The 72,089-nt window shown below is 35.1% G+C and overlaps 3 protein-coding genes, 1 non-coding gene and 2 pseudogenes across 6 annotated transcripts in view; 4 read left to right on the top strand and 2 right to left on the bottom strand.

The window, feature by feature from the left end:
- LOC143563440 (sodium/calcium exchanger NCL2-like) overlaps positions 1-2,373 on the top strand; it is a 5,235-nt gene extending 2,862 nt beyond the window's left edge. Inside the window, exons 7-9 of the mRNA XM_077050977.1 lie at positions 28-286; positions 1,160-1,435; positions 2,037-2,373. Coding sequence (XP_076907092.1) covers positions 28-286; positions 1,160-1,435; positions 2,037-2,273 — 772 coding nt within the window. The 3' untranslated portion in view covers positions 2,274-2,373. The remainder of the gene's footprint in view (positions 1-27; positions 287-1,159; positions 1,436-2,036) is intronic.
- Positions 2,374-7,249: 4,876 nt separating this feature from the next.
- Positions 7,250-11,269, top strand: LOC143563438 (sodium/calcium exchanger NCL-like). The gene is made up of 6 exons (XM_077050976.1): positions 7,250-7,689; positions 9,305-9,490; positions 9,566-9,747; positions 9,823-10,233; positions 10,324-10,629; positions 10,853-11,269. Exons 1-6 carry the CDS (start codon positions 7,317-7,319, stop codon positions 11,099-11,101), a joined length of 1,707 nt encoding a protein of 568 aa, XP_076907091.1. The 5' UTR covers positions 7,250-7,316; the 3' UTR covers positions 11,102-11,269.
- A 12,126-nt stretch (positions 11,270-23,395) lies between these two features.
- On the top strand, positions 23,396-25,851 carry LOC143563437 (transcription factor TCP4 pseudogene; annotated as a pseudogene). Its single transcript, XR_013140670.1, has 2 exons — positions 23,396-24,872; positions 24,957-25,851. The product of XR_013140670.1 is annotated as a transcription factor TCP4 pseudogene (transcript).
- Positions 25,852-31,269: 5,418 nt separating this feature from the next.
- Positions 31,270-31,343, bottom strand: TRNAI-UAU (transfer RNA isoleucine (anticodon UAU)). Its single transcript has one exon. It is a non-coding gene; the product is annotated as a tRNA-Ile (tRNA).
- A 5,958-nt stretch (positions 31,344-37,301) lies between these two features.
- LOC143563430 (uncharacterized) lies at positions 37,302-38,987 on the top strand. Its single transcript, XM_077050969.1, has 3 exons — positions 37,302-37,845; positions 37,878-38,275; positions 38,369-38,987. Exons 1-2 carry the CDS (start codon positions 37,335-37,337, stop codon positions 37,964-37,966), a joined length of 600 nt encoding a protein of 199 aa, XP_076907084.1. The 5' UTR covers positions 37,302-37,334; the 3' UTR covers positions 37,967-38,275; positions 38,369-38,987.
- LOC143563445 (sodium/calcium exchanger NCL-like) lies at positions 38,979-70,350 on the bottom strand (annotated as a pseudogene). The gene is made up of 6 exons (XR_013140673.1): positions 69,975-70,350; positions 69,364-69,863; positions 40,708-40,853; positions 40,349-40,629; positions 39,960-40,268; positions 38,979-39,875 (listed from the first exon to the last, which is right to left on the bottom strand). The product of XR_013140673.1 is annotated as a sodium/calcium exchanger NCL-like (transcript).
- Positions 70,351-72,089: the final 1,739 nt, after the last annotated feature.

Raw genomic sequence — 72,089 nt, 5'->3', positions numbered from 1 at the left:
GTGATGATGAATTTATGGAAATTTCAGGTTGTTTAAAAGGATTGATCTTGATAAAGATAATTGTTTGTCACAATCCGAGTTGAAGAGATTGATCATGGAAGTCGGTTCTCAGAAGATACAATGGGATGTAGATGAAGCAACAGATCAATTAATGCAAGATCTTGACAAAAGTGGAGATCAGATAGTAGATGAACAAGAGTTCATAGATGGATTTAAAAATTGGCTCCACACATCTAATGGCGAAATCGGTCCTAGCTCACCTGGTGCTGAATCGGATTCTTCCCTGGTAACCTTAACTTTCTTAGCATAGATAGTGCTTAACAACCAAAACTTATTTTAACGAAAGCCCTACATAAAACCTTAGGTTCGTTAATGACACAGAGCAAAAGCAAGAGTACAATATAATAATCTAAAGAAAAAATTGATTAAATTTCAATGCATCTTTTATTTCACTTGCAACTAAGAAAATCTGTGGTTTTCGTCCTTGTGGTTTGTTCAAATCTACGGTATTAGTCCAATAGTTTTAACTTTGCGATTTTCGTCCCTGTGGTTTCGTTTCACTTGCACTTAAACTCAAACTCATTAACCCCATTAAGTATGGTCGTTAAACCCCGTTTTGTCCTTTTTTCCCCAAATAAACCCCAGCCTCTCACGTGAGGGATCTTGTGAAAGGGAGAAAAAGGACAACACGGCCTCTCACGTGAAGGGCATGCTGATGAGTTTAACGACCAGACTTAACGAGATTAATGAATCGGGTTTAATTGCAAGTGAACTGAAACCACAGGGACATAAATCGCAAATTTGAAACTATTGGACTAAAACTGCAGATTTGGACAAACCACAGGGACAAAAACCGCAGTTTACTCTAGAATAAATAAATGTATAATTACTCATATAGATATTCACGCGATTTTACATATAAAGGAAACAAATTAAAAATTTTGTAAAACTGGGGAAGAAACGGTGAGTCTGTAATCGGGCTCCAGATGATGGTATTCGGGTCTGACAACATGATCCGGCTCATTACTTATGGGGCCCATAACTCCGGGCGTACCCTTTTTGCGTGCGTCTAGATGGTCAAGTATGAGTCTGCTACTCTTGAATCAGCTCTATACTAAGTTATTAACTAGTTTGACACAAAAGTTGAAAACATATGCAGAAACCATGGGAAAGATGGACAGATGATGGAGTAGATAGATCTTGTTGGGCCTGGACACAGGCCATAATGTTGCTGGTGCTTGGGATAGCCATGTTAGCACTTCTGGCTGAACCATTGATACACAGTGTTCAGAATGTGTCTAGTGCTGCAGACATACCTTCATTTTTCATCTCTTTTATTCTAGTTCCCTTAGCTACTAATGCTAGAGCTGCGATCTCAGCCGTCCAAACCGCAAATCAAAGAAAAGAACGAACAACTTCCTTGACTTTCTCCGAGGTATGCCTCATATCTTTGTTATATCATTTTGAGTAAACTACGGTTTCGTCTCTTTTGCTTGTCCAAATCTGCGATTTTAGTCCGATAGTTTCAAATTTGCGATTTTCGTTCCTATGGTTTCATTTCACTATCAATTAAACCCGACTACACTAACCCCGTTAAGTCTCGTTGTTAAACCCAGCGTGCCTCTCACGTGAGGGGCAGTTTTGTCCTTTTACTCCCCAAATAATCCCCAACCCTAATTCGCAAGCCCCCTCACGTGAGGGGTTGGGGTGTATTTGGGGAAAAAAAGGACAAAGATGCCCCTCACGTGAGGAGCACCCTGATGGGTTTTAACGATCAGACTTAACGGGGTTAGTGGGGTCGGGTTCTATTGCAAGTGAAATGAAACCACATGGATGAAAATTGCAAATTTGAAATTATTGAACTAAAACCGCAGATTTAGATAAACCATAGAGACAAAAACCACAGTTTACTCTATATTTTTGTAACCATATTTAATACATAATAACATAAATATACATAACTTTCAAAAAAATAAGTAAAGAAATACATATGCGAGTCAACATTACATAACTAGTTCTTTGTTTATAATGTGCAGTTATACAACGGTGTGTTCATGAACAATGTTCTTGGATTTTCTGTTCTTTTGGCGGTTATATATTTTCGAGGTTTGACATGGGATTTCTCGGGTGAAGTGCTGGCCGTGTTGACTGTTTGTATCATCGTGGGTGTGACAACTAGCTTTAGATCGAAGTTACCCATTTGGACTTCGTTCATAGCATATATGCTCTATCCGTTATCTTTGATATTCGTTTACATTTTTAATAAGTTGTAACTTAGAAGGAGGAGAAAGGAAATTCTTTTATTCTTTTGTTCTTTTTAACATACATATTATTGATATTGTACCATGTGTCGTATAGTATATTGTTCATATGGTATCATGTGGTGTAGAAAGTCATTTTTATGGTGTATCAGTCACGTGTTATTATATTAATATGGTATCATGGTCTCGTATTTTATTATATCCATATACGGTATCATAAAAACGGATGGTTGTTATTAGGGGTGATCAAAACACCGAATTACCTGAATCAAAATCGAATAATTGAAAAAATCAAACCGAAAAAATTTTTGAACCGAAGCATTAACCGACAGTTAATTTTTTAGTTTTTTTCGAGAAACCGATTTTTGTGTTTAGGTTCGGTTATCCATTTAAAAAAACCGAACAGATTAATCGAACCTATATTTTCTACGTGTTTTTTTTAAAGATGTTATGACCGGAAACATAGCACCAAAAGAATCTACCATTGACAGTGATAAAAAATATAAAGATGATGAAGATTGGGTTAAACTTTGTAAATGAATAAGATAATGAATGAAGATTCGGGGCAAACTTTTAGTATTTTTTTTATTAAGAACATTATTAAGTTAAACTATGCTACTCAAACAACTTTGTATATGTTTTGTTCCACGTAACACGTGCTTATTTGTATTTTGAATTCAATATATATTAGGTACTTTATTTTTTTGAATTTTCTTTTTGTTTTTTGAAATGTCTACTAAAAAACCGAAACCGAAAATAACCAAAAACCGATCGGTTGGTATTCTAAAATAACCAATAGTTTCGGTTTCAGTTTAGGTTTCATCCAATAATCAAACCGAACCGTGCTCATCCCTAGTTGGGTTCATGAATCTTCCCTCGGGTACATCATTTTGATTTTGAAAAGTGTAAACCGACTTGAAATATCAATACCAAAGAACAACAGCTTCATATTTTAAATGTTCAAGTTTATAACCTTTAATAAATCTGAAATATTATGTTGTAAATGTTTTAGTATTTTAATATATTCGATTTCAATGCCAACACACATGTATGACGTCGGTTTTTGGGTAATTAGACACGTATCATATCATACCGTTCAGTGAAGCCATGAAATTTTTACAACTACTAGTCATATATTATCTACTATCTATATGTTTTGGGTTTTCGGTTTTCTGTTTCGATGATGGTCTTTTTTACCATCCTAATAAATATATTAACAAGAGACTGGACTCGTGTGTGCCAAGGTGGAGTCATGTTTACGGTTTTATAGTTGGAACGGAGGGTGAAACTGCCAAATTTAGAAAGTTAACTGGACCACACACTCACTATTATTTGGTCCTGGTTGTTGATTACTTTAGTTGCTGGTGGCTACAATTAAATAGACGGACCGCGGATACGCGGAGAGATAATAGTAGCCCACCAAAAAGGGAAACAGCATGCCCCTGGGCCACAAGAATAATGAGTTTTTTGTTCTTTTTTTTTAAAGTGTGTTCGAGAAAACTTATCCACCAAAAATAACATGTTTTACTATAAAAATAGTTATTATGAATGTATAGTTTTAGTTATTTATCTAAAGTTATCCGCAAATTAAAATATTTCATTTTTTAAGAATTTACAAATATACAACACTAGTTTGATCATCCCGTGTTACGAGAGTTTATTTGAAGTTTGTTTTTAATCGTTTTATTATTTTATGATGATTATTGTATTTTTTAACGTAGTTTTGTTTTAATTTAATACATATATATTTGTTTGTTATTATATTTTTTTAACGTTTGGGTTTTATCAGTTTAGATGTTTAGGTTTTTTAGATTTTTAACGAACAAACATAAACGAACACGAGCATGTTGAGTTTTTTAAATGTAAAAACATAAACATAAATATTTGTCTAATGAAAAAAGAAACGTTAATTTATTTGACGATGATGGGTAGTATTGGAAGTTAACCGACGATGGAGATGATAGACCAGCAACGAAGAACATGTAAAGAAAATAAATTAAATTAGGGTTTGATAATAAAATTGTTTATCAATTAATGAGATCTTATAATCCATTTGAGGGCTATTAGAGTTTGGTAAGACACATAACCTGTGAAAATTATTCTTTAATAATTAAAGGGTTATTTCACAAATAAATAAGATGTTATAACTCATTTAAGGGTTATCCGGGTTTGATGAGACCCATGACCCGTGAAAATTATTGTTTATTTATGAAATAGTTTTGCAATTAAATGAAATATTATAACTCATTTAAAGACTATCCGGGTTTAGTGAGACCCATACCCGTAAATTCGGGTCAAATGAATGAGAAGCCTTCATTTATAAATCAAACAATCTGGTGACTCTAGAGAATGAAGGAAACAATCTGAGAGCGACACCTAAAATTTTATGGTATGTAATTATATAAATAGTTAGATACCATTATTGAAGAAGAGCAAAATGTTCTTTGAAGCATAACTCACGTGAACTTCTATTTCATTTAAAAATATTTATAATTTTTCATCATCAACTTAAGTCAATCAAAAATACTTACAAGTTACAAGTTTGACCCCTTCTATTTAACCATATGTTATTTTTTATTTTAACTTAACAAACTTCCCCATGAATTTTTAAACAACTATAACGTTTTCATGCGTTAATAATTTTTTCTAGAAAGTTGCATCATAAATACAAACATTTTATTCTTTTTTTAGTATGATATTGTTAAAGTTTTTTCAATAAAAAAACATGTTACGTACGATTACAATCCGATTTTGACGGTCTTTAAGTTAACCCTGTGAGCCAAACCTTAGTGAGGAGTTTTTATTTTTAAAATCTGAAACTAAACCGTTGAAAATTGAAATCGAAAATTAAAGAAAAAACCAATCGTGAAACCTAACTGATAACCAGTAGTAAGGTTCCAACCGAACCATGAACACCAATAATTGTTACGTAATTGTCGGGGCCTATGTTTAAACACTCGTTGTATCGCGCGAACACCCGTTTAGTTATTAGCTAATACAATATACCTTTCTTTATTTTTTTTTATTTGACTAGTTCATTTATATATGTTTTTTTTCTATTAACTCGTTGCAACCTTTTTTTTTTTTTGTAATTTAGAGTATTAGGCGTGTATGGAGGATGATAAAGAATTGTGAAGAGAAATTGATCACAAGGAAGTGATACCTCAAATTTTAAAGTATATTGAATTACTCAATGAAAATTTATAAAAAAAAGATTGGAAGAAAAACAAAATAAAAAAATGAAAAAGAAATGTCTCTCTCGTTATTTGTCATAACCCCCACAAATATCTAGCCCCACCACATTTTCATTAAGTTTGGGGAAATTGATATTGATAATTTGATACCGAAAGCTTAATACCGAAATGATGGCGTTGGTATGCCCGACCAAACTGACAGAACCCGAGCCCAACCCAATAAAGACCCCTAAATCCTTAATCAGGCTATGTGTAGTGTGGGTTATAAAATGGGGCGTTTTGTGTCATGTAACGTCCAGTCAGTAAATTATGGGTTTTTGTTTTAAGGGTGTAATGGTGTTGTAGCCCATTATATATACATATTATAATAATAATAAAATTAAGAATAAAGCAGGCGATAAATAGTTCCCTCCCCTTAATCGCCCCACAATTCGGGGGAGGGGCGGTGTTGTCACCTGATTTTGCCCAAAATCGCCCCAAGACCACGACCACTACGGGCGGCCTTACCTAACTCAATATAACTTTTTTTTTGTTTTTCTTAATCTTTTTAATAAAACAAAAAAAAGCCAATTATTTAACTACGGGTTGGTCGTTCATGACAAACAAAATTATTTAATTGTGAAAAATAATTAAAGACAAATTAATTCAATTAGAAGAATGATAATATCTTTGTATTGGTTTAAGGATGCTTCTTATCTTGTCGACATGGAAAGCAACGACACGGTCACGTGTTTCGCTATTTGCAAGTTGCAACTATCCATCTTGTTTTGTGAACTAAAAAAGTTTTCTTAATTTCAAATCAAACCGAAAAAAGTTAACAAAACAATAAAATTAAAATATTGAATAAATTAACAAAACAATTAAAATTAAAATTAACTTTTAAGATGTGATTATATTTGATGGTTCTATACATAAGTCATAACACATACTTTTACAAAATCACGAGGTACAAACTAAAATATAAGAAAATAGTTTTCTCTCTCTCTCTTAAATAACAAACTTTTTTAACACATAAATACCACTAGCTTTTTAATTTAAGAATTTAAGCTCATACCACTTTTTGGCTTAGGCACTCAACCAAACTACTCACTTAACAATTAACCAATAGAATAATGTCACCTCAAGTCAATCAAAACCATCCCAACTACAAATCCATCATGTTCACTCGGTACATATACTCACTCCCATCCACTCGCTACACTACTAGGACAAACAGTGGTGGCATACCCGGGTTACTTTGCTACTCGCTCGCACTACTCAGAAGCTACAAGTATTGCGCCCCCTCTCACCCTTAGGTCATTGTGTTAATTATCATCTCTCTTGAACTACAGAATTAAAAAAATTATTTAGACCATGAGCTGTGTAGCCTTTGGGGGCGCGCCACTCCTTGGCACGCAAGCATACTAGGCATCAAACACCACTTCGATCAAATGAAAGACAATGATACACCCCTCTCCACGCCACATATGGTTCATTTTTGTATTTTTATAAGTTAGTATAACTAGCATCCTTCATTACACATGATCTATTAGGTAGTTAGTTAATGCTCACCGTTTACGTAACGGTAACTACTTCATAAAATATAAAAAAATTAAATTGATAAGGAAAAAAATTGAATATTTTAAATTTATTAATTTATATTACTCGCAATAATTTAGTAACAATATTTTATTACTTTTCTAGAAGTAAATGTTGAATAATATTCAACTTGCCATAACTCATTTATGATTGCCCGTCTTTACTTGACAAATTCATCTTCACAAACTGATTTATGTCGTTACGCGCTTCCCACACGTTCACGACACCAGACCAACCTTCACTATAAACCACTAAACACTTTAACCAAACATTTACCGACAACATGTCACACAACATCTTCATCCTCTTCATTATCCTCACTTCTTTAACTGTCACAACCACCAGTCGCCTCATCACCAACTCATCAACCAAACTTGTAAATGATGGTGTTCACGAAAGTGTACCCCGTCTTAATCATTTATTATTATCAACGGATGAAACCGAGTTATGCGAACAGACTTACGGGTTCATGCCTTGCAACACTACGGTTCTTGGCAATCTGTTTCTCATTTTAGTCTATGGGTACCTTATGTTCCTTGCGGCTACTTACTTGTCCGCGGGTAGTGAGTTTATGTTGGAGATATTAGGCCCTGGTATCGTTGGCGGGTTGTTTCTTCCCATTCTTGGAGCTCTGCCCGACGCTATGCTCATTCTCGGTACGTACGCAAAATCCTTGATACTTCATCCGTCCCATTAAAAGTGTCCGTATATTATTTTTTGTTTGTCACATTACAAATGTCCATTTTCATATTTTATTAGCCAATTTTCCATATTTACTCTTAATCACACACACCTAACGTTAATAAACAATATTGATGGACCCAATTTTTAAGGGTATTATTTTCATTTGGTAAACAAAAAAGATAATCATTCAATCTACCTTGAACTTTGTGTTTTTCAAGCTATGGCACCTTTAATAGGACGAAAGGAATATTAGACTATGTGTAGTTGATTAATTAAAAAATGAATAAATGACTCCTTTGTCAGTGTCACGTAGACATGGGGCTCTCAACATTTTTTTTATAAATTTAATGTATTTTTTTTAATATACGAGTTCATAAATTGAAAAAATGTGTGGCCCCAACTTGCCCTCACGCCCACTATATTGGAGCCCTTCAGTGTTGAGCCCGTGATGATGTTTAACGCCCTTAAAAGTTGATGTAGAGTGGGACGTTAGCCCACTACACACATTCTTAGAATTTATTTTATTTTGTTTTCTCTACCAGTTTCTCCGATCATTGTTTAATTTGTATTATTATCATTTATCGTTACGGGTAACTTAATTGACTGAACTTGTACACTTAATTATTTAATTGTTTCATGAATTTGGAAATGAGTTAGAAACTAAGATGCTTAGGGAATTCGATACCTTACTTCGGTTGTGATATTCGGTTACTTTAGATCATGATGTTCGGTTGTCCCAACGTTTCTAACCTACATAATAATGAATGGATTCCTTATTTTGAACAAGTGTCGTATGGTATCTTTTGACATGTACCTAGATCTTTATATTCATCCTTTATCTTTTAGGCTTTGTTCTTTAATTTTTATTTTTCTTTCTTTTGTTTACTAATTTAACTAATTCCATATTCTGAATATTTTACTTGATATTGTCGTGTCATGTAATGGGTCAGAGGGGCTCTTACCTGAATAAGACCGAATCAAAACGAGTTGTTTTAAAAAAAGTGTCAATTTGGTTTCGGTTAATACAAGTTCCAACCAGATGGGTTCGTCTTAAAATCAGTTGCTTTTTCAAGAAAAAAAAAATCAAAATGGTGGTGGATGCCAATGTTGGCGACGTCACCAATGGTGTCAGCAACGATGAAGGTGGATAAGATAGTGTTGGTGATGGCCATGGTGGCGGTGTTGACAAGATGGTGACACACAAGGACCGCGGCGGAGGTGTCAAACTGTCAATGGTGATGGATAAGATAATGGCAGATGGCAAGTAGGCTATCGTGACACACATGGGGCAGTGGGGTATAGTGGTATACTATTCACTTAATTAGACCAAGTTTAAGTTAGCAACTTTGACGATAATACTCTAAGTTGACTAATTTGAGTAATCAATATCACTCAAGTTAACTACTTTTCTTCATCTTATAGTAGAGACAAAAAGTACACAAGCATATTACTTTTATAATATCCATCACATTCAAACTCTGTTATTTATAAAATATGTCACAACTTAACGGTCTATATAAGTTACTCAATACTAAATTAGAAAAATATATAGCAATATAATATTTTTACCTTATCTATTTTTTACAGTATCCGGGTTATCTGGAAGCCCAGAAACAGCACAAGACCAAGTCTCTGTTGGCATGGGCTTATTAGCTGGTTCAACAGTCATGCTTTTAACTGTCATATGGGGATCTTGCATCATCATAGGCAAATGTGACTTACAAGATTCAGTTGCTATAGACAACCAAGATACCAAAGGATTCAACTTATTAGGTACATTACACATAATTTAAATAACCAATTATTTTTTTTAAAAAAAATTATATAAATGTTGTACGCGATATACAGGGTCCGGTGTGAGTACTGATATTTGGACAAGCTATTCAGCAATGATAATGGCTGCATCTGTGCTTCCTTTTATAGTTGTTCAACTCCCACAAATCTTTCATTCATCGTCTGGACGACACCTGGCGGTGTTAATCGGTCTTATAGTTTCCATTTTGCTTCTAATTGCATATTGTGTTTATCAGGTATATATATGTGACAATGTACATATTAATAAATCACTTGATGGTTAACTAACATTGGTTGGGACTGTTTTGCAGATTTATCAACCGAATATACAAAAAAGACGCATTTCTTTTGCAAAGCATAAGCACGTCCGATCTGGAATTCTTCGGTTTTTAAAAACAAATGCGTTTGGGATACTTTTAAACGATCAAGGTCAACTTAATCAAGAAGTTTTGCACAGACTATTTAACTCGGTTGATGTGAATGGAGATGAACGGCTTTCAGTAATGGAACTACGAGCTCTAGTTGTAGGAATGCAGTTAAATAATATAAATTTAAAGGAAGATGACGCGATTGATAAAGTCATGAAAGAATTTGACACGTCTGGAGACGAGGAAGTAGATTTTCAAGAGTTTGTGACGGGAATCGCGAATTGGCTTGAGGAGGCCAAAAGGACCAAAATAAGTTCAAATGCTGGTCCTGACTATATTCATGAATATCATGAGGTATGGTTTTGTGTCATCATTGGTTCATGTGACTGACGTTGTTTTCGGGTTCGTGGGGTTTGATCCATTTAACGCCTCTTGTGTATGCAGGAAACAAAGAGACAACACTATCTTTTGGGAGACGAGGGCGTTGATGATGAAGAGAGCGGTGTAGATAACCCACGCAGGACGACAATTAAAGCAGTGTTGTTATTGTTGTTGGGCACACTTATTGCTGCTGCATTTGCGGATCCTTTAGTGGATGCAGTTGATGGTTTCTCTGCTGCAACAAGTATCCCGTCTTTCTTCATCTCGTTCATCGCCTTGCCGTTAGCAACTAACTCTAGTGAAGCAGTGTCTGCAATCATCTTTGCCTCGCGCAAAAAGCAAAGATCTGCTTCTTTAACTTTTTCAGAGGTTTGAGTTTCTTGCTGGTTTTGGTCAATACTGATTTTGATTTTCAGTTAAAATCAAAATGGGTTGGCGGGCCAATATGTTTAATTGCATAGGTTAAACATGTCAATCTGAACATGACCTGTTTATTAAATAAACGTTTTAACTCATTAATTTTTTTAGATAAAGTGATGCGAGATTATAATAATATAATACTATATCTTATTAGCGGGTTACTTTTTTGCAGTTATACGGGGCTGCAACGATGAATAACATACTTTGTTTATCGGTCTTCTTGGCACTTGTTTATGTACGAGGATTGACATGGGATTTTTCATCAGAAGTGTTTGCTATTGTGATTGTTTGCGTTGTGATGGGCGTTTTTGGCAGTTTGCGTACCACATTCCCTCTTTGGACATCTTTCATCGCGTTTATCCTTTACCCGTTCTCCCTTGTTCTTGTATATGTTCTAGACTATGTTTTCGGTTGGTCATAGGTTTAACAACTGTAACTCATAATCAAAACTAGGTAGTTTGTTTACTTGAAATTTTCACTTGTGTTGCCACTAATAGGCATGTTTGGTTGAGCACCCGGCACCCGCCCCTTTCGAGTCTAAATTCGGTGTAATTTGAATTTGAAGTGTAATGTTAACAGCTTTCATCTCTTTTGTTTTGAGTTGCATTTTGTGCTCATCATACATGTGTATTGAGTGATTGAATTTGAACCAAGAAGAAAAATGGTATATATATTTAATTAAAGAGTAAACTGCGGTTTTCGTCCATGTGTAGGGGCAGTTTTGTCCTTTTTTTTCCCAAATACACTCCAACCCTTCACGTGAGGGGGCTTGCGAATTAGGGCTGGGGATTACTTGGGAAGAAAAAGGACGAATTGCCCCTCAGGCTAATGGGTTTAACGGCAAAACTAAACGGGGTTAGTGTAGTCGGGTTTAATTGCAAATAAAATGAAACCACATGGACGAAATCACAAATTTGAAACTATTAGACTAAAACCACAGATTTGAACAAATCAAATGTACGAAAACTGCAGTTTACTCTTAATTAAAAATCAAAAATGAAAGTTTCAATATCAGAGGTATGTGAGTTAAGGGGTGTAAACGAGTCGAGCATGATATCATTTTATTTAACTTACAAAAGCTCGAGCTCATTTATTCTATTAAATTATTTATAATCATTTTTATGTGTAATGTAACATAGTTTATATTATTTAGCCATTTATAATCATGTTTATGTGTTACTCTACCCTTATATATTATTCTATAAATATGAGAAAAAGTCATGAATAGAGTGAAGATAAGTATAAAATAAGTAATTGATCTATCTATTCTTGTTTCATTTAAAGTTTACAAAATTGAAGGAGTTATGCCCTCTTTTGGATTATGGGCATATGCAAGCCAAAAATGAGAATATCACCAAAAACAATATTAAATAATTCACCATGCAAGCAATGAATCAAACATATAAATACACCTTTGTTTTTCAAACATTAAACACAAACCAAACATGGCTAACAACAACTCATACCTCACTCTCATCACCATCCTCTCCCTCTTAACCGCAGCCTCGGGCCGCTTTATAACCATCACTTCGCCTTCGTTATCCAACAGTCTTAACAATGGAGAGGGAGTGATCAACTCTATTTACATATCGTCACCGAAAGAGTGTGAACAGACGTACGGGTTCATGCCATGCACCACTACAGCATATGGAAACTTGTTTCTTATTATTGTCTATGGTTACCTAATGTACCTTGCGGCCACTTACCTCTCGGCTGGAAGTGAGTTGTTGCAAATTTTGGGGCCTGGTCTTGTTGGAGGCCTCTGCCTTCCGGCTCTTGGCGCGCTTCCGGATGCTATGCTTATTCTAGGTAAACGGTTAAATCTTCATTTCGTCTCTAGTCTAATCCTCCGATGTCCAATCCTAGGAAAAAAGTTGTACCCGTTGGTAATTCGCGGGTAAAAACTGACAGTTTGGTTTTATGTTTAGAAAAAACTATTTTTCTGTTTGGTTTCGGTTTTGCTTTAAACCAAATAAAAATCTATGATTCTCACAATTAGCACGTTAATTTAATTTGTATGCTAACTTTTCCCTGGGCAAAATTTAGGTCCTTGTATGTAATAATCATTTTATTATTGATTAAAAAGAAATGAGGCTCAAAGTTTCAAGCCAAGTTCATTATTTTGGGCTTTTTTAGGCCTGAAGTTTGAAGCTCAAATTCATTATTTTGGGCTATTTTTTAGCCCAAAGTTTCAAGCCCAAGTTCATTATTTGAGTTATTATTCAACCAAAAGTTTCCAAGCCTGTAAAACCATAAAAACTACCGCTGTGAAAACCAGAAAAGCTGAAACTGAAAGGCTTTAGAAAACCCAAAAACCGAGTTTTTGGTTTTGGTTTACGCTAAAAAATGAGAGCACGGCTTGGTAAACCGAGTGTAGGTACAGAAATCGCCAACGGATCAACGACCGACTTTGCAGACGGATCACTGACAACTTATTTACCGCTAGATATGATAAATTGGCAACAAATATTCATGGAGTCACGGACGGTTATATCCGCCCCGCCGTGATAGCTATTTATTATTAACATAAATAAATTAAAAATGTTGTTATTTATATGAAAAATGAAAATGACACATTCCAACAAAAAGAAAAAAATAAAAATAAAAACTTCCATTGGTTCATTGCCTCATTTTAATCAAAATCTACAATGATAATTATTATTTATTTTTTTACTGTCAATTTAAATCAAATTTTGTAGTCAACAGAAACCAATTTTCTAGTGGTGTCTAGCTAGTTGGACTCAGTTCATTTGCTGGCTGCAGCCTAGTTTGAATGAATCAATGATTAACATGAACCCATACTAACAATGGTTCATGACTTCATTTTATCTGCTTTAACTGCATACATTTGGTTGTAGTTTCTGGACTATCAGGAAGCACAAAGACTGCCCAAGACCAAGTCTCAGTCGGAATGGGGTTGCTAGCCGGTTCAACCGTCATGCTTCTTACAAGCATATGGGGAACATGTATTGTAGTTGGCAAGTGTGATCTACAAAACTCGGTCGCTCAAGATAACAAAGATACAAAAGGGTTCAACTTAATAGGTCTTGTCTCACTAGATTGTAATTTCCTTATCGTAAAATAATCAATGTTTTCATAACTGGACTGATCATTGAACCAACGGTCTTATTGGTTTACTGTCGTATCAGTTTCAAAAACAGGTGACATTATAAATAGTTTAAAACTTTTAAATGAATATGTAACTAATTTAAAACAAAATTTGGAGCAATATTAATAAAATGAAATATGCGCATGAAGTAGTGAATAAATCAATAAATAAAATTTTCGATATATTTTTGTAATGTGATGCAGGATCTGGTGTGAGTACTGATATTTGGACAAGCTATTCAGCAATGATAATGGCGATATCCGTGCTACCTTTTATAGTCGTTCAATTCCCACAAATCCTCCATTCGACTTCAGGACGACACACTGCAGTTTAGTAGCATTAATCCTCTCGGTTTCTCTTCTAATCGCATACTGCCTTTATCAGGTAACATTTTAGCCGTCTACACCATACATGTTCTTGAGAGCATGCGAAACCTTAAACATATTACAACTGTTTTGTAGGTGTCGAAGCACGAAATGGAATCTGACCTGACCCATGACGGAGCTTCCACGGATTTCGAGATGAATGAACCACATCCTGGTCTGCTGATCCTCTCCTCCGGCTGCTCGCGATCTGCAGTGGCGTTTTGGGGGTGTGGAGGTGACCGCTAAGATGATCTTGAAGATCTCTTGTTCACAGACACAAAAACTGGTGGTGGCACCTACTGAGCATGACCCATGATAAGGAGGTGAAGACCTCCTTATATAGAGTCTCATGGCCACCATCATGATACCCTAATGGGCCTAGCCCAATTAGGGCTACCTCCACAAACCTCCTCAGCCCAATAACAAATGTATTAGCCCATATAATAAAACAAACCAAATATAATAAATTTAGGATTGTAAACCGGGTTTAATACCATACCCCTACAAGTAGTATATAAAAATTTGGGTGATAAGTTACTATCAGGAAAAAAACAATGTAACTAATTACACCTTACATTTATTAAATGCATCCTTATTGATGTACATTTTCACGTTTCGTTCTATAATCTTCTTGTTGTTTTAATAATAATAATTTACCTATAATTAGGCAAATGTATGTTAGAAAGGAACAATTATATGCAAGTTGTATAGGGTTTTTATTTTATTAACAGTGACTTAACACTAAAGTGGGTGGACATAGAAAATGGTCACCGGTAGAGTTGAAACCAAGGTTTTATGACGATGGAGATTGGATGGGGTGATTGGGTCTACACCATCTATATAATACATTTTATTTTACTTTTTTTTTAGGTCGGAAGAATTAAAAACTAGCAACGTGTTAGACCTATCTTCTACGTTATTCACCTGTTTGATTTCGATGGACTGGATGCATGAACCATCTACTCCTTCAAACTAAACACCCGAGTTATCATAAAAACTCTTCACTCTGATTTTCCTTAATTGAATCTGTGATTATGTTTTGTTAAATGGCTATGGAGGCATTAACGATTGCGTACATGTTTAACTCTCTTGACCGAAGGTCCTCTCTTCGAACGTCCTAAATCTCATATATTCAAAGTCATAAATTCAACATAACTGATTTTTGACATACTCTCCTTGAAACAATGTTTCTGTCTTGATTGTTAAAATCGGTTAATTGGAAACTGAAAGCATTCACCTACCTCAATATGTTGAAAGTCTCTACGTCCATATTCAATCACCTATAAATTCTTATTATTTGCTCCATTGAATTTAAAAAATATTCTCGTACATTCGGAAAAGTTCAACTTGCCGCTTCTTATCCTCATGAACATGTTTAAAAACATGTTCTTTAGTATGGTCCGTCCAAGTTTTACGACTTTCAAATGATTTAATATTGACATTAGTCATTAGATGTCACTTTTCTTTAAAAATGTCATACCCGCAAAACAATTCTTCTTTTATTAAATGGAAAGCTCTCAACAAGCGGGCAAACTAACAAGTCACTAGAGACTCAAAACAATCATACAAATATCTAAAAGTAGAAGTACACGAATTTTTCTAAAGCAATGTTTTAAAAGTAAAATGTTTATATCAAAAAAAACAACGATTTAATATTCTCTATTACCTTTGGTATCGTAGTTTCACTTTTTTGAGAAATAGTCTCTTTTTTTGGTTTTCAAATATACAGATACGTCGTCATGATAATGTCTTGTAACATCTTTTTCTTTTTGTTTTTTTATATATAATTTACTATAAAACGATTACAATAAAGTGGCAGGCAAACGGGCAACAAGTTGCGCTGCTACCCCCCTTTTGAATAGCAAAGTCAATCCTGCAAAAAACGAAGCTTTGGGACCTAGAAGCTGCAAAGGTTCCGTGTACGACGCGCTGAACCCTACTCAAAAATTTCACAGCCTTTGGGGCTAGAAAACCAAATGTATCAAACGCAAATGATAAAAAGACATGTTGATTATCTAAACAAGTTTTCTCGTGTTTAACGACTTTGCCCGATTCAGCCTTCAACGCAACCTGACCCACAACAAACCCACGGTCCCTGAGCCCAACAAGAGGAGACACTCCTGTAAGATCACATAGGCGTGTTTCCCCCCTGCCCACCCGAACACAAGAATATCAGCTGGTCATAAAGTAGACCTCCCTTCAAGAGGATCCGTGAGAAAGTTAACAGGGGCCTCCTTTTTAGCAGAAATCTCTGCCCGTTTAAGAACATCACACAGAACATCCCTAACCAAATCATTTATGTATTTAAAGCCAGACAATTCTTTGCAATGCACCGCATGGTCATCAAAAGAATCCAAACAGACCTTGCGACAAATTGGGCAAGGTTCATCAGTCGGGAACATAGGGATCATTAACCGGTACTTAAGGATAGCCCGATACTCCAAACCCGACATACGTTGGCCTGATCCTTCAATGGGGATGGCCGTTAGAAAATCTGAGCCCGAGGAGCCCGAAGGCATTCAAACACCGCCTTTTGGCGAGGGGATAGAACAAACTTCACTTCTAAACTCTTGACGATTCCACTAAATAAGGCACTCGTCACAACATGTTGAGCTTTAGGGGGGGCGGTGTCCTTATTAGAGAACCAGCTAAAATCAAAATCTGAAAGTGGAGTACGTAAACGATACATGCTAAGAAAACTAAATCAAGAGTGGTTTTTAATAGACCGAATACCCCAAACTGAGAAAACTAAAAAGGAAGGGGTTTAGCATAAAATATCTTATTATTATTTTTTTCTTGTTTATCACGAACCAAGAAATGGACATGTCTAAGAAAAATTTAATCATAAAATATATCTTTTTTCCAGTTTAGATCAGTTGGAACGTAGTGGTTTTCATTTTTCAAAATAATTTGTATTTTTAATTGACTAATTGAAAGAAACTTGTTTGATGCGTTGGCCTACAATTCGGTCGTCATCTATGCACTCGTATTCGTATAGCAACCGAATGAGAACCAAACAATATAATCGTAATATGTCGGAATGGTACCCAAACGTATTTGGCTTATTAGTTTTACTTTTATGCGATGCAACCAACGATAATTCAGGTATCGGTGTACTGACTATAGCAATTGAAATATAAAACGCTAAAAACATAGTCATCAGGGATGAAGCTTGGTGTAACCGCCCCCCCCCCCTGTTCAGTTAAATTTACCTATTTGTATACAGATTTTTTTACAGGTAATGTAAATTTCATTTTAAGACCGTACCCCTCTGTTAATGAAAAATCTATATGTATTGAGTCTCCCCCCCCCCTCCCCGCCGCATTTTCATGTAAGTTTCGTTACTGATAATCGTAGGGTGCCCAAAAAGGTATCCACCCGTGTTTGGTTCATTTTTTTATTATTATTTTCAAGTGTGTAACTAAAAAGAATTTTGATGTTTTCTTTCGTTCATCTCGTAACTAAAATTCTATTATTATCAAATATTAGAGACCCGTCATATAACTCGATTCATATTTATATTCTTAACAACTTATTAAATATATTTTGAAATATTGTTTACATGGAGACAACATATAGGTGTCAAATTGATGTTTCTTTTAAGGGACGCAAAAAATGAGAGACCACAAAAAAAGGGTAAAAGACTAAAGAGGGTCGCTTTTACAAAGGTTGCATCGTGGCATTTCTTTCCTTCCATTAACTTTCCTTGATAAATACATTTAAATCTATAAAATTGAAATATAAACCTATTTGTATTTACCCAGAAAATATTATATATTTATTTTAAAGTGTTACGGATTCTTTATAACGAACATATCTTGTGTTAAAGACGTCGTGAGTTCATCTTATCTATCTGCCATACATACAAAGTATCAGGTAAAAACCTATGTATTTTAGGGCGATATATATGTACATGTTAAAAATGTCATATTTAACACACCTTTGTAATGGTGTAAATGTATTGTCATGTGATGTAATTGTTAGATACACGTTATAATTGTTTAGACGCAACTTGCAATCCTTTAAATACATTGTTGTACTTTAACAAATTATTTACACCATTATAACTAGTTTATGTGTGCCACTATAATCCACAATGCACCAAAATTTAAAAAGTAAAAATGCATTTTTTTAATATAACAATAGTAATCAAAATACATAGGATAGAATATTCAATTTTATATTGTAGTAAATTCATATATTTATAAATTACACTTTTTCATTATTAAAATCGTCAAATACACGAGTTCTAAGCTGATATATAAATATAAACTGAAAATTTCCTCACCCTTTATTATCTTTTTTTGAACGATTGATTTTATTTATTTATTCAAGAAACAGAAAGACTAGCAATAAGCTAGACTTAAACAACAAAAACACCCAACCACAAATACTTACAATTACACCATGATAACCGAAACGAAAATGAACATCAACTATTCCAATCAATGTCCGCTAGTTTCCCTCTATGTTTCACCCAAAGAAAGCTCGAACTCCTGATGTCTTCATTGATTCTATTAATGGACACTTTTTGTTATCAAATAGTACTTCATCCCTAGTTTTTCAGATATACCAACATGCCATGATGATCATCGGTTGCTTTGCTTTACTTTTGATCTTATCATATCCACCATTGAGGTGGAGTTTCAAAAGATCACAAATTGCAAACGCATACACCTGGGGATACCATACCAACTACTAACATATTGTCATATTACGAGGCAACATAACAAGATATTAGAATGTGATCTGCCAATTATTATCACTGTCACACAAGGGATACCAACTTATATCCTTTATAACCTTCCTTTTTGTATAATGCATCCGATATAGCAATTCTTCTCATTTTCGCCTTCTAACCGAAAATGTTAATTAGATTAAGCTTGTTATGGAAACTTGTAAGAAAGTTTATTGAAATAAAAACGTTACCTAGCAATAAAAAAGATTTTTAATGCTATTAATTATTACTTTTATGTTACCCAAAACTAAAATGAGAAAGAATTGAACAACAAAATCACAAGGAGTTGATTCATACAAAATATATGCAATAAAGTCAAAGTTTTAATACTTTTCTTTACCAATAAACTTTAGCTCAACTATAATTAGAGAAAAATAAAGATTTAGGATGAAGGCTACATGATTTTAAAATGAATTCATCCCAACTGAGCTTTATCGTAGCAGGCTTTCCTGGTTTTCCTCATAACAAGAAATGGTGAGCTTGGACTACCCAGTGTTGTCTACAATCACGACGGTAGTATGGTGACTGTCTTTTGCCATCGGGTTACCCCATGGCAGTCGGCATTTATATGTTGGCCGTTAAAAAAAATACTCACATTGATTTACTCTTTGATAGCGTTTGGTATACAACATTAACACGTGGAATGAAATGGACTATTGTGAGAGAATGAAAAAAATGATGTATCATTGTTCAGTGTAATGGATCATTTATTCCATAAGAAATCTCATTCCATCTAAACACCCTAAAATCATTCATCCACTCCCCCTTTGTTTTTTTTTCCATTACGTTCCGTCATTCACCACAACCATCGTCACCACCCCAACTGTCCACCACCTATGGTCACTGCGGTCGTCGTTGTCGTCGTCAACACCACCATTGCCCAACACCAACCCCACCAGCCACACCACCATCAACCACTAGTCATCATCACACCACCGGTACCACCACCAGCGTTTGCCACCACCACCACAACTTTTAGAGTCCAATATTTCGTCTTTTCCTGACTTCCGAACAACACAAAATAATGATTTACTCTAATCTCACATGATAAACAATCTAGGTAATTGAAACGGTAACAATCCAATCCATCCCATTTCTTGTCCATTCCATTATTCAAACAAAAATCACATTTAAAAAGAATGATTGTACTAAAAAACAATCTATCATTCTTTCTTCACGTTTGTTACAACAAAAGACAATAAAAATATATAACAGAAGATTAATCTCTACCTCTCAATGCAATTATCTACGGTCGAGTAGACTCATCGTAATACACTATCATTGTTCGCCACCAAACGTTGAAACCATTACTATCACCATATCACACCACCTTATTATGAACTCATTTAGCAATACTGCTGATTTCTATTTCAAAACTCATGTAGCATCTTGCCCTCTCTTTCATCGTCTTCTCTGTTAAGAATGTTAATTGTTTGGTTTGACCTATTTTAACAAAATTTTTGAGATAGTCCACTAGCTACGATTTTGAGAAGCGACAAACCAAAAATTGGATTTAACAATTTAACGGTTTAAATTAGTTAACTTTTTTTCTTTTTTTAATTAGTAGTTTGTATTACTTTATTTTAGATTACAATACATATAAAATGGTTATTATTAGAAAGTTATATAAATAATAACAGTTAAATAATCGGTTTAGCTTATGCGACCGATTTTGTTAACTACCAAGCTGTCAAAACCAAACAAACAATTATATATAGTCTTGTTAGTTATCTACTCTTCTTTGATGTGGACAAACTCAATCCTCTTGAGAAGAAAATAATAGCAACATCAATATATATACCTAAATTCCGTGATATCTTGATTCTTGACCAAGTGCATATATAACACTAAACAACATACTTTAACAAATTATCTCTTAAAATATTATGATAATTTGATGACATTGTTTGTCAATTGACATAAATGGTTAATAAATGCATTTAAACTATAGGTACAGGACCAACAATACCATAAATACAATAACAATAACATATCAATAGTTGTAATCCACTCATCGAGTAATAGTCATCCATTGAACGACTAAAGTCAGGGCCGTTCAAGAGAATTTACAAGCCCTAATCAAGACGGAAAAAATATGCCCCTTAAGCCTTATTGTACTAAATAATGTAAACACATTTTTATACGCCGATTAAAGTTATGGCAATACACATAACAATTAGCAAAATCATGGTTTTAGAATGGGTTTTTAAGCTAATATCTAACCGATAATGTGTGAAGTTCTCATAACGTTCTTGATAACAAATTGGTGAACTGACTCTTCGCAGTTTATGCTATCTAATATTCTCTCGATAGTTATCATCGCCAACCGCTAACTCTTTCTTGGGACATTGTGGATCGTAAATAAGATTTCAATAACTGTAATTTCAAAAGTTGCTTTTCGCATGTGCTATCATGACTGCTGGTGTTCAAAGTCGACTTTGTTGTTATATCAAACTATTATATTTATAGTTGATAAATGAATTGTATATTATTATTATATTTTATCAAACTCTTATATATATAGATATAGCGTTACAATCCTTTATCAACTAAAACATAAAGGATATTTAATCATTATTGTAAGATTTTTAATGCCAAACTGCTTTAAACTATAACAAAACCATAGGTTGTTTACAAAAAAAATATGAGGAAAAGAGAAAAACGTTAATTCTCCTTTTTCAGTCTTTTAGACATGATGCCTCTTACACTATACTTTTCTATCATTTTTTCAAAATAATATTTTTAAGAAATATAACTCCTAAAGATTTTATGGCCGCCTTATCAACCAGAACCGTGTGTTATGCTTTAGTGGTAATAAACAAAAGGGGATATTGATAAAATTCTTTGGATTTATATGATTTTCTTTTTATAACTTTAGGGTTTGAATAATCGACCAATTATTCCAATTTGAACAATAACAATTAGCTGCCACAAACATGCTTGAGGCTATGTGTATACGTAAATATATATATATATATATATAAATGGATGATATTATGTAGACGTCAAATACATGAGACTGGTTTCATCCATTACACTAATATTGAGTGTTATGGGTGTCAAACATGGAGTGCTAAACGCCTAAACCAAAGGTTGATGGGCCAAATCCATGTTCAGCCCTTTGGGCCGCTAGTGCAGTAACGAGCAAATGGGCCTCAAGGTGATGGGAATCATAATCAATTAATCAATGAGAATCGTTCATTCATATATTTATAAAAATCAAAATGATTATAAACTTGATAAGTTAAAGCTCCTACACTAAACATGATTTATGAGTTAGTTAATACCACACTCCATACGTGACAATGACGTAGTGTCACTTTTGATTAACTAAACCCTTTCCATAACACCCGGTCTTACAAAAGTATGTTATGAATTATGATCATGTTAACGTGAGTAATTCAAAAATTATTAGTTAGTCGTTACCATTAATTATTTTTTATACACATTAAAAAAAACTATTATAAAAATCATGCTTTATCTATAAAAATAAACACAACATTAATATCCCAAAACTTTAATTAAAAAAATAATAATAAATACACCAAACAATTTCCTAAAATTATTTCATGTCATGTTTGCCCCTAGTTTCTTGTTTCCTCTTCTCGGCGTCTTCACGATCTTGTATTCGAGTTCATTTGCTTTTCTCCTCGTCAACTTGATGAGGTCTAACATCCTCTCCAATATAATTAATTTTATAATGTACTTTTTTAAATAATCTTATATGAAAAAGTTATTTATGTTTAGAAAATACATAGAGTTTAAGAAAAGAAAACTATTATGGTTTTCTCAAATATGTCTCATATTTTCCTTTATCCTTTTTAACACTTTTATAACCCTTGTTAGTTTTATTATAGGTGTGTGATAACATCTATATTTGACAATTTCTTGAAACAAATGGCCAAATTTAAAAACAAGGTGGTCAAAATAATTACTCTAATCATTTTCCCTGATAACTAATTTTGTAAAGTTGGATTAACCAACAAATAATATCTTAAAAAACCTCCAAACACTAACCATATTGTAGACCCCACAAAAGTAAATATTCCTCTTTATTTCCTTCTAATTTCCTTCATCCCCTCTCTACACTGTTTTCCACAGCCACCCCTCTCTACATAAAACCACCTCCTCCTTTCTTCCACACCTCTTTCTTTCCTCCTTTCTTCATATTATTATTATTATTATTATTATTTGGTACACACATACTCATACTCTTACCACTCTACAAACCTTGTTTCTTTTATAACACAACAAGAGAGATGGGTTAGCCTTAGTTAACTCTCTTCTCTCAGTTCCCAAAACAAATTTCATTTCTAGGGTTTGTTTTTGTTTTTATTTTTATTATTATATATTTTCACTTTTTTTTATTAAAAGTTTTTGAGATGGGATTTGATTATTATAGTTTGAAATATAAAAGTTGGAACTTGAATAAAAACAAAAACTTAAACTTTGTAATTGTAATGTTATTATTTTGTTAAAAGAGATATTAAGCTGGAAGAAGAAGAGAATCACAAGGGTCTGATTCTGGATCCCCAGAGAGATCATCATCTTCATCTCTACAAACAACTCTTGGATTCAACTGCTGCTGGTGGTACTTTTCATGGACTCCATCAACATCATGACCAGCTTCAACAACCCCACGCCGGAGTAGCTGCTGCTGCTGCTGGTGGTAGTAGTACGGCACCGCCTCACCCACCTCCGACGCAGAATAATAATAACAAACGATCTTATTCATCTTCTTTCGAATATGCACCGGAAAAAATGGGTGAAAGTTATCAGTTTCATAATCAACAGCAGCTACAACAGCAACCACCAACTGGGTCGTCAAGATTAAGGAACACCGGCGGAGAGATTGTCGAGGTTCAAGGTGGTCACATTGTACGGTCCACCGGCCGGAAAGACAGACACAGTAAAGTCTGTACGGCGAAGGGTCCAAGAGACCGGCGTGTACGGTTGTCTGCGCATACTGCGATACAGTTTTACGATGTCCAAGACCGGCTTGGGTATGACCGGCCAAGTAAAGCTGTGGACTGGCTTATTAAGAAAGCTAAATCCGCCATTGATGAACTTGCTGAGCTTCCGGCGTGGAAACCCACTGCAACTCCGGTTCCAAGAAACGCAAACCCTAATTCTTCAATTGTGAATTTTGAGCAGAACCCGGAACAATTGGGTCAATTTGAGCAACACCCAGATGACAATATTGTTGATAATCAACTGGGTCGGTCTCAGAATTCAAGCTTTTTGCCTCCTTCACTTGATTCCGACTCGATTGCTGATACTATTAAGTCGTTTTTTCCGATGGGTGCTTCTTCAAATCCGGCCAATAATAATAATCACAATAATAATATTAATAGTTCTTCCGGTATGCAGTTTCATCAAAGTTTTCCACCCTCGGATTTGATTCTAGAGGTAGTAATTGTAATAGTAATCGGAGTCAAGATCTTAAGCTTTCGCTTCAATCGTTTCAAGATCCAATTCTTCAAAACCACCACCAGCACCAAGCGGATAATAATAGTAATAATAATATGTATTTTGACGGGTCGGGTTGGCCCGATAACCAGTCTGGTGGGTTTCAAAGAATGGTGACATGGGGAGGAGACGCCGTGTTCAGTTCGCAGCCGACTACGCAGTTTCTGCAACCGTTGTTTGCTCAAAACCAAACACAAACAACCAACAATCAATTGTTTAACAACAATTCTCAGAGGGGACCCCTTCAGTCCAGTACCGCGCCTTCGTTTCGTGCTTGGATCGACCCGCCGCCACCGTTCACAGGCGTTGCCATCGATCAACACCCGACCCTAGCGTTCCACCACCCGTCTAACATCCCCGGGTTCGCTTCAGGGTTGGGTGGGTTCTCCGGGTTCCGGGTTCCCGCACGAATTCAAGGTCAAGAGGAGGAACACGATGGCATATCCGATAGGCCGTCGTCTGCCTCCTCGGATTCTCACCATTGAGTCAGTGTGATGCCACCTCAAAACCGGTCAAAGTTGTTCCTAATTATTCATGTTTTATATATTTTGTTGTTCATGTTAATATTAATCTAATTTGTGTACTTTAATTTCAGGAAAATTTGAAGCAATATTATAACTTTTACGAAGTGGAGATGGGATAATTCAATGGTGGAAAAGCTGAGTTCATTCAGGTTTTCAAGATTTAGTTTAATTTGAGCTCTTTGTTAAGCTCTAAACCAATGTTTTAAAATATGTGGATTTCATGTTTTTAGGCCATGTATGTGAGACTAAGTTAATTGCCTTTGTTTGAGAATTAAAATACTCTGCTTGCTAAAACAGGTGAAGTAATTTGTTTGTGTTAAGTTCCATTTTCTTTACTTAACTTGGTAAGAAAAGAATCTTTGATGATGATATAGAATTAGTTGAATCGGATCGAATATAGGCCAAACCGACACATTATTTGTTTCAATTTCGATTTTGGTTTCCAAATTGAAGCCATGAGAGGGGCAAATGGGATGTTTCATCATTTTTCCGTTTGTTTAGAAAATTTTTATTTGGTGGTGATGTGGGGTTTAAAAGTTCTCTTTTATCCCAAATCTTGCAATCTTGCTTTTCATTAGTGTGCCCTAATGGAACATGATGGGTGGTTTCGTTTTCTAACATCTCCATCGTTGGCGTTGGCTGGATGCTCGCATTTCTGGGAGCCACATCGGTGATACGTCGTTTTCAAACAATTTTCGGGTGGTAATTTACATTTCATATTGAAATGTATATGTGTTTTTGATCTTGAAATTTGAAAGGTACCATGTGCCATTAATTTTTTGTGTTATAGCTTTGTTTTATATTTTGGCAAGTTGAAATCTTGAAAAGGTTCTTCTAGTTGATGTTTGTTTTTAGAATTTGATTGTGCTTTTTGCCAAAATCCCATGTTGCTAGAAAAAAGGTTAGAATCTAATTCTTTTTTTGATAAAGCTAAATACCCTTTTGTGGCTTTTTTCAGTCAAGTGTCTCTTGATTATCATTTCTTGAATTTTTAGTCTAAACTTCAAGAATTTAAGAGTAAGGATATGTGCATTATGAGTGGTACTTAATGGTACAACCAACTAACCAACCAAATCAACAATGGAATTTGCAAGGCTTTAGTTATGGAGGGAACTCCCTTGCTCAATAAATAAAAATTTTGGTACTTGTTCTGGCTTATGGTCCCCTACCCTGCAAATCTCTGTCAATTTTAAAACTAAAATCAATTTTTAGGCTGAGGGGTGTGGGGCTTCAACGGGGGCGCTAGAGCCCCTCCGCTCGCGCCCCCAGGCGCTAACACTACACCACCGGGGCGCTAACCGGGGCGCTAGCGCGGAAAAACATGCAGGCGCAAGCTGGTTAGCGGGAGAAGAGAGAGAAAAGCACGGGATTTGATGGCTTTTTGACCGTTGGGAGCCGACCAAACCCAAAAAAAAAAATATTTTTCCTATATAATTATACCCCATTAAAGCCCCCCATACCAGGGCCAGGGGCTCCAACGGGGGCTCCAACACTCCCCTTATCCAGTTTCTCTCTCTGCCACACGTCATAATATTATTGGTTGGAGCCCCCACTGGAGCCCCCATTAGAGCCCCCCACACCCCTCAGCCTAAGGCTACACACAAATATTGTCTCATATGGAGATGGCGACTTTTGCTTGTAGGTTGATGAAGACAACTCATAGAACAAAAGGCTATTAATTGTCTAGTGTTTTCCATTTACAAAGAAACTAAACCAAAAAAAGTTTAAGCAAGATGATCAACTTACAAAATTTGGTTGTTTTTAAGTGTTGTTGATAATCTTAGAAGTTATCCACTTGAGAAAATTCTTTAATGTATAAAAAGTGGTTTTTTTGGATCTTGGGTTGATAAGGCTCTATGCTTGAGGTTGAATCTTGTTCCATAATTTGATGGAAAATGCACTAATTGCAATGATTGTCACAACTTAGTGATATAGACATCTAATAGATTAATATAGAAGTAATAATATTAATAATTATATTTATATTATTTAGTTTATCATATTTATATCACAATTTTATCAACAGTTTATGTATAGTTTATTTTATTAATTTACATGTCTATTAAAACATAACTTAGCATATATATTTATATGAAATGAAAACTAAATAGTATGACTATTTAGATATGAAAAATGGTGATTATTAATGAGTGAAGAATAAATGGATTGCTATTGATAAGTATGACTATTGATGTAAAATGTAGTAATCGCTAATTCTGCCATAACTTTTATTGTTGTGCATGAATAATAAATCAATATAAATATACAAATAGTAATTTAAAAAAACATTTTGAAGTTAAATTATTATATGGAAATATTTTCTACATCCTTTTTGAATCATAACCAAATTATTCAAATATAATATAAGCCACATCCAACTCATGAATGTGGTGGATATTCTTTTTTAATACTTGGCTAATCATTTTTTAACATTATAAATTGTTTGGTTGGGTCAGAGGGATGTTGTCCAAAAAGAACAACTGACCTTTTAGAATATTAAAAAATATCAATCTATCAATACGGGCCGTTCTCAATATTTTGTTGTTATAAGTCACTTAATTTTCATTAGATGTTACAATATTGTGACAATCTTTAGAAATGTATAGTTTTTAGTTTTATTATTATTATTATTTAAATTAAGCGAGTCATGAAACATGTATTAATATTTAATACCGGTTTTTATTTAGTGATTACTAGGTTAGTAACCCGTGTATATTACACGAGCTGAAAATGATATGATATCAATAATAAATATGTTTGCATATTCGATGCAAGTTATACGTGAAATCAAACATGAAATATATGCTAAAACATGTTTTCCACGTGGCCTTTAAATATGTCATCCACATTGAGGTAATTATAAATTGTTAATAATATAAATATATAATTTTAAGAAAGTCATAATTAGTTTGATTGAGGTAATTAATAAAGATTAAATAGTAATAAATGCATTAATTGTTATATCATTTAACATTAAAATTTATTAAATTAAAGGAATGGTAATTAAAAAAATTAGTTAATTAGGTGGAATATGTATAAAAAGAAATTGATTAGTTGGTATGTATGTGGATGACATATTTGAAGGTCATGTGAAAAACATGTTTTGCTTTAATAGATTAGTTAAATGTTTTTCAATTTAACTTGAAACAAGTGTTAACTAAAAAATATTCAGTAAATAATAACAAAGTTTTATAATTCTTCAATTTAAGTCACATTAAAAAAAGATAATTACTAAATAGTAACCAAAATTCATATATGTATTATTTGCCTCACTTAATATTATATAAATAAAACATTTATAAAAAGTTTCACAAGAATGTGACACCAAATAAAAGTTGAAAGTTGAGTGACTTTACATATTAGCCGGATTAATATTATAATATATAGTTAGAAGGCGGACATATCAAACGAGTTAAAAGTCACACCCCTACTTTTAATTACACATCACAAATCAACATCGTAAGCATATAGGTTTCGTATTCATAATAAATTATTTTGACATGATCCGGCTTGTTTTCAACCCAGACATGTTTTGACCCGTTAACTAACCCGATAAGAAAAACACATACTTGGTGTGAGAAAGCGTACGCCATGGCCCGTTCACGTTTATTGGTGGCATCCTCTCTCTGCTGTATCCTGGACACTATAACCTCCATTGACTCGGTTCCACCACACCATTCAACCTATCAAAAAATCATCATAATATATTTCAGGGCTCGACATAAATGCATGATAACCCGAGCACAAGGGACCATTTTACGACATTTAAAAGTCAAACGGGCTAGCATTAGGTCATAGGGAAGGTATGCACCAAATGCGATTACCGGACCACAGGAAGCATGGAAGTTTACCTTACAATAAGGGTAGTTGCAATGGATATATCCAACAATGTTTGAAATGAATGCTAATAAATTTTATTAAAAATCTCCTTAATTTCGCAAGATTCCTTGACTTGTGAAGATCTCAACAATTAATTCCAGAACTCAAGCTGGTAGTATGTATACATACCTCTAGTTCATGAATCTTGGACTCAGTTTTCAACTTATTTTGAAGATTCTTTTGCTTTAACCGGCTTTCTTTGACCATACAGAGCCGACGCGTTCTTACTTCCAGCTGTATTTTGCTCCAAAAATGAATTCTGTCAAGTGCACTTGAAGCTTGATTATTAAAAGCATTAGCCTCTATTAATGCCTTAGATTTTGCAGCCACTTGCAGAGAATTTGTCGACTTTTTCGCCAAAATTTGATTATATACAAAAATAAATCATGTTTTCTCCTTTTATATAAACGTTTTTCGCTCATTTAGCTTCTTGGCGTTCTAGTGTCTTATATGCCATCCAAATAAATATTAAGTGTTACAAGTTACATTGTTTTGATAATAGTGGTTATAGAACAAAAAATCGAAAAAAACGTGTTAACGGGTCAAAAAAAATTTTTTTTACCTGGATTTGAATAACACAACAAGATTTGGAAAAAAAAAATTTGGGTCATTTAGATTCTTGAAATTCTTGTGTTGTGTTACTAGTTTCAAATGTTTACCAAGAATGGTGGTTTGACTTTTAAGGGATAACTAACTGCTTTCAGTTTGAAAGTTTGTACATATGGTACTGGTTTTGATGACATATATGATAACAGAATTCATTATAACAGACAGTACAAACAGAAAATTTGTGATAATAATTTGAAAAGTAGTGAATTTGACTTTTCAAAGTCAAAAACATATATCATGTCCTTTCTAACTCAGGGAACACAATAAAGTAGACAACTCACAATGTATTAAAGAATCATAATGAAGGTTGCAGATAATAATTTGAAAAGTAGTGAATTTGACTTTTCAAAGTCAAAAACATATATCATGTCCTTTTTAACTCAGGGAACACAATAAAGAAGACAACTCACAATGTATTAAAGAATCATAATGAAGGTTGCATAAGTAACTATACAGAAACAGTTTCATAAAACAGGTCCCCTACCCCCCCCCCCCCCCAAAAAAAAAAAAAACCTAAATATCAAAGATCAGATGATGATGTGTCAGAATAAGCCACATATATGTGGTGTTATGTTACCTCCTGTTTTTTGGGTTTGTTACCCTTCTTTCTCTTGTTGCCAACTATCCTCTTAAGCCAAGCCCACAAGCCCATTTGTAGTTGATGAAGCGGAGTCGAAAACTAGCATAAAAATATCATTTTTTTTATAAGAAACTTGATGGAAAATATTTATAGCTAAAAGTTGCAGCCTTGTAGGTTCGTTTTTATGTGTCGTAGTTAAAGTGTCCAATGTGGAGTTCATATGTGTGATCTCGATTTGTTTTTAGATCTAACAATATGCTTAAACTGTAATCATATACTCAAAAGTATACATCTAGTTGAGTTTACAAGCAACCTATTTGACACAAAAAAAAAACATAAATATTTGACTTATTGGAAAAATGAAGCTTTTGCTTAAATGAAATTTAGAGATCGGTTTCTTTAGTTTAGACCGTAGAAACCTTAGTTGCTTAAATCATTGTCAACCATAGGCCACAATGAACAACGTTTAGAATCTAATAACAACCGAAACGTCAAATTTTGACTCCAACAAGGAATTATTAGCTCATTAATATTCAAAAATAGTAATCGGTTTCTTTAGACCGTAGCAACCTATTTGACATCTAAAATTCATGCTAGTTATAGGAACAAGAAAATAGTTGTTTGTTTAGAACATTGTCAACCATAGGCTATAAGTCCATAACGAACGTCTTTTAGAATCTAGCAACCGAAAGGTCAAATTTTGACAAGAAGAAATTATTTGCTTGTTTATAGTCGAACTTAGTAATCAGTCTCTTTAAAGAGTTTAACCACAGTAACCTATTTGACATCCAAAAGTCAAATTTGACTCTATGTAGAAACAAGAAAGTAGTTGCTTATTTATGGAACATTCAATTAGAATCTACTAACAACCCAAAGGACAAACTTTTGACTTTAAGAAGAAATTATTTGGATGCACTTTCTATGTAGTCAATGCACCAATAAGCAAGATTTGATTCTAAAACAACCTGCTGACCATCAAAAGTCAAAGCTTGACTTAATAATGTAATCCATTAACAACCATTAATTGGTAACAGTAGCATGAACATAATGAACAATATTAAAACTTTAATCCAGTACAAGAAAAATTCACACCAAGAAACAATTTCACGCATCTGTAACAAGAAGCCGGGTTTTGAAGACACACAGAGAACCAATGAAGTTTAAAGCAAGATTTGAAAGAAAAAAGATGGGCATTTTAGGTGTTGAGGCATTATCAGACATTGACACCAAACCCAAAAATTGGTTGGGAGAATCCCATCTACAAACCATAATAAATTATTCGGTTAGTAACATCAAGACATAAAGACTTTGAAATTTGGTCCCGGCGGGGCTCGAACCCGCGACCTTCGGCTCATAAGACCAACGCTCTAACCAACTGAGCTACGGGACCTTGATGACTATTAATCTTGATAATATGAACTGATTTATGTATATGCAGATACAATGGCAATATAGATTTATTTTAAAGTCTCTTTTTATGTGTTTTATGCAAAATAATAATATAGACTGGTTTTCATTTTTTTATTGATTAAGTTTATTTCTTGTTCGATTTCAAACATTCATCACGGTTTTGCTTTAAAAGTATTTTAGATAAATAATTGAACACGTAATGCTTTTAAATAAAAGATGTAGAATATAGTAAGATGAGTTTTTATGAACTTTGATGATGTAGATAAAACTTATGGTCCAAGTATTTTATTTTTCAAACACGTAATTTACAGTTAAGTTTGATGGTTCACGTGTTTAGTTTGTACTGAACATTTGGTGTTATATTTTCATTCTATATGGTGTTATATGGTGTTTATTCTAGAATATGTGTGATTTAAATACTTCATTTTGGTTTAGTTTAGTTAGTTTGTTTGTTTTTTTTCAAATAACGCATATCTAATATTTAGTAAAATTTAAAAATTTAAATACACGGTTTTGTTTTATGTCACAATATAAGTTTATTGAAAAACAAGTTGTATCCAAAGTACCAAGTAACGTATTTTTTTTATTTCGAGAGAAAAAAATGTTATTTAGTGAAGAAACATGAAATGAATCTGACCTGATCCAAGACGATGTTCCTCGGTGTTCGAGATAAACGAACCACGACTTCATCTTCTTCTCCGGTAGTTCGAGACCTGCCATAGAAATACGGGGGGTGTGGAGGTGACTGATAAGAAATCTCGAGGATCTCTTGTTTACAGACACAAAAATGGTTATGGTGGTGGCTCTTATTGAGAACAACAACCCTTAATAAGGAGGTGGAGACCTCCTTATATAGGGAGCCTCATGGCCACCATCATGGTACCCTAATGGGCCTAGCCCAGTTAGGGTTACCTCCACAAAACCCCCTCAGCCCAATAATATTGTATTAGTCCATATAATAAAATAAGCCAGACATAATAAATTAAGGTCGTAAGCCGGGTTTAGTTCCATACCCCTACATTTAGAATACTAGGTTATCACTTATATCAAAACTAGATGAGATAAATCCAAGAGATGAAATTTATAGTGATTGCGAGAAAATAAGTTTTAAAGATTCATGTATTGGCAGAAATCTTTCCTCATAATTCATCGATATTATTAATGTAGACGTAAGTATAAAACAATATTGTTGTTTTAAACTTTTTAAAAGTACTAAATATTATATGATATAAGAGGAAAACCAAATTAAATGTGAATCAAAACGAAAAGCAAAAAGATAAATGTAAAGTTACAAAGGTAGGGAGATGTGGCCATAAAAGTTTCAAGATGATATCCTCAATTCCTCATATAATTAAAACCTATTCAACACGTACTACCCATAAAAAAATGTTCTACTATGTCACAATACTTCTTGTACGAGGGATCAAGCCAATTATCAATGTTTAGGCAACCAAGTCATGATTACAACCGGTTGCTACGAACAACCTCCATCTCAACAATAGTACCAATCAATGTTTGCACAACAATAAAGGATTTATTGTACGTTGTTTTATTTTGTAGAATATGTCAATTTATGAGTATATGTACAAATAAAAAGTTGCAATCAACAAATAAGTATATTAATATGTTGTTGTTTTTTTCAAACATAGCACTTTTCAAATATTTTAAGTAGCATTTGTAGAAATTTTATATATTTGTATAGAAGACAAAAATGTTATATAAGGTGTTTGGTTTGTTAACAGAAATATGGTAATTGTACGTCAGGAAGAAAATGATAAAAGATTTTTCTTAGTATTATAGTAAATAATAACCTGAGAGTGGTGAAGACTGAAGAGTTTGTGTGTGAGAAGAAAGAATCATAGTACGTATCTGATACTCTAAAACAAATAAAACTGTATTTGAGGTATCATATCAACATATTTTCTTAACCACATAAGAAGAGGATTTTTGATACTCGTGAAAAAACCTGTATACCATATGGATAATAAGTAATCAGGTACGTGATAGATATAAAACTGTGTATAAGATACAATTTTACAGTTTAGAATAAGTGTAAGATTATTAAAAAGGGTAAGAAACACATACTAATTTATAGAATCTTAGAAATATTTGATGGAGAAAAGAAGATTCCTATTAGTAGATGGTTTAGTTGGGTTGTCGATTGGGATATCCAACAAAATCTTGAACTTAAATCAATAGAAGAGGTGTTGTGATGCAAGCTTTGAAGTTGTGAACACTTTGATTTTGTTATTATCTACTTTTAAAGGTAGAGATGGCCAATGTGGGTCCATTTTGGAAAGCCGAATCCATCAACCTTGCATATATCAAGATTTGGTGATGCCCATTGAATGTTGCAATTTTCAATCTTACCTATGCTTATTTTATTAGCTTTTTTTATTCTTATAAGATAGTGACATGTAACATTAACAACTTTTATAAAATGCTGGTTCATAGTTCATATATTACAATATGTTTTTATGTCGATTTGTGTATTGTTAAAAACTTTAAATTATTTTCGATGGAGGATAAATCAAAGTAATTATATGTTAATATTGTTAACGGTATTTTGAATTCAACTTTTGAAATGATAAGTGTAGCACGGAAATGAGGATTATCTTTTAAGAATGATATTAGCAAGACCAATATTTCTTCTAAGTAATGAACTCTATTAATCATATCTTAATGATTAACATTTGAGAAAACGTAAGTCAAATGATTATTAGTGAACTGATGTGCATGCAATAGTCATTATGATCGTTATGTATGTCTCTCAACTCCTCTTCAACATGTAAATCATGTATTAATTTCGTTTAACGATATTGTCGTAAAAGTTAACTAATTTTTATGAATCATGCAACGTCTTCTATAAAAAGGTGATTCGGTTTATACATACATGTAAAGAGAAGATCATAACAAATCCACGTTACTAAAGTTTTTATTAAGGATTCATATTTTAAAATTTTATAGTTATATACAGTTGTATATATTATGTATATAATAAAACAATAAAACTAAGATGACCTTTAATTTTGTACCGTTTACGTGTAATTTTATTATGTACCATAAACTAATTTTAGGAAAGATAATTTAGAAACAATAACCATTGTATTTATAATCTTTTTTATTGCATATAACAATTTTTTAATATTGGAAAAGTTAATGATATACTTTTGCTCGTATGATATATTGTGTTATACGTGGGTAGATTGCTAACATCTATTGAAAATTTCATATACTATGATATTTTCTGATTCTTAATGTTTTAGAACTAAAATCGAATGTAATGATATGTGAGATAATATCAAAGACTTGTCACTAGTAATATTTGGATGCAGTTGACATTTTAGTCTAATGTCATAGGCTGCTAGTTAATATTTAGGATCTTATAGTCTCAAATTCGAAACTTAACTAAAAAGGTTTTTCCCACAGTGGTGGGTCTTGATGGCGTTTCTGGATGAGTCAGAGTGAGGTCTGAATTTTCAAAATAAGTTCGGACGACAGACATCTCGTCTCAGGATGACTCACTCGAGTATTGGGGGTAGTTCTAAGCGCTGTTAAAAAAAGTAATATTTGGATTGTTTATAGAAGAAATTAGTAATTACACAAGATAGACGTATTCTAAAAAAACCCGGTGCTAGACTTATCATTGGTATAACGGTATTTATGAAGTTAATTTTTTATAAAAAAGTTTTTTACTACTATTCTTACAAGTTTGTAACGATCAATTAGTTGTAGAATAAAACGGGAAGAATGTTTATTACTCTCCATATATGATATAACCATATATTATTATTCACTATATTGTCTATTCTACCTTAAGGGTAGCAAGGGTTTGTTGAATAATGCATCAATCATAGTCAAGCAAGAAGTTTATAAACTAAACCACGGGATTCATCAAGACGTCACTTTTGGTAACGATGCTAGCATGTATAACATGTAGTTTGAACCTCATTTGTCATTTGATATCTTACTTTTATAAAAAGTCATATATACCTGCCACTTGATGATACTTCGATTAGCTATAGTAACAAAGATCCCCTAAATGCTTATTAGAGACTAAGTTTAAACAAAACAGATATCGGGCTATACCCCGAGACTCAAGCCCTTGATTTACACTCTGAGGAGACATACAATAACGAATAACCAAATATCAAGATAAGATTGTGTCATCCTTTGAGGTTATCCTTGGTCCTTTATACAAAAGTCATGTTTGCGAGATACAAGTCGAGGTATTCCTAGAAATGGTTCCTCTTACGCTTCGTAACGAACACTTTTTATGAGGCACACATCTAATCTAGTGAGAAAATATTACAATTGTGCAATGCAATGTATCCTCAAATTATGTTATTTATGAGACTCACTATGTTCAGTCCAAATACAAGATTTCAGACTATAGGGATATTAAATTGTCTTGAACGAAAAGGTTTTCTTATACTATTGGGCACGAACCTAATCATATAGCATAATGAACCCATGATACTTATCATTGGTATCTACGGACCTAATCATAGAAAAATTAAGTGTAAAGTATAATGAATATGAAACAAATATGTGAATTAATAGATATCACATGAGTTATAATCGTGTATGAATTTTCTTTATAATGACAATGACGATTGATGTTATTCTATAAAGTAAAACTGATATAAAGTGTTGCAGAATATTTGGCTTTAAGGTTAGTATTAATGGGTAAAAAGTAGATTGGTATTATAAAAACTAAAAAGCCAATATAGTTTTTTTAAATGCAATGTAAAATTCGCTCAACTTATAAGATATTTTATATTTAAGTTCTTAAACATGTACGAAAATAACAAAAGTTGCTCAATCCAATTTAGTTACATAAACGCCTACCTTTAAATAACATTTAAATATTAATCTATGAAAATGAATATTTAAAATAATGACTCCTTACCCTTAAACTCACCAAACTAAAATTATACAATTCTTTTGTGCTAAAAAGTTAAACGCCACTTTATCAAAACTTGATAATATTAAGAGGCAACATGTAATCTTTAATATTATTTCATAATTATATGCATTCTTAACAACTAAACAAGCGTGCCAAATCTAATCAGGGATTGCAAACAAATTCCGAATGCCGCTAGGTGAACCCGAAACACTCGGGTGAACGGCTATGAGGTTCTTTTTAAAATTTTAAGCGGTATAAAATGGATATGGCCGTGTCACGTGATACATGACTCAATTACCCAAAACATGCATAACTTTTATCTGAATCATAACCGTAAACATCTTTTTTCTTGTCCTTTGATAATATAATAATCTACTAATTCACTGATTTTCAATTCTTATTACCCGTAACCATCTTGTTTCGCATAGGTTGCAAACTAATATAAAAATTAAAACAATGATAAATGTATTTGAAAATCTCAACATATAATTTTTAATTTTAACGAAGTAACATGTATCCTCGATATTCGACGGGTAATTTATATTTCAATTTTACATGGCTAATAAAATGATGATGATGATTATTATTGTTATGATAATAAATTAAGCATGGTATGGTTTGTATTTGTGGGCATGAAAGTTGTTGTCACCTTTACCTCTATATATATATAACAAACAAGAACGAAAGAAAATAATAATAAAAAAAAGAGTACGAAATTCATGGCGAATTGTGAGAGAGAGTGTAGATCTCAACTGAGAGCTGGTCTATCATTTAGACCGATGATTTTGGCGACTTATTAGCTAACAAGCAAGATTTTCCATATTCCTATATATTTGTTTCTTATTAAATTCACATCCAATTTTATTTATTATCATTATCACTTTCTGTTTTCCAAGATCATCATCATTTTGTTGTAATCTCCTTTTATTTAATATTGTTCCGTTACCTGATCATTTAAATTACTACTACTACTACTATTATTATTATTATTATTATTAGTATTATTATTATTATTATTATTAGTATTAGTATTCATTTTGATTTAGATGGCAGTGGTGATCAATGGCTCAAGACGAGCATACTTCCAAGTGTAGTAATAATATTAATAATAACAACAACACTGGTGGTGGTGGTGGTAATAGTCATCGATCAACGTCGAAAAAACCGAAGCATAAGAAGGTGCCACAAAGAGGAATGGGAGTGGCTCAGCTTGAGAAGATAATATCAGAAGAACACCAACAGAAAGATGCAACAGTTTCTTCAAATTTGAATAATATTCAGAAAATCCCAAATTTTAACGCGATTCCAGCGCCACCGCCGTTGCCAGTTTCGAAAACAGAGGGTGGGAGCGTGTCGAAAACGAGTGGTGGTGTTGGTGGTGGGAACTGGTCTAGGATATGGAGTGATGGTGAGTGTAAGTTTGATGGGGACCACTCTAGATACACTGCATCATTTCCAGCAAATCTTGGTGGTTTGCCTTACGAATCCAATCCGCCGATTTGGGCGCCGAGTCCTAATCTAATGATGCAAAGATCACAATCATTGGTAAAGTTTTCATTGTTTGCTGTGTTATGTTTTTCAGTTTTTGTCTATGGTTTTGGATAGTTGGATTATATAATTTATATTGTGTTGGATTATTTTTAGGTGAATGTTTCGACGAACACTGCATCATCGGTTCTGAATTTTCAGATTGAGCCCCCTTCAAACCAAAGCTATTACGGCAATAACTTCCAATCGTTATGGCCCGAGGAAGAGAAGGTATTGTTACTTGTTGCTTTTTTTATATGTTTCATGCATTTGTGATTGCTTTAATGTGTTCAAAATTTATGAATATTGTGACAGATGATTGGCATGAAAAGGCCGTACCCGTTTTCGTTGGAAAACATGCCGATTCCGTCTTTTCACTGCAAGTTTCCGTCTGTATATGTTTCAAGATCAGATGAATATGCTTCTTGTAGCAATGGAGGTACTGCTGGCATAGAGCCTGCATATCCAGTTTTCAGGTGAATAGAATCTTAGATATAATTAGTTTTTAACTTTTTATATTGTTTGTTGTTTATGGTTTGTGACTTTGTAGTTTTGGATTTCATGTGCAGAGAAACTTGTTCAAGCTCGGGTGCTATATCCGATCCAACAACAAAGAAATTCATCGACGAAAATCACATTCTGACTCGGGATTTTCTCAAACTAGCACCTCCTCAAATAAACCATTCACGTTCAAGTTCGAAAGAAAGTATACATCTTTCACCTTGTAGAGCGGAACAGCCCCATTTCGAGAGGTTAACACTTCAAAAGGTGAGATTTTTATAACAATTTTATTACTTCATACTTATTTTCCATTCATTCGGTTGATTATGTTTTTGTTTTCTATTTTGTTTAGGATCAATCGAAAGTGTCAAACCCGCAGCCTTTTCTTAGTTTCTTTCCAGCTGCAAAAACGCCCATGGGGCAGCCCGGAAACAGCAACGGCGATGCAGGGGAAAGTGTTGATTTAAATTTGAAGCTATAAAAGGTTTTATGTTTCTTGATGTCTTATTTATTTATGTAGCTTTTTATTCATGCTAGAAATGTGACCTTTAAAAAGTAATAAAACCTCAATTAAGTACCCCTCAACCTTTATTTCATGAATGCTATTTAGTTAACTTTGGATCAAGTTTAAGTTGTGTAAAAAAATATAAAACATAGTGTAGAGTCTTAGACACATTGTATTTGGTCCATTCGGGACCGTACTAGGTTTAGGCCGGTCTGGTTTCTTGTTTCGTAATGTTATAACTTTTGGTTGTGGTCCGGTGCACACTTGTAGTTGGTGAGAGGTTAAGTGGTGTCAATAACTCGGTGAGAGGACGGAGGGCACCACCGTAACAAACTTATGCATGTGGGTTCATGGTGCTTTCGTCATACCGGTCTACATCACTCTTGTCTTTACATATGTGGATATTGAGATCTTATCTTCCACATTGTGATTCTAGATTGATGATGAAACTATTGACCCACCAACAATAACACAAACACAGGAATTATTGTATGATGACAGCAGGATATCTTACCAATTGATTTGTTGTACACCCAAATTTGTGTTAACTTTTTCTTCTATATTAGTATCAATGTGAAAATGGTAATTAACTTCATATGGTATGGTTATACATTTATAGAAAAGAATCAACAAACAAGACAATCCAATCTTATAAAAAAACCAAACCTTTATTATTTCATATGGATATAACTTAAATATAAATAATAATAGTAAGAACCAGTCTGGACCACTGACCACACATGTGGTGCAGATTAGTTCTTACTGTTTTTACTTATGTTTATAAGTTTATTTCAAACTAAAATAACATAACAAACTGTTGTCTATGACCAACCGTAAACATTGTCAAGAACGTATACGAGTATGAGGGAGAACGGGTAGAGCAAAAAAGCCAAGAAGGAAGTCCATAATGGAAAAGTGGTCTGACAACTTCCAAACACGCCCATAACAATGCAAACAATAAGAATCACCAAAACTTCTGATGAAAAATCCCATGTTAATCCTCTAACATATACAAGTGCTAAGAACACGGATAAGCACAACACGTTGTTCATCGTTACCGCTCCATATAACTGCATAGACACATAACATTAACAAAAATTAGTCTTTTTGTTTAGATATGTAAATGCATAAACAATAAGATACATGGAACAAACCTCGGAAAATGTCAGGGATACGGATCTTTGTTTTTTACGGGTGGCAAAGATGATAGCCGACACTGCTTCACTTGAGTTTGTGGCTAACGGTAATACAATGAACGAAATGAAGAAAGGCGCGATGTGTGTCGCAGCTGAAAAGTTGTCAACAGCGTCTACCAATGGGTCCGCAAATACAGCTGCTATAACAGTACCGAGTAATAATAATAGGACCGCCTTTATGGTGGTTGTACGAGGATCATCCACGCCTTCTTCTTCATCACCATCATGAGTTTGATCTCCCAAAAGATTGTGTTCTTTCATTGTCTCCTATAAAATCAATAAATTATTAATCATTAGTGGAAAATATAAAATACCTTGCTAACCAATCGGACCAGTTAAAATATTACCTCATAATAATCATGAACATACTTCAATGAGTCCGGACCGGCAATAGAAGTACTTTTTTTAAACCCTTTGGCCTCATCAAGCCATCTTCTAATCCCATTAACAAATTCATGAAACTCAACTTCATTATTTTCAGATGTATCAAAATCTTCTAATAATAACTTTAGTCACCGCGTCATCTTCATTTAAATTTATCTCATACAACTGCATTCCAACAACCAATGCCCTTAGTTCAGGAACCGAAAGGCTTCCGTCTTGATTAACATCAATCGAGCTAAACAGCCTGTCACAAACCACCATACAAAATGGTCAAGCGACATTAAAAAAACGTGTCAAGTTATGTTTAGAATTCAGAACTAACTTTAGTAGAACTTCTCGGTTTGGTTCACCGTTGCTATCAACGAGTCTTCCTAGTGCACGTTTTTTCAAGTACTTGAGGATCCTAGACCGAACGAGCTTGTGTTTTGCAAAATCAAGGTGTCGTTTTTGCAATGTCGGTTGATAAACCTACTGTAGGGGTATGGTATTAAACCCGGTTTACAATCCTAAATTTATTATATTTGGTTTGTTTTATTATATGGGTTAATACATTTGTTATTGGGCTGAGGAGGTTTGTGGAGGTAGCCCTAATTGGGCTAGGCCCATTAGGGTATCATGATGGTGGCCATGAGACTCTATATAAGGAGGTCTTCACCTCCTTATCATGGGTCATGTAGGTGCCACCACCAGTTTTTGTGTCTGTGAACAAGAGATCTTCAAGATCATCTTAGCGGTCACCTCCACACCCCCAAAACGCCACTGCAGATCGCGAGCAGCCGGAGGAGAGGATCAGCAGACCAGGATGCGGTTCATTCATCTCGAAATCCGTGGAAGCTCCGTCATGGGTCAGGTCAGATTCCATTTCGTGCTTCGACATTGGCGCCATCCGTGGGACGGCAATGAACCACACTGGCCTCTCTTCTCGGCCCTCCGATCCGTTCATCAAAATCTCAGGAAGAACCACCAAGCTTTTGGGGGAAACCCTTAGATCTATGTTTTCAGATCTGGAAAATACTTCCAGATCTGGAAGAGGCAGGAGGAAACCACCAAGCTTTTGGGGAAATCCTTAGATCTGTGTTTTCAGATCTGGAAAATACTTCCAGATCTGGAAGAAACAGGAAGAAAACAACGAGATTTTGGGGAAAACCCTCAGATCTGGGTTTTCAGATCTGGGTTCGTCCGAGCAGCAGCCACACCTCATATTCATAGGTTTATAAACCCTATCAGATCTATTGGTTTTACATAAAACCTACCTGATGTGGATATTCAAAACCTTTGGGTCGCGCGCGCGCCCAGGCGATTATTCTGCGCCACAGCGGGTCGCGCGCGCGCGCCCAGGCGATTACTCTGCGCCTCAGCGGGTCGCGCGCGCGCCCAGGCAATTACTCTGCGCCTCAGCGGGTCGCGCGCGCGCGCCCAGACATGAAGGCAGAGCATGCTCAAGCAATAAGCATGCTCAAGCAGCAAGCATGCTCAAGCAGCAAGCATGCTCAAGCATCAAGCATGCTCAAGCAATAAGCATGCTCAAGCAGCAAGCATGCTCAAGCAATAAACATGCCCAAGCAATAAGCATGCTCAAGCAGCAAGCATGCTCAAGCATCAAGCATGCTCAAGCAATAAGCATGCCCAAGCATCAAGCATGCTCAAGCAGCAAGCATGCTCAAGCATCAAGCATGCTCAAGCAATAAGCATGCTCAAGCAGCAAGCATGCTCAAGCATCAAGCATGCTCAAGCATCAAGTACGCTCACGCATATCACATGCTCACGCGTAACGCATGCTCACACATCACAGATGCTCACGCATTCAAAATCTTTAGATTACGCGTCCCACCGCGTATCAACTTCGGGTTCCGCATGCGCGCTCCCGGCGATCACTTCGCCACAGCAGTTTTGCATTCGCGCCACCGCATACAAGTTTTCGCATACATGTTTCGCACTTCCTTTTACTAATTTGAGCAATATGACAACATTATATTGACATCAAATTAAAAAGAAAGCGAAGTAAAACATACATGCGTGAGCTCCAAGCTCAAACGCGTTGACGAGTCTTAACTCTAAAACGTCAGGGCCTTAGCCCAAAAATATGAGCTTTAGCTCATACTTGAAGGTTGGGAATCCTCATAATATCCCGTATGGCTACGCGCCAAACTTAAGGGTTGGGGACCCTCATAATATCCCATACGGCTCCGCGCCATAGGCTGGGAATCCTCACAATTTCCCATACGGCTCCGCGCCATACTTAAAGGTTGGGAATCCTCAATTTCCCATACGGCTCCCCGCCATACTTGAAGGTTGGGAATCCTCATAAACCCGTCGGCCACGCGCTAGCTTTATTATTTTCAGCTCGTAAGACGCCTCTCGCGCGCAGGCTTTATTATTTTCAGCTCGTAAGACGCCTCTCGCGCGCAGGCTTTATTATTTTCAGCTCGTAAGACGCCTCTCGCGCGCAGGCTTTATTATTTTCAGCTCGTAAGACGCCTCTCGCGCGCAGGCTTTATTATTTTCAGCTCGTAAGACGCCTCTCGCGCGCAGGCTTTATTATTTTCAGCTCGTAAGACGCCTCTCGCGCGCAGGCTTTATTATTTTCAGCTCGTAAGACGCCTCACGCGCGCAGGCTTTATTATTTTTAGCTCGTAAGACGCCTCTCGCGCGCAGGCTTTATTATTTTCAGCTCGTAAGACGCCTCTCGCGCACAGGCTTTATTATTTTCAGCTTGTAAGACGCCTCTCGCGCGCATGCTTTATTACCCAGCTTGTAAGACGCCTCTCGAGCACAGGCTTTATTTCTCAGCTCGTAAGACGCCTCTCGCGCGCAAGCTTTATTATCCTTATAACTCGACACCACCATTATCTTAAGGATCACAACGCGTCACCATCATGGAGAAAATCTCCCAGACTCAAGACAATAAAGATAAGGCCGAATAAAAGGGAAAAAACCGCCCTAACACCTTATAAAGTCCAACGCTCCACCTAAGCGCTTGCGCGCCCAGGAGCAACGCTGGACTTGGGGGGGGGGGGGCTTGTAGGGGTATGGTATTAAACCCGGTTTACAATCCTAAATTTATTATATTTGGTTTGTTTTATTATATGGGTTAATACATTTGTTATTGGGCTGAGGAGGTTTGTGGAGGTAGCCCTAATTGGGCTAGGCCCATTAGGGTATCATGATGGTGGCCATGAGACTCTATATAAGGAGGTCTTCACCTCCTTATCATGGGTCATGTAGGTGCCACCACCAGTTTTTGTGTCTGTGAACAAGAGATCTTCAAGATCATCTTAGCGGTCACCTCCACACCCCCAAAACGCCACTGCAGATCGCGAGCAGCCGGAGGAGAGGATCAGCAGACCAGGATGCGGTTCATTCATCTCGAAATCCGTGGAAGCTCCGTCATGGGTCAGGTCAGATTCCATTTCGTGCTTCGACACTACTAAACACTAAAAAGACTTCGCCTTAACAACACATCTTTATATTACCGGGCTAAATATCTTTGGAGGGGAGAAGCGCTCCATTACGCATGATATAATGTATTGCATAAGCATATATATAAAATGAGATGTTCAGCTAACATTAAATCAATTTTTTTACTTAATAAACTTTTTTTTAATAAAATTACATATAAACTATGAAATACCAAAAATATGAAAATAGGTGTGAGATAATAATTTGAGCATGATGGATAAATGGGGTAGTCTTTTTCTCATAAATGCACAGGCACGCATGCCTTAAAGCAACTTTTCTAGACCAACCTCTCTCATCAATAACGAATCGAGTTAAATGTTTTTATTTACCGTCACATGTCACATGTTTTTCCTTACAATATGTATTTATTAAAACTAACAAACTTTCAGTAAAACAATTTTCAAAACATGTCATGTCAACCATCCATGTTGCAAATGTGTTAATGTAGTCTCAGTGAAGTGGTCGATCTAGTCCGGGGAACCAGGCTGAGTTACAACTGATGTGATTCTAAGTTGCGCGTTAATATTGATCGTTAAGTTATTTTATATGCATAAAAACTAATTAAAAAAACAATAACCGAAAAACTGGATGGGACTAAGGTAGTTCCAGTTTCTTCGAATTCTAGTTACAAACTAACGTGAATCAAACGCCCCATAAGATATCATTCAGCGTCCCTGAAAGTAACATTGAGCTTAACATAATTATTGGTGCCTACGTAAACTCTCTTGATGTTCATTTGGAACAACCGATGAGTTGAGCTCAAAACGAGTCTGGCTAGAACTAGAGCCCTCAGAAGTCAAAACGAGCCAAGCTAGGGCTCTCTTGTTTACACCCCCACTCAAAATCAATATTTTGTTGATTATAGAAAGAATGATTTTGTCACTAAAAACATATTCTTTTTAATACATGTCGCTATGGGGATGTAAGGGAGGCGACAAAACCCATGGTCCGGCTTTAACGCCCGGAACACCACGTCAAGGTGTTAAAGCCCGGGCGGTATGGGGTGGAGGCTTTGACGCATTAAAGAGGCGGCAAAGGAGAAAAGGATGGGGGCCAATTGCTTTAACAATGAAATTGTGATGCTTTAACGTGGTAACGAGGCTTTAAACCCCATTGCAGTGTTAAAGGGGTGCGTTAGTTAAAGCCTCACCGCCAATGTGGTAGTGTGTGACACTTTAACTTAGGTTTAAAACCCATTCACAACAACCAGCCAACCGACTCAGAAAAATAAAAATAAAGATTGATTTTGGAAGCTAATATTATGAGTTTATGACTAAACGGTGGGTTTTATGGAGATACATAATGATTACATCTTTTATGTACTATCGAAGGAATAAATGCTTGTTGTTTATGATATTGTTAATTATTTTTTTTATGGGTTTCTAGTATGCAAAAACTAAAATAAGCTATGTTTATTGGCTAAAAAACTCGATGTTGGTAATGTGATTCTTTTGCTTGTTTTCCCTTATTGCTAGTGTGTTGTTTCTTTAATATGTCAGTTGTTAATTTAATTTGTGTCATTTAACACATATAATTACGAATTTAGTCAAATTTTCATTTTTTGTTGTTGTTGGTACTTGGTAGGCTTACTTCTATGATTCTATCACTCTATGTATGGGCCGGGGTTCTCTTGTTTAGTTGGGCCAGGTTCTTTTTAAACTTTGTATTTGCTTTTCAGCCCACTCGCTGAAATTTGTTTATTTTAATATTTTGCCGTCCAAGAAAAAAAAAACAAAAAACTTTGAACATGCATTTTCCTATTTGATCATGTTTCTATTCACAAAGATTGGACTTGTATATGGATCGCGCTATCATGTTGTGTCAAGTAACCTCTTAGTGGAAACAAACCGAGGTAGACTTTTTTTTAACACCCCGTGTAAAATGGGTTTATTGTGTTTTGCAATAGGATTATTAGACTGTGGTTCTAAGTTAAATACACGTTCTTTAACGCCATCAAATTGTTTTAAATGGCGGAGCTCATTATATAGTAGTCATGTGGGGGTTATAATGATGCAATTTGTTTACCTAATCTATTAATTTGGGTTTTGTTTGTATTAAATTGTCATTACAAATCATAAGGTGTGTTAAGACTTTAGAGCGTGTGTGTAAATGATCAAGAGAAAGATGAATGCTATCTTGGTAAAATAATTTTAAATGAGTCAAAGAACCACGTATCGTGAAATGGGATTTGATAACATAAAGTAATAACATAATTGTTATATACGGGTTCCTCGTCCCAACGAACATAACTTTGATGTGTATGAATGTGTTTGGTAATGTTGACCCGCTTTTGGTATAAGGTTTTGATATGTTGCTTTAACTATGATGATTAACATTGTTTCACATTAGGATGTGTCTGGGAAGAAATTCCAAGATCCAACCCAGTTTTGATATGTTGTACCGTATTTCTTACACGTAGGAAATCTTTTAAACCGGTGATCACACTAATGTTTTTTCAGATATTTAGTATTTTAATTTGAACTCATCCATATATATCATATTAAGTTAACTTCATCATAAATACAATGAAACATGAAGATAAAGGCATACTAAATTTAATATATGAACATGCAAATATAGAAAACATGATAAAATGTTTAAAAGGCAACCCTGAAAAGGGCTAGAATCAAATATTTGTGAAGATAGGATTCTAAAGGAGATTCCTTCAAAAAGTAAAAGCAAATAAATCATTTAGATCCCTTTGAGCGAACATGAAAACCTCAATGTTATCTTACCAAAATTAGTGTTTACATGACTAGATCGGATCAACTTGACGAACAGTTAAACCAGGCATTAGACATGAAACTAGTCTGGTTAAATCTAAAGACAACAAGATACGTAGAAAATCCAGATAAAAAAAACATTTCATCCTATCAATGACTTAATATTAGTATATGGATTAAACAATCATTAGCATATTGTTATACATCCATATAATGAAGCTCTGTTACAAGTTTCAAAAGAAAAGACAACATGTACAACTTCAAAATAGGAAAAAGAAATGAAATCCTTTTATTATTTTATAAAACTTAAGAATGTAATAAAACTAGCTTTAAGAAAATAAATATTTATCATCATAATAGCAATTTAATAATTTTAAATGATAAAGTTTAACAACTTTTATAAATTCAAAAAGCACTTTAAACTTTGACCCACTTAATATGTCATATCAATAAACCATATTTTTTATTTTATTTAAATACATTAACTTGACGTTCATTTCATAACAATATTACCCTAACAACTTTGAAAACCTTACAATACATTTGTAGGCGGTGTTGGTGTATTAAACGTACCAACAACCTGCTAATATAACACCCTACTTTCTCTCTTCAACCACATTAATTGTCATTTATCCCCAATGTTTTTTTATGAATGGCGGTGTTATATCAACAACAAACTATCACTTACTAGTCCCGACAAACAGGTCACGTCAAAAACCTTACATGTTTAACACATCGATTTTACACCAACTATCCCAAATTAACATTTGTTAATCTCTTCGATCTTGAAACAACCCATATGAAGCTTTGTGTTTTTATGTTCTCCATGATTTGAGTCAGACAAGTGTTAGTTCCACAAAAAATCTCATCATTTCATACTTTCCATATACTCTGTATCGTGATCCAGAAAATTGCATGGAGTAACTTCGTTTGACTTCGATTCCGAGCCAAACCAGTATGATGTTTTAGCATGTCATTATCAGAGAAGACGAAAAAAAGACAGGAGTTTACACTAACGGTCCAACAGGCTATTTGTTGCCATATCATATCCCTCTTCAGACAATACATCAACAAGCAATCCTTCGTTTTATCAAAGTCATGACAGAAGGGAGATACGTTATTCTTTAAAGTAGGGATTTCTAACCAAACACGTTTACCTTCTTCATAATCCAGTTATTCCACTCTAGGGCCTAGGCTCGCTTACCTCTCCAAAGTCCAAAACTTGTATGGTTAGTCATAAAGAAAACATACCATATATAGCAAGTCCTATAAATAAACCCAAATACAAAAACTTGCAGAAAATGTAATAATAATATACTGACGTAATGATATAGACAAAGGTGAATGCCATCTGTAATTGTGTTACAGACACCGAGCCACTGTTGTTCGGGCTAACCAAAGCCCAATCAATCTCATCTCATCTCATCTCATCTAGCCTTCAGACTCCAACGTAACGGTTTCAAACTTAAAGCTCATTATCATTTTCCCCAATTCTTCAAACCCTAGCTTTCGATTTCCACCGTCAATTGCACTCTACAGGTTATTATTTAATTTTCGGTTTTCTTTTGGCCATAAAGATGACTCAAATTTGTTATAGGACAAATTATTGTTAGTTTATAAATTTGTAATTAAGAAGACACGTAGATAACCGAGGACGAGCTCATGGACCTTTTGGAGTTAGTGAGAGTTCGGGCAAGATGACGGGATGCACGAAGAAGTCCATCCTTGTGGTTGTTTTGTGTTGTGGACCCCTTGACCCGATCAGTCTCCCTAATTGGCTCTAGCGAGACCGATCACCTTTTAGCCATAAGGATTTACATATTATTGTTATTTGCTATTTGTGCTTGCTTGAATTGTTTATAATAGGACTATAATATCACCGACCTAATACCAAATAAATTTGAAAATAAACATTTTATTAACCAATTATGTTTTGCAAATTAAAAACGTTTTGATTTCCAAAACTAATAAGTTATTTTCTATTAACTTAAAATTGGTTAGTCGTATCGCTACAAACTTAGTTTTTAATAGGATACGTTGTATCATGTAATTGGCTGGTTTCGTACTAGACCACGTAATTTTCATCAAAAGTGGAAAACCGTTATGACTTGTGACAATTGCGGAAGTGCTATAGAAGCATGATGCATGCTTATTATAGAAGCATGGCAAGTGCCATGAAAGTAAAAGCATGACAACTTGACAAGTGTAGTAAAAAAAATGGATTTCGTGGATGTTTGACACTATTTGGCTAGTTCTGTCATTAGCCTCATAAATTCATGCGTGTTTAGGGGTGTGTGAGTTTTCGTTTATAAAAATCTAAGAGAAAGTGAAACTGTACGTAGGATATGTTGTTATACTTGAAAGCCATGTCTACAACTTAATCTAAATACAAGTGCATATTCTTCTATATGTAATTCTACAAACCTTGTTTTATTTAAAATGTATCAAAAAAACTAGCAATGGACAAATTTTCAACTCTTATGCTTAGTTGATAATAAGTATTATTTAACAATTTGTTATTGTTGTATTACTATGGAAGAGATTGTTGGGTCATTAAAAAGACACATGTGCAACTAGAGGTACCTGATATGAGATTGCTTACGTAAATGTACACAAATCTGGACAGGATAGTTTAGGCATTTGGCATTCCATTTGGCTAACGAGCACATTGATCTTGTATATGAGCATATATACATGGTGTACAAGCCTAAAGCCTTGGCAACAGTTTTGGAATACCTTTGGCATACTTGTGTATAGCCATGATGATCAGGGACGGTGATTATAAGCATATATGCACGGTCATGTACAACCCTATATCTTTGTGGTTCGCCCATGGCTGTCTCGTGGGTAAGCTAAATGAGGCAATGACTTTAGGCCTCCACTTTTAGAGGGCCTCCATTTTAATCAAAGTTATGTATTATGAGATTTTGAAATTAGAGTTCTTCTAGAACTAGTAACTCATTGATAGGCCACAAGCTAATGAGAATTGCTACATATCCATTATCAGTGCATATCATCCATATTCTATAGTTTTTGTATACTCTCTAGCGCTATACGCATAAAGAAAAGAAAAGAAAAAAGCCTCAACATTTTAGTTAGTTTTAGGCCTCCGAGGACGTTGAGCCGGTCCTGGATTCGCCGAACTATTTAAAAGAGTTAATTTTGCTAAAAAAATAATTTTCTTTTGTTTAATGCTATCACATTTATCATTATATCATTGATTTTTTTTTCACATATATATACTAGTTTGTATATTGAGCCCCAATTTTTCAAGTTGCACAAAACATCCAATTTCTTAGTTAGGGACAGACTATATAGCCGAATAAATCAAATTAATAGGGTTCGGTTATAAATAGAAGGCGTTCCTTAAAATTACAACAACCATACCCGGTACATAAATCACACAAATAACTAGTTATTGGTATGGTCTGAGGAATGTACGATATAAACAAACCAACCTCTATTCTGATGATTGAGATTTTTGCTTTCAGAGAGACCCTCGATTTCAAGACACAAAGATAGATAAACATAACTACAAATATACAAGAAAAAAGCTAAAGCTATCAATAACAAAAGAAGTGATGAAAAAGTAACATGGTGAAAATAAACACAAATAACTCCATAAAAGAATAGATATATGATCATAGATACAAGAAAATAATCACATATAAAGTCCACATAAAATGTTGAAGATTCTAAGCCTCTAAGTCATAGCTAAGAGGTGTTGCTCTAACCGACCCCTAAATAATTAGGGTTTTATCAATTAAGATCATAGTGAATCTCTTTCTTTGTTAGTTGTGTCCATAAAATATGTTCTGGTCGGGAATTTTAGACTATAAACAACTAATTTTGCTTATGTAACAATTGCACTACCAAACCTTAATTTAAACAAAAGCAGTCGGTCTTTGTTGTTCCTTTTCATGCATAAAAGTACGTTAATATATTATTATCGGACGGGGAGAAAAGACACGCCCCTTGGATAAAGTCAAAATGTACATGTTTAAAAACCCTAAAGATTGAACTTCACATTAGCTGGCCGGCTACGAATATGATAATATTATATTAATGATGCTCACCTTTACGGCTTTACTTCATTAATTTGGACTTTGATATATTTTGTTTCTTATGCCCTAGGTATACTTTAACGTTCCAAGATACTAAAGCTGATTTGGCAAAAGTTAACGAGTGAGATAAGATAAGTTTTAAAATTCTGTACACTCATACATAATAATTTTTAATAATTGTTTCTAAAGTAAATTGAGGGGTGTTATAATTAAGCAGGGCTAAACCATTTTCATTAGCTGAGATGGAGTAAAGAGGTAAAATGGGTGATGTAATTCTTTTGTGAAATTAAGGGGTATGGATATATACTTTTTTTTTTTCTAAGTTTTGGTTACAATATTGTTTCCTTTCTTTAAGTGATGAACTCATCCATGTTCATTTGAGGTGGGAATTTTGTTGTCAATAGTTTCAAGATGCTTCTTTTGTTTTATTTCACTTATATTAATCAATAACAATGATCGAGACATGAAATATGAAGAACCTCATATGAGTTACTGTAGGGGATATCTTGAAAACCTATCAGCGTGCTTATTAAGGGCGGCGAAAGCTTTTTGGTTCTAAAACGGACTTTAAAATCATAGCTCTTAATATGGGAAAGTCATTTTTTTTTGCTTAGGGTTCAAACACGTAGAAAATACCATAACATATATGTTTGTACACGGTTCTTTTAAAAACAGTATTCATACTTCATATTAATGATCCAAGGATTTCAAATTCCAGACTTCAGATTATGATGCAATTTCACTGATGGTAACTGCCGTCGTTGGTTGTTTGCCGGTAACAATTTTGATATACGAGAGTTGAGGGAATTGTGATAAGTAATGAGTAATCAGACATACGACGGTACTAGAACAAACTAGTCGGAACACCCTAAAAATAAAATGAAGGCCCCTTAAATTACATGGGGCCACAAACATCAGATTTTCTTTTTAACAATTGAGCCGCCCCTTGTTCTATAAAAACAAAAGAGGTTATTTATTAACATGTGTAGTTGGATCATGCTATAGAAACATGGAATCAATCATTTCTAGGATTAGTTTCATCATTCACATAGTAAAAAGTTGCCGACGATTAAAAGATTCTGTTTACGGATCCAAAAGAGATGATGACATTGACCGCAAGAACTAGAAATGCTAGTCGTTTGGAGATGAAAAACAATAGAGTGCACCTGATCAGTGATCAAAATCGTTTTTTAGTACACAGAAAATGAAGAGAATCTATTTCAGATTTGCATAAATTTTTTCTATTCCATAACCATTGCATAAGGCCAAACCTTTCTGACATGGAACCAACTTCATTAGTACTAATATTAAGCTATGATACATAGGAATACCGAACGAAATCTTTTAAATGCAACCTATCGTGTAGACTATATGCATTGTGATTAATATTATCACATTTCATGGTGCAGATTGGTTGGTGATTACTTTTATTCCTAAAGGTGGCTAGAAAAAACTGTCATGCTAGCTAGGGAAAGAGGAATTACTTTATTGGTTAGCTAAAAGTGTCCATTCCTCAAACTTTTATCTTATCCACTTTCTATAAATAGAGTATTATGCAGGAGAGGCTATTTTCCATGACTTAATCCAATAACTTCAATGTTACAAAACAACAATTTTACCAGCTGCTTCAAGATCACCCTCATCGTATCCACTTTCAAACATAAAACCAAAAAATAAAATAAAATCATTTAATGTGGAGGTTGGGCCGTCTTCTCAACCGTCGTTGAGGGTTTGTTATTGAAAGGGGCCGAAAATAATAAAAAATGATATATAACAAAATGTTAGGAGAGCCTCTCAATTTGTTTAACTTTTTTATGTTTATTGTTAAAAAATTTTTTGTATTGGTTTATTAGTACAAGCAGTCGAAATCTCAAAAACGACACTTAATTGAATGAATACTAATAATATGACAAGTTACAGAAGAGAGTGCAACAAGTAAAATGAATTTAAGGTGTGGTATGTTTAACACTAATAGCCAGTTTGGTTTATTCAGATCTGAATGAGTCAAGTCTGAATGAACCTTTGTCCCATTCAGCAACAACAAGTCTGAATGATTCAGACATAATTTTAATCATTAAGATGTTTTTCTGTTTGGAGCCAAACAGTCTGAAGTCTGAATGAATCAGATGTTTACATCTGAATGGTTCCATTCAGATGTAAACAAACAGCCCCTAAGTCTGCACACTTTTATAGGTCAATTAGTAAAATGTAAGAGGGGGTAGGGTTATATATTATGAAATAGTGAGGACACTTGATAAATTTCAATACTGACTAATATATCAAAGTGGTTACACATTGAATTGCTATCCCAATTAAAAAAACAGAGTTGTGTGTCATAGGATGTCTATATAAGTACAAGTATCCTAGCTACTATCATCACTCACTTTCAGACTTTGCTAGTAGCTATCAACCTTAAAAATGGCATCTGCCACTAGGTTTTTGTTCTTTCTAGCGCTTGTTCTACTATCGTTTACAATATCCGAAACACGCACTGTTACTACCCTTTCGCCAAAAGAGAGAAACCGAGGTGTTTTGATTGAAAAGGCAAGAGAAATACTAGAAGAAAATACTCGAAGACATGATATGGAGGAACTCAGTACTCGTTATAAAATTAACAGGAGGGCCCCAGGGGGTCCTGACCCTAAGCACCATTAGCATGTGCTAGTAAATTTAAAAAATAAGGCATGTTTTGATCGGATTAAACGATCAAAGTCATTATTTTTATTAGAAATAATTGGGAAATTCATGATTGACTTTGGGTGTTTTTTTAAACCTTTTAAATCCATGACAATCTATTTCTTTTAAAATTTTCATAGTGTTTGGAGAATAATGAGACATCATGTTTGGAGAATCAGTACGTGTTCATTCCATTTGCCTTCGACATTTTTGGATCCCTAGCTCCTGAGGCGGTTCGCTTCTTGGAGCGGGTGCAGAAGGTGGTCTACAGTGACTTGCAGAGCCCGAGGAACCAATGATTTATATTTAGTAGAATAGGCTTTGCGATTCAAAAGGGGATAGCGGCGCAGCTTGTTGCTCGCTTACTCATTATCCAGATGTAGTTCGGTTTGTGTTATATATGAAAGGATTTAATTTTGTTTTTCTTGAATGACTTTAAATATTTATAAGTCTTTTAAAAATCTAAACACATAGTTGTTTTTGTCTATGTTTAAATATGACACTTATTGAAACCGAGTTAAAATAATGTATTTTTTGAGATTGTGAGGATAAAATAAATACATTATTTAGATTACAACAGTTTTTAGTAATATTTATATGAAAGCATTAAAAACAAAAACAAAACAATGCATTTATATTTTTAAATTTCTTTGTTATTATTGAAAATCTAAATTAAACTTCAAATGAAAACTAAAGGAAAAAAAGATATTTTTAAGAGACCCCATTTTGTGGTATTTTCAAAAAAACACCCAAGTCAAATATTAAAGTTAGAAATACTTGAAGAAAAATCTCAAAATCAGGTCTTAATATATGTTTCTTATTTGCAAAGATATATGGCATGTACGTAAGATCGAGCAACTAATTTTATTTTTAGCTACAATCGTGATGTAATATTTATTATCTATATGCATGGAATCTTGAGCATTAAAAGAAAATCCTTTCTTTTTATTTGGGTTCTTGGTCCTTTTGGACCTTTGTTGAGTGATATACAAATATACAATTTGGTAATCTTATTATATGCTTCGTTGATGCGAATAGACACTGCATGATTGATTAGTTAAATGGAACTTGTCCTAATCACATTTCTATCCACCAACACTATGTTGGATTTAATGGTCGGTTCGGGTCAAGTCAATGCGGACCGACTCGAATGTGACCCGGTATGAGTTACACCGGGGGTAACGAAACATAAACCCACTTAAATGTTAATTGGGCCCGACACAATCAATTAGATAGACCAGATGATGGTTAAAGGCTTTGTTTGGTTAATTGGACTTAAGCCCAATTGGTTTAACATAGGTTAAACCCTAATTGGTATTTGTATAAAAATGGTTACTATTCATCATCTTCTTCAATAGATCTAACATAATCAACTTACAAAACCAAAACCCTAGCCACCTTACATAACAGCCGCCACCACTACCCTGCCGGACCACCGCCTGAACAGCACCACCTTAAGCAGCCGTCGCCGCCGCTCAGCCGCCGCCGTCGTGCCGTTTTTCCGGCCACACGTTTTTCCGGCGATCTGTTATTCAGGCTGTCGGCTGTCTCCGGCCACCTACCTTCTACCTACACCACCGCCGCCCTCATTTCAGCAGTCGGTGTCTTCAGCTAGAAGTTGTAGCTCTGTTTAGGGGACCTTGCGTTTTTCCGGCAAGGTCGGTTTTCCGGCGACCTGGTATTTTCCGGCAGCTGCTGTTGCAATCTATCTGATGCTGTTACGTTGTTGTTCTGCTGCTGTCCGCCGCCAATACCCACCGCCGCTGTCTCACGTCGTCGCCGGAAGTGTCCGCCGCCGCTGCCAGTTTTGTTGTCGGATCTTTGTTGTGTCGATTACTAGCACGATTCGTTATCCCTTGGTGTCTTCCCGGTTTGTGTATAACCGAGGTATATCGATTACCTTAACTATGGTTGTGTTTTTTATCGTGCTCGTATATTGTTGTAATCGGATCCGGGTTCGGGTTTTCGTTTATGGTTCGTTTAAATCGTTTATATTCCGCTGCGTTTTATAGTTCGTTTAAACATATATATTAATATTGATTAATATTTATTGAATCGAAAATAATTAACTAAAACGGGTTTGAAATTACTTGACCGTTTTCGTTCCGAACCACCGTTGAAACCCAACAGTGGTATCAGAGTCACGGTTACAACGTACAAGTCGATCCCGGTTCGCTTAAACCGGATCTACATCTTAAACTTTAAATCGTTTAAAGTTTTGATCTAGATTTGTTTTTGGGTAATTTTAGATTTGGTCAAAGGTTTGTTTATTTTATTTGACCAAGTCAAAACGACCCGAAATTTTATTTATTTTGAATATGTAAATCCGGTCACGACCTATGTGTTTGTTTGGTTGTGTTTGGTGTTTGAGCTTGTTTTGGCCATATGGTTGGTTCAAAAGTTGTAAAAAGGTTATTATTTAATTTTCGGTTTTCTTTTGGCCATAAAGATGACTCAAATTTGTTATAGGACAAATTATTGTTAGTTTATAAATTTGTAATTAAGAAGACGCGAAGATAATCGAGGACGAGCTCATGGACCTTTTGGAGTTAGTGGGAGTTCGGGCAAGATGACGGGATGCACGAAGAAGTCCATCCTTGTGGTTGTTTTGTGTAGTGGACCCCTTGACCCGATCAGTCTCCCTAATTGGCTCTAGCGAGACCGATCACCTTTTAGCCATAAGGATTTACATATTATTGTTATTTGCTATTTGTGATTGCTTGAATTGTTTATAATAGGACTATAATATCACCGACCTAATACCAAATAAATTTGAAAATAAACATTTTATTAACCAATTATGTTTTGCAAATTAAAAACGTTTTGATTTCCAAAACTAATAAGTTATTTTCTATTAACTTAAAATTGGTTAGTCGTATCGCTACAAACTTAGTTTTTAATAGGTTATTTAAAACTAAGTGTCCCGAGAGATGAAAGGGTTCATCTATTCGTCGCGATAATAAATACAGTAAAATTTGACTTTTACTCTATTTGGTAATTTTAAAATTAATCCCAATTTAAAACCAATAGTTTATGCCAATCCTACTACAAGTCACACTTGAGGCATACTGCGAAATTTTGAGTGTTTGGAGCTACAGCACTGCACTTGTTTTCTAGCCTATCCCATCAAGGTAAAAGCGCCTGTATGTTCTCGATGGACCTGTTCCAACCGAGCCTGAAAACAACACAGCCGCTGCATGAAAAGTTCTTGACAAGCATAAGGATGACTCGGCTGAGGTCTCCTGTATTATGCTAGCCACCATGACTTCTGAGCTTGCTAAAGGCTTGGAAGACTTTGGTGCATATGAGATGCTTGAGCAACTCAAGGGCATGTTCCAGAAACAAGCCCGTCAAGAACGTTTCGACACCATGAAACAACTCATCAGTTGCAAGATGGCAGAAGGGGCTCCCGTCAGTTCGCATGTTCTTAAGATGAAGGGGCGCATCAATAAGCTCAAAAAACTTGATTATCCCATGCCTGATGAGATGACATCTAATTTCATTCTCAACTCTCTCCCCAACTCATACGACCAGTTCGTAATGAATTTCAACATGAATGGTTGGGTGAAGACAGTGCCGGAGCTTCACAACATGCTCAAGATGGCTGAGATGAACATTCCTTCAAGGACCAATCAAGTTCTAATGATCCGATCTGCTGGTGTCAGGAAGCCTAATCCCAAGAACCGGGGTTATAAGGGTAAAGGCAAGAAGAATGTTACCATTGCTGCCCCTCGTGCCACCAATGCTAACAAAGGGGTTCCAAAGATACCACCGCCGCCTCCTGAGGAGCGCTAGTGCTACCGATGCAACCAAATGGGACACTGGATGCGAAACTGTCCTGAATACCTTGCTGAGATCAAGATGAAGAGAGCCAATGGTGAAGGCTCTTCTAGAGGTATTTCCATATACGTTATTGAACTTTCACTGTCTCTAGCAACACATGGGTATTTGATACCGGATGTGGTTTCCACATCGTTGATGTCTTGCAGGAGCCTGAGAAGTGGAGGAAACTGAATAAAGGCAGCATGGAACTCATCGTTGGAGATGAGAAGAGAGTACCAGTTCTGGCAACTGGAGTATTTCATTTTACTTGTCCATCTGACCTAGTTTTTCATTTGAATAATTGTTTGTATGCTACTGGTTTGACCAGAAACATCATTTCAGTTTCGTTATTGTTTGAACAAGGTTTTAAGTACGTTTTTAATGGCATGGCTATTTCTGCTTACTAAAATGATATCTTTTATTTCAAGGCTAAACCTTGAATTGATATATATCATATTGATGTTCAAACTAATAATAACGTATATATAATCTTTCAAAACGTATCAGATCTGGCATCAATGATACATTTCTATGGCATTGTCGACTTAGCCACACAAGCAAGGCAAGAATTAAAAGACTCCAATCCGAATGGATTCTTGAATCCACTGGACCGGACCCTTTTGACAATTATGAGTCTTGCTTAGCTGGCAAACTCGCCAAAGACTCCTTCACTAATAAAAGTGAACGAGCAAGTGATCTATTAGGACTCATACATACTGATGTATGTGGACCTTTCAGAACCATGACTAGAAACCATGAAAGATACTTCGTTTATTTTATCGACGATTATAGTCGATACGCTTATGTGTATTTTATGAAACACAAGCACGAAACTTTTGAAAAGTTCAAAGACTTTCAAAGCGAACTGGAAAAACAACTTGATAAAACCATTAAGATACTTCGATCAGATCGAGGTGGAGGGTATCTCAGCACAGAGTTCATCACTCATCTAAAAGAGCATGGAATTGTTTCACAGCTCACTCCACCTGGCACACCCCAACTTAATGGCGTGAGCGAGAGGAGAAATCGAACTCTGCTAAACATGGTTCGAACGATGATTTATAGAACTAACTTGCCTCACTCCTTTTGGAGTTTCGCCCTTATGGCCGCCTCCCGCATTCGTTGGATTCTATAACCAAAGTGGTTATTACTTCTTTCATCCTGACACAAATATGATTTCTATCAAGAGGAAAGGCCACTTCCTCGAGAAAGAGTTTCTCGATCAAGGAACTGGAGATAACATTGTCGATCTTGAAGAAATTCGAGAACCACAATCAACCGCTGAGGAAGTTGAATCGTCTGATCAACAAGTTGTTGTTGCTAATACATCAGACGTGAACACAAGCGTTCGCAGAAGTAGTAGGACTCCCGTACCAAACTCTAGATACTTATTGCATCTAAATGGTCCCGAACTCTTACTAGTAGCCGAGTCTAACGACGGACCTACTAACTACAAATCTGCAATCTTGGATCCGGAATATGAGAAAAGGCGTGAAGCCATGATCGCCGAGATGCAATCTATTCATGACAATCAAGTCTAGAAATTGATTGAGCTACCCCCCGAAGGTCGGGCAATAGGGAGCAACTGGATTTTCAAACATGCATCTCGTAGCTGGAATCTATATTTTGATGAGAATAATCAAAGAGTTTGATTTTATCAAAAAATGAAGATGAGCCTTGTGTTTACAGAAAGGCTAGTGGGAGCACTATATCATTCCTCATCTTATAGGTGGATGATATACTGATCATTGGAAACATTTCTATGCTTAAGGGAGTTAAGCACATATTGGAATCTTGTTTTGCAATGAAGGATCTTAGAGAAGCTGCTTGTATTCTAGGAATCATGATCTACCAAGATAGATCTAAGCGGCTTCTAGGGCTAAGTCAAAGTACATACATAAGCGAAGTCATGACACGCTTCTTAATGGAAAACTCCAAGATAGGAGCTGTTCCATTGCTAAAGGAACCGTATTAGCAAATCGTAATCTCCGAAAACGGACATTGAGACAAAGCATATGCAAGCAATTTCATATGCTTCAGCGATTGGCTATGTCATGTACGTTATATTATGCACTAGACTTGACGTCTCGTATGCGTGTTTGGAGGAGTGGAAGAGGAGCTCACTGTAAGATATTACACTGACGCTAACTTCCAGAATGACCGAGATGTTTCTCGCTCATAATCTGCTTGGATGAAGAAATTCATAGCCAACCTCGATCTGGGTCCAAGTTTAGGAAAATGATCGACGTGATATGTGATAACACAGGTGCTATTGCTCAAGCCAAAGAGCCCAATATTTATCACATGGCCAAGCACATTTGTAGTTCCACTATGTACGAGAAATATTGGAACGAGGTGACATCATAATAAGCAAAGTAGACACAGATCAAAAACTAGTTGACTCGTTCACTAAGCCTATAACTCAGGACAAGCATACAGATTCTATCGGTCTTAGACTTGCTAGTGTTTTATTTTGATTTTGTATTTGGATGTATGAACGTTTAATCAGTTGTACTTCTCTGTTCACTTTTGATTTAATGGTTAAATGCAAACGTTGAATAATACAACTGTGTTCATTTTAATACGTTTAATCCATGAATATTGTATTCTAAATTATCCGTAGTCGGTCAGACTCGTGGGAACGATTCTGAATTAAGACTATTCTGACTTTGGACTCAAGCAGTTGACTTCCAAACTCACAGACCTCATTATGAATGACGTTGGATGTATCTCGCATCAAATCATCTTCATAGATCTTGATCATAAGATGTTTTGATAATAGTATGCTCATTTAGTATCCTAAGACCTGTGATACATATTAGAATTTTCGTTTATCGAGGAATACTCTTTGATCATGTCAACCGCTGTTGCGTAACTTCCAGCCATAAAGGCATTGATTGGGAATGTTTTGGAGTTCAGTGGGAGTTGTATGTAGTCAAGATGGGATTCTGTACTCTTACATTAAAATGTAACAGTTATACATATTGGCGCCCTCGTTGATTCAAATTGGTAAAGTGTGAGGCCTCACCCAAACTTACTGTGTGTTTGAATGGACCACTTTGACTCTATATCGAGAATTAAAATAATTGAACGCTTTATGAGATTGATTTGATCCATGTCTCATTGTTCAATTGATGTCTTATACAGAAAGGATAGATGACAACGATTACTATAAATTCATTATCTTGCAATAAGGTTCCAAGATACTTTGGTTATGGATTTAAAAATGTCATATTTGGTTGGGAACAGTTATGTGTAGCTAGAACGCCTCTAGCTGTTAGCGTTGTGATACTTGACCCAAATCCGTCCAAGTGAGATACTGTTGGATTTAATGGTCGGTTCGGGTCAAGTCAACGCGGACCGACACGAATGTGACCCGGTATGAGTTACACTGGAGGTAACGAAACATAAACCCACTTAAATGTTAATTGAGCCCGACACAATCAATTAGATGGACCGGATGATGGTTAAAGGCTTTGTTTGGTTAATTGGACTTAAGCCCAATTGGTTTAACATAGGTTAAACCCTAATTGGTATTTGTATAAAAATGGTTACTATTCATCATCTTCTTCAATGGATCTAACCTAATCAACTTACAAAACCAAAACCCTAGCCACCTTACATAACAGCCACTACCCTGCCGGATGTAAGGCCCCGTTACCGGTAGCCCTACTTTCGTGTTGGATTTACTCATAAACACAGTTCTAAATATCAGAGTTAATTAAAACATCTACGCGGAATATAAAACTTTCATAAAACATTACATAACAAACATGTCTTGTCTTAAAACATCATTTTGTCTTTCAAAATAAACGAAACATTAAACTTAAACGTCTTGAGTCTTCCGATGCCAGCTTCTTATTCAATGCCACGTGTCTCCTCAAGCGAGCTGCCTCATCCTACTCACCTGCGTGCATACTAAAAGTCAGCTACGCTGAGTGAGTTCTAGTTAATCATACACTATACAATACACATAAACTTATATTCTTTCATTCATACTTTCTTACTTTCATACTTTCTTTTGTATTAACTTACTTTCATATCTTACGTTATAAAGAGCATTACGCCCTACATTCCTCGAGTATTATTAGGGATCGGTACCCTCCTTCCTCGAGTATTATTAGGGCTCGGTACCCTCTTTCCTCGAGTATTATTAGGGCTCGGTCCCTCTTTCCTCGAATATTAGTAGGGTTCGGTTCCCTAGTTCTCGAATATTAGTAGGGTTCGATTCCCTCTTCGTTACCATACAACCATCCTTTCCTTCTTTTATTAACTTTATCACATTCATACACATAAGCATACATATCATACTTACCTTATACTTAGCGTTACAACCTGACAGTACGTGCAATATCCGAAGATCGTTCACGTACCATCAAGCAATCATTCATACATATCACATCATTCACATAAGGCATACACTTATCTCTTAAGATAAGCGTATTAACAAACATATCGAGTATGCACACAGCCCCGAAAACATAACACATAAATGGGGCTAGAAACTCACCTAAACACGGTTACGTTCACCGTTAATCGTAATCCCTTTCTTCAGTTGTGCACGGATGACTGTATAACAAGTATACGTATCAATTAATTATTACTACGCATATCATCTTTCTAGTCTTAACTACTACCCACAACGAACGGGGGTCCGGGGGCAGCGCCCCTGGCAGCGGGGTCTAGGGGCGGCAGCCCCTAGCAGGGTCCAAGGGGCAAAGCCCCTGGCTTTAGGTTTTCATTAGGTTTTTAATTTATTTTCTAATCGAACTTGACTTTAGGCGAAGTTAAACCTTAGGCGAACTTAGCTTTAGACGAAGTTAAACCTTAGGCGAACTTAGCTTTAGGCGAAGTTGTCATCAGGCGAACTTGGCTTTAGGCGAAGTTATCGCTTTGAAGGCGAAGTTATCGCTTTGAAGGCGAAGTTGCCCAGTTGCAGGCGAAGTTGCCCAGATCAGCCGCTGTTTTGGTTTTTATTGAGCATTTTGGCGATTTTAACACCCTTGTTAAGGTTCGACATCACCCACTACGCTTCCCGACCATTTTCGGTCGTATCTACACTAAAAAACTTGGATCTTTAAACTTCAAGGATCAAGAATCATACCTTTCTGAGCTTGTTTGGATCTTGTTTAACTTGTTATCACAACTAATCGCTCTCTCTCTCTCGGATTTGGCTCGGTTTTTCCCTCGGCCGGCGGCGGTGTTGGTGTGAGGTGTGTGTGTTTTGGAGTGTAAGAGAATATGGTGAAATGAAAGATATTTTAGAGTTTAGGGGATATTTATATCCCTTAAATCCCATGGACCTAAGGCCCATTCTCATTTAACCCATCTCAATTAATCCAAGTCCATGATCCGCTCCTTACTCGATATCCAATAATTAACGCGAAATCACTAAACATAACTTTCTTTATTCAACATTAAAATTTTAGGATGTTACACCGAACCACCACCGAAACAGCACCACCTTAAGCAGCTGTCGCCGCCGCTCAGCCGCCGCCGTCGTGCCGTTTTTCCGGCCACACGTTTTTCCGGCGATCTGTTATTCAACTGCATAAACAGTTATAAGTATAACTACCGAAATAGTTTATGTCATACATATAGTTGCTAGTTTATAATATTATAATTTCTAAGTTGATATTATTTTTTATTTTAATTTTAGTCAAGTTGGTGTGTCTATCAGTTATAGAACCAAGCTCGAGCCTATTTTTGACTCATTGAAATTTGCTTTGAACTCGCTCGAGTTGAGCTTGATGCTTGCATTTTGTTATGGTCTGAGCTCGATCCAATAAACAAAGGCTCATGTTTAGCCCAATTATCGTAAATCTCGTGTTTAGCTCAGTTAGCCCAATTATCGTAAAGCTCGTGTTTAGCTCAGTTGTGCCCCCGATGACAATAATTTGGGACGACTTGGTTAATCAGTGTAAGCGTTGCCCAATTAGAGTCAATATTGGTCAACAAAAGGTAACTAAGGTATTATGAGTCGTGTATATCTATATACGATATAAGGTCAATTAGGGGCAAAACAAAGGACATTGATGAGTGTCGGTTAGTTCTAGTTATGGTTAACGTTGGTTAAATCCACGAGTCATGGGCAATTAGGGTCACTTATTATCTGAAGAGAAACATGAATCTATTAATTACTAGCAAAAACGTAGTATGTGCCGAAGACATGATTCACTCCCCATACGAGTTTGTTTACGCCTCAGTGTAGATATTTTCATTTATTTGCTTTAAATAAAAAAAGTTGTATTTTGATATGTCGTATTTTTTGTATCAATGAGATAAAAAATTTAAGTTTGTTTTCATTTCTATTGTATCATAATTTCTTTGGTTATGCGTATGTAATAGTCTTGAGTTTGATTTTTCTTCTCAGGAATGATTACAATTAGGGGTTCAAACGAGCCAAGCTAGTCACGAGCAACTTGAGATGAGATTAATAACAAGCTTGAGATGAGCCGTCTTTTGTTGATTATTTCAATTCGGATATTTGTTGGAGAACCTATGTTTGGTATTTCTTATCGTACTTGTATTTGGATATTTAGTATTTTTATCGTACTTGGATTTGGATATTTTTGTCATATTTGGTTTTAAATGTTTGGTTAGTGTTATAAATTTGTTCAACTTTGTAGATTTATAAATTTATATAGCAAAAAAAATCTTTTAATTTTGCAAAAATTTTTTTCGACCAAAAAACGGTCACTAAATCAGTCACAAAAAGTTGCAAAATCGGTTGTAAGTTCAGTCGCTAAAACTTCAGTTGCAAAACCGGTCGCAATAGTGGTTGCTAACACTCGGCTAGAAAATCGGTCGTAAAAAATTTAGTCGCAATATCGGTCGGTAAGGGTTTGGTCACAAAATCGGTCGCAAAAATAATTCAGTCGCAAACACGGTCACAAATTTGACAACCGAAACTATGGTTGCAAAATCGGTCGCAACAATATTTTCGGTCGCAAAGTATTTACCGACGAAGGTATAACCGACCGTCGAAACCGGTCGCAACTCGGTCGCAAAAGGGCATTCGCAACCGATCTGTGACCGAATTGGCAGTTGCAAATGCCCAGTTTTCTAGTAGTGTTTTCTAACAAAAAAATTTGTATCGTCATCATCATCGTACTCAGTATATCCCACCAGTAACAAAAAAATTGTGTCGTCAAGGGTGTTTAAATCCCTACTTGTATAAAAGTAATATTTTAAATCAAGAAAATTAATGTTGCATTGTTGGTACAAGCTATTGGTCATACACGTAGATACTTGAGGCCGGTGTGACATTTTGGTTTTATACGAAAAGGTAAGAACTTTATGTTGGTTTCACATTTTTATTGACGGACAATTCTTGGGATGATATTATTCGGATGTTTTAATTATTTTTGAACCATAAACTTAGGTTCTTGATGCGTTCTAATTGAGTTTAAGAAGAGTCGTCATTGTTGAAGCTTGCTAAGATTTCTACACGTATGATTGCATGCCCAAGTCTTCTAACTTTCGCATGGAAGGTTACACAAAAATTCCCTAACTTTTGGATACGAGTTGTCACGAATGTCCTGAACTTTTAAATGAGGATTTATACAAATTTCTTTTTTTTACCATTTGTATAAGGGCTTAGACGAAATTCGATGTCCTTCACATAAGACCCCACACGATAAATGACACTTTTGGGTCACTCTATTTATGTGAAACTTGACCCCTTCCAATGTGAAACTTTGACGAGTTTGTCCAAGCATTCTAAGTGGGTTGGGACCAAAAAGACTCTTTTTGTTAGAAGCTCGACATGCTCAAATGAGTTCTAGAACCCCTTTTACCGAATTTGGGGTGGTGTGCATACATGGTATAGTATCTCTAAACGCGTGTGTGTTTTCTAACACAGAGAATATTTCTAAGTGTATATGGTAAGGTGTAAGTATGTTAAAGGAAAAGGTATAACGGTAAAGAAAACTATTCACACACCTCCCTCTAGTTTTCTACATGTAATCCATCACTACTTTAAGGGTAATAGTTTTGTATAAAATTCTCGTCCACACTTTTTAGCCGTTTTGTCGATAAGGGCCCATTTATGACAAGCTTGTTGTTGTTAAGTTTGTCGGTAAAATTCTTTATAAATAGCAATGCAAACTAACAATAAATGATAACCCAACGTCAACCATTTCAATAGGATAAAAGGTAACCAAAATATGGGTCATCCGTTTTCGTTTGATATCTATAACTACAATTGGATTTCTTCATCTCCCCAAACCTCTTTATATTTCACCTACGTTATACTATCTTCTTTAGTTTGAAGGTAACTACAATATTGTACCAGTAAGAAATGTTTATCAAGGCTACCTTATTAAACTTTTACTAGAAATTGCTCTAAATTAGCATGATTGATGAAGCGTTGCATAGAAACTGACCATCAGTTGAAAGCAATCCTCACACAATTCATATAGATATCTATGCACATTCAAATTTCTACAGAACCAAAACCACGCCCTTTTCCTCTCCCGCTCTTGAGTCGTGCTACCTAGCATACAACGTCGGAATTTATAGTAAATCATATTAATGGATAGAGATTAGAGAGGGATAGTTTGAAGTACATGACTTTAAAATTATGGGTTGAGCATGACTTTGGGCTTTGGGGTGCTACAACTAATATTCATACGTTGAACCTTGGCTCTTCCGCACATCTTTAGCCGCAATACATTTAGATATTATTCTAGACTAATATGGTTGGCGCCAATATAGGTGATACTAATAACCCTTGAGTTAACGTCATCAAAGTATGCCTAACTGCCTGCCTATGAAAAAAAATACCACTCATGATAGGCCGTGACAAACAATATAACAATAAATACGATATGTCGGACCATGTACTCAAGATCTTATTTCAATAACCAAATGTTTCTTCCAAGAATATCAATTCCAATAGCTTAACCACTTCCCAACCCTAATCATCCCACCCATGTCAAGAGTTGTTCACGAGTCGAGCCATGACGAGCTCGAGCAAGCCAATGTGCGAGCCAACCTTGCCTCAAGCTCAGCTCGTTTACATACCAAGCCAATTTTGAGCTAGCTTTTTCGAGCGATCTTTTAACCACAATTCTACTTATGTACAGCCTCAACTAATGTCACTCGAGTTTCACAACATGTTGCAAATTGCAATAGATCATACAATATTCGAACATCGATCTCCTTGTTTTCATATGTTGAATGTTTGTAATCTTCAAGTATGAAGGGGACTTTTATAATCAAAGGCAACATCAGCTAGACTTCATTAAGCTCTAAATTGGAGAATCATGGTTGTGGTTTTCTCTTGTTTCACCCTTGATCAATTAAGACAACCGTTTTTTATTCGTTTTGTCTTGACACATAATTTTTCCTTAAATAATATGCTCTCACCTGTAATTTTTTTATTCTATGTAATAGACCATATTCGAAAGCCAAAAATCATAGAATATATTCAAGTTGCATATATCACTTCTAGAAAATTAAGCATTTGTGACAGAAAAATATCATTTGCAAACTTTAAGAGCGAATTTGAGCTATTGGATTTTAATAATCCAAACTCTAAGCTAATGGCCAACACCAATCCCAACTAAACATCCCGTCGCGAAGCGCGAGTATCCCGTCGCGAAGCGCGAGTCGCCCACTAGTTTAAAAAAAGAAGAAAACATTTATATATACTGTACTTTGGTTTTATATATATCCAGATAGACAAAGAAAACAACCCTTACAAACACATCAATACACTTTAGGCCCCTCCACTAAACATTACGAGATTAATTTTTGGTTGTTGAAGAGTATTTGAATATATATATTTTACTAGGTGCTATTTTCAAAATCGCCCATTTAGGCATCACTTAGCTTAAACTATTGTAAAGATTATCCTAATCTTCATCTTCTACCGCCACCACCACCACCACCCCCATCCACTGCAACTAACCTCACACAAAATAATAATAATAATAATGATGATGATGATGATGATGATGATGATGATGATGATGATGATGCATGAATTTCTGTTAACATTCATAATCATTAAAAAAATATCTAAGGTGAGAAAAATAAACAAACATAGTCACTTAGAAATATAGGACATCATCAACAAAGAAACACCGGTAGCTAGCTAGAAGAAATAACAATGTTGAATTTTTAGTGTCATTAATACATGTATTGTCAATGTGAATAGATTTACTTCCTAAGACAAAAGGAGAAATCATAATAAAGTTTGTATGGAGACATGGAGTATACGCTTGCTCAATACTAATGATGCTCGGTATAATAATATATAATACCATGTATTGTAGTAACAAAGAGCAGTTAACATGGTAATAAAGCTTCTATTGAGGTTTTTTTCTAGTTCTGTTGAGTAGTTATAGTAGCCAGTGCTTTTTGCTCTTTCGTGAAGAGTTGCAGCGATTCAATTTAATTGTTGTGATGGTTCTTACTGCTTATAAATGAGATCTTTGGTGTTACTGGAAGACGTAAATTATTAGACACACGTGTATGTGTACATATGAATGTGCACGGGTGTTTTATTTTTGGTTATTAAAGCTAACTGAGCTCATATACAGTCATGTTAGTTGAAAATGACAAACAAAAACCGACATCTAGCTAGTAAAGCTAGCTATGTCTTATCTGTTTGATGATATCTTATTTCATTCGAAAGGATGACTAGATGTTTAACTAAAAATGGTTGATACTCTTTTTACATTAGTTGAACCATGCAATAAGACTACTTATATTATTAGCAAATACACCATTGGGTGTTTATGATTCTTTATTAGGTCATGGATCATATATTATACATCACAATTCCACTTCAATCTGGAAGTCAAAGACTTATCTCTTAGGATATATGATATCCTCATTGGTCAGGTTGCCTTAAAGATGTCACACCTTTAAGCATAAGCCTTTTGTGATTCTGCATCACTGATGATCATGCTATCCACTAAAGTCTTAAACACCTTTTGTCTCTTCTTCCTAAATCTTCTCTATATAAACAACATGCTACAAGGTTTCTAATATATCATCTTTGACTATATACTATATACATACATATACATTCAATGGCTAAGGTAAACGGTCTAGTTATTATTATTATTATTCTTGTGTTGCTATGTATAGCAGAAAGTTTGTTGATACGCGGTTCAAGTTTAGAGGGGCCGTTTGGTACGCAGAATGACATGCAAATTAAAGAAGATACGCGTAACATTTTGAAGAAACACGGGTTTGATCAACCTTTGTTGAAGTATTACTGGAGGAGGGCTATGTTGCAAAGTGTCCCCAATAGAGTTGCTCCTGGAGGTCCGGATGGTCATCATCATTAAAGAGAACTTGTGTGCTTGTAGTTGTACATTTTCTCTTGTTGGTTTGTATGTGATTCAGAAGAGTTAAGATAATGAAACAGTTTGTTTGAAGTTGTTGTTCTACTTTTGACCAAAAATCAAACCGTTAATGATTCTATAACCAGACAGTTCACTAGTCAAAAAGGCATTAAAAATTGGATAGTGTTATAAATTAGTTTAAAATATAAATATATTATATATGACTAGATAAAACAAAGTAAGGATATACTTCATCGATCTTTATGTATTTGTAATACTAATAAAATATACAGCATTACATAAAGTCTGAAGGGTTAATTAAATCAAAAAAATGAGATTTTGGAAGGTAAAAACGAAAAAAAATATGAAAAATAAAAGTGGGTCCGGTCCGATTGCTGGTCCGGTTCACCAGTTTGACAAGTTGCCAGCCGGCTCAAATGAAAGCGGTTATGTATCTTGTTATGATTGGTCCAATCTGTCAATCCAGTACGATTTTAGATGTAGATATGATCTCGACAAATCTTATTAAGTGGTATCATATCTACCTAAGTTGAGCGGGTACATGTTATTGGCCCAGACGGATCAAACAATCATATCAAACGAACTTATCAAACAAACGAACACGAGATTTGGGGTGACAACCCTCGACTATTTTCATATAATCAAACGAACTTAACAAACGAACTTCACGAACTTATCAAACGTACATGGAGATGAGACTCCTTGACTCTCTCTCAACTCTCTCCAATAAAACTAATAAACTAGACCCTATTTATATAGACCTACCAAACTTCTTATCCAAGACAACCTCAACTTCCTCTCCAAGGCAAACCTTTCCTAAACCTATTATAATTCAAATAACTAAATAAATATAACACAATTAAATAAACCTTTAACTTTACTAATAATTCAAGATTAATCCTTCATTCACCCCCCTTAATCTTGAATTGTTCATCTCTTTTGTACCACCAAGGTCTTGAATTCCCAATAGCACTCTCAACTCTTCAACTTTAATCATCGGTTCATCTTTACCCTTTCTTCCCAGTTGTTTGTAACAAACTTGTTTAACAAGTTTTTCACGTTCATCATTCATACCATCCACATTGATCTCACATACCACTTCATTCTCCACATTCTTCTTTTTCACTTTTCTCTTCATTCTTTGTTCATCAAACCTTGCAGATGGGCTATTCATTCCTTCTTTATCAGACCCTACTAGGCCTTCCATTCTAACAATTCTTATCAACCTTTCATTCGATTCTGACTTTTCATCAACAAATGCTCGATTGTTAACTTTCACACACACTTCTAAATCTACAGACCTGCTAGCTGCATCATTCCTTTCATTCAATTCCATAACCTTTCTCTCATACACATCACTAGCAGATTTCTTGCTTCCTTTCTGTTCACTTATCTTATCAGTTTTCTCATCTTCAAGGTTGTTTGAGTCATAAAAACATACCTTAAAATTCTTTATCTTCTCTTATTCTTCTGAAGAAGAAATTCTTTCTTTTTCTTCATTCAACATTTCTTTTCCTTCACTTCTCAAAACAGCTTGCGAAGCTTCTTCATTCTCTGTAGCTTCCTGAGCTTCATTATTACGTACATGTTCTTCTTGAACAATAGCATCCAATCTTTCCTTCTCAACGATCTTATCCAATCTTTCTTTCACAGCGGCTTCTTGAGCTGCTTTTTCGTCTTCTTCCTTTCGTACATAATCAAATCCGAGAAATCGAATCTTCAAAACACGCCATGCTTCCTTAGCATTCATGAGCATGCCAACTTGTACCAAGATGTCGTCCGGCAGAGTTTGACATATGAACCCTAACGTTGTATACATCTTCCTTTCATCTACAGCTACACCGACTGTAGGTTCAATAACATCCCAAAAACCATACTCCTTTAAAAATTCCTCCATCTTTGTCGACCATACTTTGTAGTTTGATTTCGTCGATACTGGAAGTCCTCCAATCTTCATTATTTCTTTCCTATCTTTACTTTCTAATCTTGTTCGCTCTTTCAGTTGGAATTGATTCCCGATCTCAAAATCAATCTCCAATAAATACTTAAACACCACAAACTTTTCTTTTCTGATTACAAACAACGAAGTTGCATCAGACCTGCGTGGTTCTTGTTAATCGAACTAAACTTGCTTGTTACATGAAACTTTTTTTTTCTATCAAATCTAAGTGTGAGATTCCTTTTATTTTATCTCCACTGAAAAACAAAATAAAATTAATAACCTTCTTGGTTTCTTGCTTGACTTTTGATGCACAACTCAAAATCAAATTAATAATGGGCAGTATGTCATCTCGAACACACAACAAACAATTGTTGGCGGTTATACCGCCTTCACAAAAGACAAAAAAATTTACTTCTTTTTCTTTGAATTTAAAGTAACCACCACTAATTACTTCAAACAAAATCAACAAATCTTTCCGTCAATTTCCGATCTACTTCACTTTCTCGCTACGATCAAACTCTTTTTATGATCGGCCACTATCTCCAAACCTTGATACGAGATTTTTTTATAGCTCTGATACCAATTGTTGGCCCAGACGGATCAAACAATCATATCAAACGAACTTATCAAACAAACGAACACGAGATTTGGGGTGACAACCCTCGACTCTTTTCATATAATCAAACGAACTTAACAAACGAACTTCACGAACTTATCAAACGTACATAGAGATGAGACTCCTTGACTCTCTCTTAACTCTCTCTCAACTCTCTCCAATAAAACTAATAAACTAGACCCTATTTATATAGACCTACCAAACTTCTTATCCAAGACAACCCCAACTTCCTCTCCAAGGCAAACATTTCCTAAACCTATTATAATTCAAATAACTAAATAAATATAACATAATTAAATAAACCTTTAACTTTACTAATAATTCAAAATTAATCCTTTACATGTTACATTCATATTTTTTAAATCAATATTTTAGGATATGCATCTAATTAATATGCAATATACCTTAATCTTAGTTTTCCAGTAAACTGATCAAAATTATGAATTAATAGGTTATCACAAATAAACTTGTATCAAGTTTGTATACCCTTTTTAGCTTCACTTGTTTGAAAATTTATAATCACGTCCTTCTGTTTCTCGGCATGTAAATAACAACCAGTTAATTAAAACACAAGAATCACACTTGCACGTATAAAGAACTATGATGACTGTGTAAACGCTTATATTTATTATTTAAAATGCACTATATGTGATTATTTTCAATGCATTAAGGCTATATGGCATGGAACCCGCTCACCACCATTGCCACGAGACCCTCACTGCAGCACGGATGCCGTTGCCTTCACCGCTCACCCATCCATTCACTATTGCTCCTCTTCTTCCTCTCTTGGTGCGCAAACCTCACAGCTGCGTGAGTATGTGATCCTCGTGGAAGCCACATCCATTACCAATTGCGGTGATGAGGCATCAATATCGGATAGCCTATGAGTAAGTACTAGTGTATGGCCATATTTCATTCACTAGATGTTATCAAGTTAAAAATGGATAACATAGTTTCGTTTTTGACATCTTTTGTCGACAAATTAATTAGATCTTGCTAAATAACTTTAATCAAGTTATAGGGTTGGCATGGTTTGAGTTTTTCTCAAAAATGTCGTCTCCACCATATGATGATGTTG

The sequence above is a fragment of the Bidens hawaiensis genome, unplaced genomic scaffold, assembly GCF_021521415.1.
Source record: "Bidens hawaiensis isolate Kalapana, Puna unplaced genomic scaffold, B.hawaiensis_p1.1 tig00021383_1, whole genome shotgun sequence".
Classification (NCBI taxonomy): domain Eukaryota; kingdom Viridiplantae; phylum Streptophyta; class Magnoliopsida; order Asterales; family Asteraceae; genus Bidens; species Bidens hawaiensis.
Note: the sequence above shows the minus strand (reverse complement) of the source record. Positions and strands in the feature narration are given on the sequence as shown.

Bases quoted from the DNA above. Each gene is read 5' to 3' on its own strand.
- LOC143563438 (XM_077050976.1), top strand. From the start codon at position 7,317: ATGTCACACAACATCTTCATCCTCTTCATTATCCTCACTTCTTTAACT. The intron at 9,748-9,822 runs GTATATATATGT...ACTGTTTTGCAG, and splicing joins TTGCATATTGTGTTTATCAG to ATTTATCAACCGAATATACA. The intron at 10,234-10,323 runs GTATGGTTTTGT...TTGTGTATGCAG, and splicing joins ATATTCATGAATATCATGAG to GAAACAAAGAGACAACACTA.
- LOC143563430 (XM_077050969.1), top strand. From the start codon at position 37,335: ATGGCTCAAGACGAGCATACTTCCAAGTGTAGTAATAATATTAATAAT. The intron at 37,846-37,877 runs GTTTTTCAGTTT...GGTTTTGGATAG, and splicing joins TTCATTGTTTGCTGTGTTAT to TTGGATTATATAATTTATAT.